Raw genomic sequence first — 72,089 nt, 5'->3', positions numbered from 1 at the left:
GATAACTACAGAGCTGCGAGCTAGGGAGAGCCACGCACTCCAAATCCTTAATGAGCAGAAAACAAATATTGAACAACTAAGCTTGCAGCGCAATGAATTGGTGTCGTAAAGTCAATAACTGGTACAGGTGATAGATGACGCTTGCCAAAGCTTCCCAGAGCTGGCCATCCCAGCAGATATACCAGCGGAGGTGCAGATCCACAGGTTAGCAGCAGGGGTCTGCGAGGCCAGGGAGGAAATCACAAAGTTTTAGCTAGAGTTGAATCTTCATATCGCCAAGTCGTGGTTAAAGGAGTAGCCATCCACTCCCCAGGAAGTCATAGAATAGCATGCTAGCACTATCACGGCGGGATTGGAGGAAATCGGAGGTGCAATGTGAGACTGCACCAGTATGTTGGAAGCATCACTTGGGGTCCTCACTACTCTACAGGAGGACCCCAACATCTAGCGCTTAGAGATAGAGGCACGAGAACTCCAAAAATAGTATGACAGTGTCTGAGGAACTGCGCAGACAGTGGTCCTCACCTAGAGCCTTGTGTCGATGCAGTAGGCTAAAGCACTAAAGGAGTAGGTGGACGTGGCACGACATAAGGAAGCAGTCCTAAAAGCGCGCATCCAACCTTGGATCATAGAAGCCTTCACCATCACAGCAGACATTGAAGGAAAGCTCGCACACATGTAGGGGATGAACACATTGATGCAGAGAAGCACTCCCAACATAGAGGTCTCCGAATAGTGTATGCAGTAGATCCAGCAAGCAGAAGATAAGAGCGCTGCTAACCTCCGTGCAGTTTGAGAATAGTTGGAGGGACTCCGAGCAAAGATCGCCGCACCGACATAGTTACTCGAGGGTGAGTCACAATGTTTGTGTTGGGGCCTTGTTGGGCATGGAATCCCCCAAGGCATGTTTTAGGGCTCAAAGCCCAAGTTTTGACCGAATCTTGTTGTAAAGCTCCGCGAATTGCGAGCATGGGGCGTGAAAGTATGATAGAGTCACAAGGTTGTCCGCCCTAGTTTTGTAATGTAATGTCAACTAGATAGACCTACCCATGGTTCACGGACCATGGGATTGTATAAACAGAGTGAGGCTCTAAGTGTAAAAGTGAAAAAGGATGAAGTAGGAAAATAGTCTAAGTGATTAAGTCGCAAGTTGAAGTGTGTTCTTGGGTCATTTAGTAGGAGAAGGCTCTGCAACTGAATGTGCAGAGGCCAGTAGTCCATAGCTAAGTGCATAGACTCCTGAAGCTAAGTATGCAGGGAAAAGTTGAGTCTGTAACTGAGGAAGGAATTAACAAAGAGAAGTTTTGTTATAATTCTATGTATCTGTTCTTGGGTTAATGAATGATTGATATAATTTGCAAATATATTATTTATTTACTACGTGCACCTGTATGAATGGTTTATATTGGTAAGTATAACTTAAATCATTCAAGTAGGCAAAGATAATTAACTAACATCTGAAAACCAGTAAGGTCTTGGGTAATAACATAGAGCGCGGTGTTCAGCCCCGTGGTAGGGTTGCGCGAAGGCACTATATCAGGCTGTGAAGTGTGGGAAAGTGTGCGAAGCAACCTGCGTGTAGGGTCAAAGCGTGAACCAGTTGAACTCCTTAGACATCTCTAGGGTGCGGAAACCTAGTTCTAGGACCCTCCCATACTACTTTGGGTGAGACCTCAGTCCATGCTCTATGGAATGTTGCCGAAAGGGCCAATAGTATGGGGATTTGTTTGGCTAACTTAACTTTGAACCTGGGTCAGGCCCTAATAAGCCAGCATGGTGTAGCCTTTTAGGGTAGTTCTTGTCGACGGGAAGTGCATGATGTCTTCAAACTGACCATATATGATGCGCACTACAAAGAGCTGCGCGTCAGCCAATCCCTCCTCCAAATTAGTGGGCTCTTGCCCCATTTCGATGCGTGATAGATGGTCTGGTCCCACATTCAGTCGGCCAAGCTTCACAATAACTTCAAAATCATACTCCTAGAACAATAAAAACCACCTGCAGATTCTCCCCCCCCAAAACAGGGTTATTAACCAGGTATTTCAACCCAGAATGATTCGTATACATCTTAAAATGTCCACCCAGCAAATAATGTCTAAACTTCTGGAGCACGTATACCATGTCTAATCCTTCGCACTTGGTGTTGGAATAGTTATTCTCAGCCTTGGATAACCTCCTGCTTGTGAACGCTATAGGATGGTCCAATTCTCCTCTCACAGCCTGTGTTAGTACTGCTCCCAGTGCTATACATGACACGTCTACATGTACATGAAGCTCCTTCTTCCAATCCGGGAAGACTAAAATCAACACAGTGACAAATTTTCCCTTCAGCACATCCAATCTCTTCTAACAGTCCTCATTCCAATAGAATGTGACATCCTTTTCTAACAACTTCTCCATAGGCGCGGTGATCTGGGCATAGCCCTTGATAAACTTCCTGTAGTACCCACTATGTCCCAAGGTTGCGCGTAGCTGTTTCAAACTCCTTGACGCCTCTAGGTAAATTATCACTGCAATCTTCATGGAATCTACCATCAATCCCTATCTGCATACCACATGACCCAGCAAAGTCCCAAAAGGAACAAAAAAATAAATTTCTTTAGATTAAGCGCAATCTGGTACCTTCGACAAGTATCTAGCATTAAGTGAAAGCTAGCCACAACTTATGAATGAAGTCTCTGAATGCAGTAATGACTATGCGCGAAAAAATTGTAGGCACATTCTTTAATCCAAAAGGCATCACGATGTACTAAAAACATTCCCATTCAGTTGCGAAGGCCATCTTGCTTCTATCTTTAGGTGTGATTTTGTTCTCATGGTACCTAGAGAACCCATTAGTGAAGGAGTACCTTTCCTTACCACCTACATTATCCATACCTCATCAATGAATGGAGTCAGGAAAGGATCATGCATGCAAGCGTCATTCAACGTCCTGAGATCTACGCATATCCTTATTTCATCCTTTTTCTTCCTTTCATGTACCATCATTGGGCTCGCCCAATCAGATTCTTCTATGGGATCAATGACGCCTGCCGCGAGCATCGTAACTAACTCTAAGGAGACCTTCTCCTTATACTTCGAATTGAGATGGTAAGGTCTTTTCTTAACCGGCTTCGCATTGGGTTTTAACGTGATCTTCATAACACCCAGGTCTCCTATTATCTCCTTTAACTCCGTAAAATTGGTAGGGAGCAAATCCTAGTATTCGTAGAGAAATTCGGTGACGTTATCTACCGTTGCATCATCCAAGTAATCTCCAATATTCGTGAATTTGGGATCCGCCTTCGTACCAATATTTATCTTTTTAGTCTTCAGCGGCATGATTACATCAGAGTTCTTGATCAACGGTCCCTCGACCTCATGGTGACCCTTGGTTTCAGGGATATTAATCTTTTGTGGGTCCTCATCTTCTTCTGCAGCAATCACGTTATAGCATTCCAACACATGGCTCAGCTGACTAGTCCAATCGGGCTTAATCAGATCCAAAGGATCCTGCAGTATCCTAAAGATCATTGCTTTAACCTCTTGTAGTGCTTCATCAATACAGTCTAACACATCTTCGAGGAGGAACGTCATTATGAACCCTTCGCGCAGAATATCCCATTCTCCTATTCCATGGTGGAATTTTGTCTCCAAGTACCAATTCATCGGGAAGACATCCAGGGTGTGACAGAACAAGTCCACCCATTTAGGTTGGGGCTTTGCTCCATAGGCCTTAGCCCATTTTGCCAAGTGAGTGCATGAATCATCCTTCTCGTCATACTTGTCTGTCACTCAGACGTTCATCTTCCCAAAGTGTGTTCTCATCATCCTCCTACACTCGTGCCAATCATCAAAACTACCCTTGTGCATACCCCACCATCTCGTGGGCATAGCGCACAGGGTCCAGTCCAAAGCCTGGAAGCACTACTTCTCTGGTACTTCCCTCTCAAATGCATGCAAAAACACATCCACATCATTCAAGCCATCATAAGTGGGAAAATTTCTTACTTATGACGACACACAACACAATGACCTCATCATCATGTTATAGCTCAGCATGGTTACTTCATGTAGCCAATTCTTCCAATGCTCTAATTCTTCATCCGAGTTTGACTTGTAGGAACTCTTGTGATCCAACGTAATTCATCCATCTGTTGTCAGATTCACCCAATCTTGATCTCATGCTATTATCTTATATATGCATTCCAAATCATCATTGCTTTCGTAATCGCAGACTCGTTCAGTATAGCTCGATCCTTCAGCAGGATCTAGGGGTACTATTATGCGAAGCAATTTCTTTTCAAATATCATCTTTCACTTCTTTAGGTTGATTACCCCATTCATGTTAGTAGCCAAATCAATGCCAAGGAGTGTAGGGTAGGGGTTGTTGTCATCTACAATTTCTATTACTTCAAAATTAGCCAATGCGCTTGCGCCTTCAAAATCTATAGTTACTCCTTATAGCCATCCCATGGGGATGATCTTCTGTTGATTTTCCATCCTTAACTGAATCAAAGACCAGTGCAGCGTGGGTCTCCCCATCTGCTCCCAAGTATGCTTTGGAAAAACATCCGCGTCTGACACCAGATCCAGAATAACTTGATCCATTCTGTCTTCTCCTACCTGCATGGTGAGTCTCATTTCTCGTCATGTCCTTGCCTTATGCTTATCGATCTTTCGTACCATGCGCAATTCACCCAGAGTGTTTCCGACACATCTATTTATAAGTTCTTGTAACCCCTTCACAACCTTGCTATCGCGTAGCAGCTTCATGCAGGTCTCTAGAAAGGTCATAAGCATTGAAGGGTCCATTTCCTAATCAGGTTTATCCCAACTCCCTGAGCTCGAGGCCTCATCAAATCTCTTCTTTGCTTCCATGAACACTTCGCGTGTGCGCTCCAAATCAAATTTAGCCTCCTTCTCTGGAGCTTTGTGAACCCATGCACTGCCTTCAGGATATTTCCCCTTATCGTCGCCCATTGCAATTCCACTTCGGAGCACTATATTTACATTCGGATCTTCTTCACGAGGCTCATCCTTCATCATCTGCAGGTTCTGAGTCAGCTATGAGGGTAGCACCCCTTTGTCATGTATCCTTCTATTAGTGTAGGACAATCCTCAGTCTCATGATCAAACTGAGTACAATATTTGCACAACGGACGCATTGGGTTAGTTCATTCGCTGGAATAGTGTCCTCATCCTCAATAATTGTAATAGATGAGACGTCCTCAACCTCTACCATGTCCTCCTCCACCTCGGCCTCATCCATGCCATGGTCAGGAGGCCACTTTCTACCTGAACTCTATAGGTGGGTGTTCTGTCCATCATCAATTCATAACTTCGGCAGTTGCACTCATCATGCCCCACTGACCTGCAGAAGTTGCAGAACAGTTGTTGCGGTGTTTGTACAAACTTCTACAACAAATGACAATTATCAATCATATGTTTCCCTGCTACCTAACATATAGCGCACCACAATGCAGGCCACACGCTCGACCTTGCTTGGGCTTTTGGCCTTAAAGGAATTGGTCCTCCTCGTGCAATATAGCTCGAAAATACTAGGTAGCAGTCTTTTTCATGCCCCTAACATTTACATTTCAGGCACCATATCTCTTCACGTGCCTCTGGCTGAACTGCTCTGTCCTGCTTCAAACTTTGCATTTCGAGGCAAAGATTTTGCAATTGCGCATGGATATTCTGATCCCTTAGATTCGGATCTTGCATCGGTGTTTCAAGCAGTATTATTGCAATCTCCAAGGCCTTTTCCTGAGTCGTAATATTCTGTTATGACAGTGCAACCCTTAGGTGAGGTAAGAGCGAAGCTATGAACCACTCGCGGTGCTACCCATCTCTTAAATTCATATTAGCTTTGTGGATTTTACACTTCAATCTCTAATCCAACTCCCAAGGTATCTCACCTGGTTTCATCGTGATTTCCTTGAATCCCACAATCAACTGTGCCTTGGATTTAGGCCTACTAAACTCTTTATTCAGTGTGGTCTGGATCTCTACCAACGTAGCATTTGGATTATCATTACAGTACTTGATGTACCAAGTTAGCACACAATCCTGCAAAGCACTAACCAACATTTCCTTCCTCATGTGATCATCTGTGATGCCCTGAGCTTCCCATACATATTTTATGATGAACCAGAACTAGTCTAGGTCCTCATTTCCCAATCCCTTAAATAATGGAAGCTTCATTGAATTCATCATGTTGAACTGTGGTGGAGGTGGTGGTGGTGTTGGCGAAGTCGCAGGTGTTGGTGGTGAAGGTGGAGGTGGTAGTCATGGGAACCCTTGTTTTATCAACTTAACTACACTTAGCAGAGACGCCTGTGCTACTCCCTCTTCGTCACTCAAAGGAGGTGAAATTAGTGGGCTATATTCAGGACCCTTTCTTCCTTCATTCCTATAAGTCTTTCCACTTCGCGTAGCTCTGAACATCAAGGTAGTTGCATAACCCATTTTTTGCACAATAACATCTTAATCCAAGTATTTAAAGACTTCAAGTACTTACCTCACGGACCTTTGAAAAAGCGTCGCTCCACCTTGCTGTAACTAAATGAGGTATCAGCCATGAATTCTGTCACAAACCCTTGTATGATATGATTGATCCAATGATTGACAGCGCAGGTGATCCTATCCTCAGAGGCTTCCAGTCTCTGTACTAACTCTGGGGTCCAAACAATAGGACTGTCAAGCCTCCAGCTTCCTTGGCTATCTACTAGCTTCGTGATCCACTCGTATAACTCAACTAGAAAGGAACAGAAATAGATCTCATGGATTTCTGTATACAGGTAAATTTCTAGCCACTATTCCTTTGTCAGCAGTAGATTTCTCTTCTCATGCGTCGCAAATTCATGGATCTTTCTATCCAACTAGTGTTCAATCTATTTCTTAGTTGTATTCCAGTGATACGACATCACACATCTCTCATGCAGATTCCTGTCCCAAAGCTTAATTGACTCTAACTCCCTAGAGCTTACTTATCTCCTTTTTATATAATCCCATGGTCTGCAGACCATGGGTAGATATTTACAGCTGACCTGACACTTTACAAAATAAGGGCGGACAACCCTTTATGACTCTTGACACCTTTGCACTCCGCGACCACAAAATGTGGAGACTTTACAACTTTATTACAAAATTGTCCCAAAACATGGGATTTTAGCCCCAAAACTACTCTTGGGGGAACTCGTTCCCAACATAAGAGTTGGAAGAAGGTAAATTCTAGAAGGAAGGTTGAGCTAAGAATAAGGTCAAGTCTAGAAGGGAGGTCGAGGCTTGAAGCAAAAGGAGGTTGAAGTGGAAGTGGAGCCGAGAAAAGGGAAGAAGCAGATATCATCAAGGGAGTTTGTGTCTTGGTCTTGGAGTGGAAAGTAGGTCAAGGATCTTCATCTTAGTATTCACCAATTAAAATCTCTATAAGAAGAAGAATTTGATCAGGTTTTCGTCTCGAAGAGTGAGAGGTTTTGGCCTTGGATGATAAGCCTATATTTTCTGTTACTTTATGGTTTAAGGATTTGTAGTTGTTTGATGAAGAAGGAACACTAATAAACTAAGTAACAGAAGATCCTAATCTAAAGAGGTAAAAATCACTCACAATAAATTACTAATAGAAGAGGAATAACATCATTGCTATGCCCTAAATGGTCCTTATATGAAACTGGTATCTCCCCCGCCACAGGTTAATTATGTAGAAATATATTCTATACCCACGTCTAGTGATGATCTAGTAGGTAATGTAGTGCATGATGCAATGGGAGCACTAGCACCTGATATTTCCATTGGAACCTTTGATATGTATCCCTTCCAGAACAGTGTTCTCCCATCTAATGAGAGATTATTGGAATCCATGGCCTTCTACATATCATTATCAAGGTTCCTTTACCAAATTTCTGTTTCTTATATCAAGCTCATTAAAAAATGAAACAAGGTCCTGGAGCAAAGTTCATTTTCTTGTGTCAAGCTCCTTAAAAAATGAAACAAGGTCCTTGAGTAGAGTTCCTTTTCTTGTTTCAAGCTTGTTAAAAAATGAAACAAGGTACTGGAGGAGAGATCCATTTCTTGTGTCAAGCTCCTTAAAAAATGAAACAAGGTCTCAGAGCAGAGTTTCTTGTCTTGTATCAAGCTCCTTAAATAATGAAACAAGTTCCCTTAAGCATAGTTATTTCCTTTTGTCAAGCACATTAAAATATCAAATAGATCCCATTTTAATTCAAGTCTTTGATTAGATATCGTAAACTCCTAATCGGTTCTTTCACTTGATCTCGTAAATGAACCTTCATTCCATCCACCTATTAGTAACTAGTCATCTAATTAGGTGCATGAAATGAAGCTTGGAGGGGCATGTACCCCAAACTGAGTCATTATGCTGGGGGCATGCAAAATTATATCAAGCATAGTTTTTATTTGTTTCAAGCTTGTGTAAAAATGAAACCAATTTCAAGCATAGTTTCCCATGTTTCAAGCTTATAATAAATGAAACCATTCTCATTTTATCCCTTGTGATTACCATTTTTATCAGCCTATTTTTTCCATATGAGCCTTGGTTTTCTCATTCCATCGTCACCATCTGTTGGGATGATCATACACTCTCACTTGGTTTTTTTACCCTTTCCTGAGGAATCACTGCAATGAGTGGTCTTATTAGCCTGCCTCTTGACCTTTACATGTTTTGAGTAGTTCTATCATGACCAGAACTAGTTTCTACCTTTGATACCACTTGTTCCTCCAACAGGAGTCCTCTTTCAGCTCATTTCATACTCCCTAAATATGAAAATATTGTCGAGCACTTGTCTTTTTGAACTTGTTAAAGTAAATGAAAATAAGTCTACTCCATATAAGTTTAACCCTTTTTGGGACTGAGCTAGACTATCTACGAAAAAGGAATACCTTAGTCGAACATGGATAAGAGGTTCTCCTTAGTATTGTTTTCAGCCTTTTCGGACTCAAGATATTATCTACGAAAAGGAACCTTTGGATTTTTCTTTTCACCTATTTTTTAAACTCTCTAAATATGAAAAAGGAGTCGATTTATACATTTGTTGGACTCCTCAGAACATCAAACATCAATGGACTCGATGAACATAATGGGATGGAACAACTCCTTCGCAAGGTTCATTAAACATACTTGGAGGGATTCATCTAAAGGATGAACTTATAGATCGAGCATATGTTATCCTCCTCAAGCTTGTTAAAAATAAATCAATGGACTCGATGAACATAATGGGATGGAACAACTCCTTCACAAGGTTCATTAAACATACTCGGAGGGATTCATCTAAAGGATGAACTTATAGATTGAGCATATGTTATCCTCCTCAAGCTTGTTAAAAATAAAAGAGGTACTAACTAGCAATGGTTAGGGAAATTTTGAAAATGGGATATTCTACCTATTATGGAAGTAAGTCGCTTTTGAACGTAACACTCTTCCACTTCATCTCTGTGGTTGTTGGGTTGGGAAATATGCTTGTCTTTTGGTGCATCACACCATTTCAGAGCCTCCATTTTCAATTTTGGGTCAATGCTTCCAACTCCATTCAATGTCGTCAATGTGTTCAAGAGAAGTCATTCAATTGATATTCACTATGATACTCTTAAGACTTCATTCCATGATTTTTGTTCCTAAACAAGTTTCACATCAAACTCATTATGTCTCAAATCATGATACCTATTTCGCGTCATTGATGGAGGATACATCAAGGCCGTCCTACAACAGGTCACTTGTTCTCAACATAAAATAATTATCCAGGAAGTTGACTTAGGAACTCTTCCTTTGGTACCTTGGGACTTGTATACATCAATGGAAAGTTGCTCTTGGCAACAAGTTTTCATCATTGGCCGTTAGATTCGGTGCGGTGTTCGACTTCAACTCATTCATTCACACCATACAGATTGTACTGCTATACCTTGAGAGACATTAACATCATCGGTGGTTTCTCTTGTGTTTGTTAATGGCTTACATCATTGGTTGATAATCAAATGGTATCTACCATGTTCGACTCCAGCTCCTTTATTCACATGGTTAGACTCATACATTAGAAGATTAAGTGAATGAGATATAAGACCCCGAATCTAATTCCATCCATCCGAGCTGCAATTTCAGGATTAATGTAAGATTACAAAGTATGATGGCTATGATCATACAAGAAGTAATTCAATCATGGGTCCAACCTTTGTCATTAGTGGACATGTATTCTTGATCATTGTACATGTAATGTTATCTTATGTGATGAGTATGGGTATTCCTCCCTCAACAAAGATGTCATGATGTAAATGTATTGTAGTAGATGATGATTTGACCAGTTGTTCTTGATCCGAAATTGTCACAAGGAAAATCACTTTAGTCATTAGTTTCCATTTTTTACTTTGTGCTTTAGGGGAAATCTGTTATAGGCCATTTTGTCACATTTGGTCAATAGGCCTACAAACTGGATCAATCAACATCTATGAACACCTTGTCATCATCCCTACACAAATCCCTAAGCATGAATTTCTAGTGCTTTTAAGGCCCAACACACCCTAGCCCTTTTGGGACCTTCATTCAGTAATAGGTTTCTCAGTTAGACACCTGCTCTGATCAGAGTAGGTTGTCCCTTATTGGGGGTGCGTTGATTCTAGAAATTCAGGAAAAATAAAGAATCTTGAAGCTTCCTCTTCCATAAGCTTCTAGGAGTTGTTACAACCATTTACCTTGGATAAGAACTTTGAATCCTATCTCATACTACCTTGGATATTTCACCTCTTATGCCTTGAGCTCATCCTCCCATCAAAAGTGGATCTTAAGCCTAGATTGGTAAATGGATAATAATTCCTCAACTACCATACTCTCCTATATATTTACTACCATCCACAAGAAAGAGGTTGGCTTTTGGAGATTAATCATACCTTTATGTTGTTTCTTTGATCATATGAGAGTTATAATTCCCATGCATTAGCGTGACTTTGAGGTGTACATTATGGCAAGGAAGGACAAGTCAACTTGGGGAGATCTCTACAATATAAGCTTCCAATTTTTGTTGTAAATTCTCTCCCTTTCATATTAATACAAAGAGTATATCATTTTCCTATATGTGTTATTTTATGTTTAAATTCATATATTTCAATTCTATGTTGATCCATTGAATAGAGTGATTGGATGATGCTACATAGATGTTGTAGATATTTGGCTTGTGTTGATTGTTTGTGTAGGTTCTAATTATAGCAATCAAAGCTACATTGGAGCTTATAATCAAAGAAGAGAGAAGATCTTATGACATATCACAAGTAAGCATATTTCCATTCTCTAATTCCTCTAAGGAGAACTTTATAGTCTTTGATTTCTGTTGTTACAGACTAGGCCATTAGGTCTAGGGAAGATACTTCTATCCATAGTCGTATATTTCGTATAACATTTGGGACTTGTTAACTCTACTCTGATATATATATGCTCATTTTCTTCCTTAGCCATGAACTTTACTTCTTCAGCCCTTGTTTCCTCATGGGAAAGCCAATAGGTTAGGGCCATTAGTTGTGCATCCCCCAGTCTCGAATTGGGGTCCCAAATGTTCATATTTGTGAGGATCATGTTGTGCATGTAAAATTTAGCTAATTTGGCCCTATCTCAATGCTAAATTGCTGACAAAAATCAATGAAATTTTTATAATTCTGAAATGGGAGAGATCCATACTTTGCCAAAGTTTTGATTTGAAATTGTAGCCATTGTTCTTTGAGGAAGATTGCATATGAATTGGATGGTTGTCTACACTGAATGGAATCCATATCCAAACATTCCATGGTGGAAATTTGTCCTTGTCTCACCTACAACTACTCTCTTAACCTATGATTTTCCATTTGCAACCGCTCCCTCATGATTGACTCTCTTTGTCGGGCCAGGAGGTAACTTGACAATGTGAATTGTGATTTTGCATTAAGATTTCTCATGGATATATACATGGAGGGAGAGACTCTTGGGCTTCACCTCCCAGTGTTTCTTCATATTCCTAATCTCCTTATTTTCTATTTACATTATTTTACATGAATTTATTAATCCCAAATATTAGGTATCAATATTCCCTTCCTTAATATGAAGGGATGTTGGTGAGTCCAAGCATAATTTTGAATCTTTTGAACTTTTCTCTTCCAAGTGCTTTGGTGAAGAAGTATGAAATATACTCATTTGTGGAGCAATGACATAGATGGATTTTCTTGGCCTCAACATGATGTCGAATTAGATGGTATTTTGTATTGATGTGCTTCATTCGATCATGGAACTTTTGGTTCTTGGAAAAATTTATATCAGAAGTGTTGTCAATCATGAGAGGAGTTGAATGCATTTGTTTTTCCTACAAATCTTCCATAATTTTCCTGAGCCACACAATTTTCTTTGTTGGTTCAGTTGTTGCCAAATATTCTTCCTCAGTTGTGGAATCTTTTGGAACTTATTGTTTGCGTGATCTCCAGGAGACAGCTCCTGATCCAAGACTCATAGCATAACCTGAAGTAGATACCCCTGTTTATTTGTCTCCATCGAAGTTTGAATTAGAGCATCCAATCAAGATGAATTCACCCACCTGTGTATACTTGAGTCCAAAGTCTTGAGTTCCCTTCAAGTACTTCATAACACTTTTTGTAGCAGACCAATGACCCTCACAATACTTTTGCATAAACTTGGAGAGGATTCTAGCAAAAAAATAAATGTTTGGTCTAGTAGTAGTCAGGTAGTTGAGACTTCCTACAAGCTGCCTATACTTTGCTACATCCTAAAATTATTTTCCTTCAATGGATATGAGCTTCAAGTTCTGTTACACTGGAGTAGTCAAATGATTGCACTCAACCATGCCAAACCTATTCAACAGATCTCCAATGTACTTATTTTGAGAAAGGAATATAAACTTCATATGTTGAGTTACTTCAATATCAAGAAAGTAGCGAAGATAGCCCAAGTTTTTCATTTCAAAACCTTTCCTCAATTCCTTCTTTATGGATGCAAGGTATCTCTCATTGTTCCCTGTCGTCAAAAGATCATCTACATACACCACAAGATATACAACTATTTTGCCAACTTTCTTGACAAAAAAATTTGCATCATCAAGATCATAATGTTTGAATTTGAGTTTCAAAAGATGCTCCATTAACTTCTCATACCAGGCTCGTGGTGCTTGCTTGAGGCCATAAAAGTATTTCACAAGCTTGCATACTTTGTGTTTTTTTCCCTTCACAACAAATCCTTCTGGTTGGGACATAAAAACATTTTGTTTCATATATCCATTCAAGAAAGTATTTTTACATCCATTTGATGGAATTTTCCACCATTCTGAGTTGCCAAGGAAAAGAGTGTATGGATGGTGACCCATTTTGTTGTGGGGGAAAAAGTCTCCTCATAATCAACCCCTTCCTTCTGTGCAAAACTTTTTGCCACAAGCCTAACTTTTTTCTTGTCAAGTGAGCCATTGGCTTTATACTTGTTCTTGTAGACCCACTTGCAGCCAATTGGTTTGGTTCCCAATGGAGGATCAACCAACTTCCAACTTCCATTTTTTATCAAGGAATCATACTCTTTTTGCATCACTTCTTTCCATTCATCATGAGAAGAGGCTTCTTTGAATGATTTTAGTTCAAAATCTCCATTTTTGCTGGTTGAATTTCTTATTCATGTCTTTCCAACCTCATCAAGATGAACACTTTCAAGTGTCTTTGTCAGCCATTTTGGAGGACCTTTTTGAGATGGCCCAGGTTGCTCAGTTGACTGAGTTGGGAATGAATCAATATCGAGTCTCCCAATTCTGTCAATCACATCACTCTAATTGTCATCAATGGCTGGAAATTCATGTGGGGGAGAGAGTTCTTCAGAAAGAGATTGCACAGATTGATCCATTATAGGAATCCCCACTTCAATATGTGGAATTTGATTATCAAATTCTTGAAATGACTTTACATGTCTGAATCTATCTAAGCGATCAAGCTACCACTCAACAACATTGTTATCCTTGTAAGATTCAAGAAATATCACATCTCTAGATACAACAAACTTCATTAACTTCATCATAGAGACGATATGGGGGAGGGTGTATCTATTGAAGGGTGTATATGGGGGAGGTGTATGGCAGGGGAGGTAATGATTGGACCGATGGATTTATGGCAGGTGAGGTTATATCTGGGTGATATAAAAATAAAAACACGCAGTGGGGAGTGGATTTAAAAACCGAGAGCAGATTTATGGCATAAAAAATGGGAGAGGATTGGTGTGATGTCGCGGGGAAGGTTATGTATGGGAATTTGGTAATTAACTAACGGGATAGGGAGCATGGATTATTGGAGAAGATACAGGATGTTCCCCTACGTAGTGGGAGGAGGCAGTGTGTTTCATTGCGTGGTATCAACCTGAAGTATGGCAGGATGACTGGAGTATGGTGGTATGACCGTGTTCGTATTAAATGCATATGACAGTAGATTATGAAAAAGGCAGTGTGGGAGTATGGAGTAGATTCAATGTATTGGGAGTGGAATATCATTCAACTCATATAACACCAACATTCACAAAAATACTGCTCAGTCTCCACACTCACTACACAGGTGTTTCATCCTTTATGTAGATTGTCGAAGAGTGGGGTAGTCTTAGCTCGGTCTCCATAGAAATGAAAACTCGTTCAAAAAAAACGATCACATTGGATATTCAACGCAACTTTAAAGAATATTAATGCACAAAATCTTGCAAATAAAGGAGGGACAAAATATGGCAGAGGTGTAAGTTCTGTAAAATAGGCAAAACAGTGGCCAGGAGGGAATTACAAGGCCAAAGAGGGAAGCCAAAAATGGAGATGGCTCTGATACCATGTCAGGCTAGGAAGTAACTCCACAATGCGGATTGTGATTTTGTATTAATATTTCTCATGGAAATATACATGGAGGGAAAGACTCTTGGGCTTCACCTCCTAGTGTCTCTCCATATTCGTAATCTCCTTATTTTCTATTTACATTATTTTACATGAATTTCCTAATTTGAAAGATTAAGTGTCAACAAGCTTAATATTAAATAAACCATTTCTTCACCCATATTCTTGATATTTTCTTCCATGAGGCCCACATCCTCAACTTTCTTTGATTTATAAATTTTCACCCATCAATACGTTTGGAGTTTTTCTTTGTCTATCTCAAGTATGATGATTACAACAAATTTTTCAGCTATGATTCATCCTTCCTCATAGAACTTGTAGTGGGACCCCATATTAGGTTTGGGATCAGGCTCCTAGAGGTATTATGGTTCTGCATCACCTTCATGTAGCAACTTTGTCCCTTCTTGTAGCAAATCTACCCTTTCCTGTAGCACTCATGTCTCTTCTTATAGCTAGGCAATTTCTACTTGTACTTGCTTGGTCCTACATTACCTAGTGCTTGGCCATTTTTAGGAGGTATGAGGTTGCTTTCCTTTGGCCTTGAGGGAGATGATTTCTTCAATTTTCTTCTTGCCTTGTCCCAACTCCCCTTATCGGTGGCTGACAAATTATTCAATTGTGATGGCGACTGCTAAAGAAGGTTGACGCTTCTAGTGTTTGATTTTATTACTCCTTATTCTCTTGAAATATAAGGGGCCTTTCATGGGCTGACTCCTTTTCATTTTAACATGTATGCTAAGGGTTTCCAAAGTGGCATCCACCTCTTGTTCATTGTTTCCTTCTGAGAGGCTTACTTACGGTGCTTGTTTTCTCTTATTTTTAGGCTTAGAAGGTTCCCTAAGGATCTCTTTTGATGCCTCTAGTTTCTATTCTTCATCATCCTCTTCAACTTGTTCTCCCTTTCCTTCCTCATTCTCTTCTTTAGCATATTTTTAAACGTTCAACACTATGTTTTGTGGTTTCCTCATGTTCTAACAGAGGTTGGGTTTGAGTCTTAATGAATGCCTCCCTGTCCATGTCTACAAATTGTTTCCATGGTACAGGGTTATTGAGGTGACTCAAGGAATCCATGAAAATTAGCCTTGTAATCACATGATGAGAAATGTATTGGTGTTTCCGTTCTCTCACCCTCTATCTCATTTCTATCATAGGTTGAAGAAGAAAGTGAGGAATACTACGCTTGCTTGGAATAGGCAATTTTTTCTGGAACCTTAGTTCATAAAGTAGCCTAAGCTGATAGGAATATACAACACTTAGCCTCCCCTCACATGATATGTATTTTAAGATGTTGTAGGCTACTTAATACCATGGGTAAGGTAGGTTTTCACTTTTAACTCCATTTTTGTCCTCAATTGGATTTTCTTCAGGGAGGAAGAAATTATTTTTAGTTGTGATGGCTTCTAGTATATCCTCTTTGCCCCACCTAACTCCTAAATCCAATTTGGTCGCCTTGTTAATTATTTATTCTTTGATATGGAAGACAAGCCCTTTTACAATTGTGATGGCACTCTCTCCCCCCTGAGATTGAAGGGGAATGGAAAATTCACCATTTATTTCATCATCATATCCTTGAATTCTCTCAAAGAACGTCATCCATTGGTGACTCATGAAGATGTCTCTGATAGGAGGATGTTGGTGGATTCTTTTTGAGTCTATGGGTTCCCTTCTATTGAATCCTCCTCCCATTTTCTCTACTGTGGCTCTTCTCAATTTCTCAATTTTTGGGCAACCTAGGGTTTTAGAATAAAGATGAGAGGAATGGTGTTCTTCTTCTTATCAAATATTTGGAAAGTGTATGATACACTCAAAACAAATTCATTCTTCTTCTATCATGATTTCCACACATAAAAAAAACACAAGGTTTGAAAGATCTCAATTTCAAGGGTTTGCTACATGATGCAAAAATTGACCCAGTTTTTCAATTTTCTTACATGGAAGGTGAGGGAAATGCATGAATTTTACCTCCCTTGGAGATTCCTTCATGGATTTCTGGGTCTTGGAGGATAATTCACACTAAATCGAGCCCTTTTCACCCCTCAGGCCAATCCTGTAGCCACTGGTTACAATCCCATCGCAATTGCGTGCAACCCTGTAGCACTAAACTTCGATCTTGTAGCACCTACTATTCATCCCTATAATGCCTTTGTAGTAGCCTAGGGGACCTCTGGTCATAGCTAGCTTGACCCTCAACAATTTATTTTTCCTCTCTAACCATTTTTTGGGAATGAACTCTTGGTACAAATGAAGTTCGAGGTCATCCTTTATTCCCTTTTGTGGTTTGGTGGCAGGCTTAGCGCATTGTATGAGATGGCCCCTACCTAGCACCTTTGTAACTTCTCAAACCTATTGGCCCACTCCTTAAAAGTATCACCCTTCCTATTTTTTCATTTTCCTCATGTTGCATGAGAGAGGCAGTTCACTTCACTTAACTGTTCAAGGGAAGCCGAGACTATTGGCTGCATTCAACCTACAAAAACCTCGCTTCTCACACATTTTAGAAAATTTCAAACTATCATTTACTTAAAGGAAGAGGTGAGGAGTTTTATACCTATGCCCACTTGATTTATTTGACTACTTTTATGTCTTCATGTTTCTTTAGAAATGGTGGTTGATTTGCTGATTGTTTGAGGTGCCATTTCCTATACTAGTTGCTCCATGTTTTAAATATTCTTTGGAAGATTTTTTGTATATATTTTTTTATATGTACTTGACTCTTCATTTTCGATGTAGGTCCTACTAATGGTGGATCAAGTTTCTATTGTTGGATATGAGTAGTGACTCTATAGTAGCCTTGCAGAAGTTTTTTGGCTACCCAAGATCTAGGAGATGATCCCTCAATGCTCCATGATGGTCAATTGTTGATTTTGGTGCTTCCAATTGCTTTCCTATAGCAGTCACATATACCCCCCTATGATAACAATAACCTTCATTAAATGCATCCAAAAACTTTAATAATCCATGTCAATCTCATAGACAAGGATCAGAAGCTTTGGTTGTGGTGAAAATAATGAAAGTAGTGGTAAAAATGTGGTTTTTTTATGGATAAAGATGGTTATTTTTGTGAAGAAGTGGCTAAATGGGGTGAAGTATGGGTTATGGTGGTGTAGTGGACCTTTCCTTTCATTCCCACGTGGAAAATATAGGATCTAAACCCTTTATCTATGTCAGTCACAATCTTTTACAAAATCTGGAAAATCATGTAGCATTTTAGGACAATCCTGTAGCACTTCAATACTAAGGTAGAATTGAGTGAGATGGGGTTCTTGGTGATGGAGGGACTATTATAGACATTTTTGTGCCTTGTAGCTCCAAGCATGAAATTTCCATAAACCAAGGGCTTCTAAGTCCCTAAAAGTGTTGTTCTAACCCCTAAAGGAACAAGGTCAACCAAATTACAGCTTCTCCCAGAGGTTCTCCACCAGAGACTGCTCAGAATAAGTCAAAACAGGATCATTTCATCTGCTACACTGGCTAGGTGCGTTGCATAGCACCTAAACACACTAGCTGGGTGCGTTGCAATGCACCTAAATGCACTATGAGGGTGCGTTGGGCGAGAAATGACAAATGGCAGTGCCATTCCGCGAGGTGGAGAGACAATGGAAGCTTCCAGAATCTTCTCCTATGACACTTGCCTCACTGAATTCGACCACGGATGAGTAAGAGGCCTTCAGTCTCCAAGTGGAAGCAAGAACTGACAGAGAGAAGACACTAATCAAATCACAAGCTGACTCATCCTCCTTGCATACATCTATATATGGATCCCTCATCCCAGAGATCCAAAGGCTGGAATTTTGCACATTGTAAGGAATCGTTGTTGGTTTTGGGACAAATATCAGAGTATTGGGTGATTTATGCTTTGTTGGAGGTGAAGAGGGGCTTGTTTGCTGGGAGGTTGATGCTGGGTCAGGAATCATCGGTTGTAACTCCTCCTGGATCTTCTTGTTTATCAATAAAAACTATTTGAGTTTTTCCTCCATGCTTGTGTATCATTTATGCTTGTTACATTTGTATGGTTAACTTAAATATGATCCTAAGTTGTTTATGAATATAGATCCATGTCTTTGTATAGTTTTCTTCTTCTGTGATCTTACAGGTACTTGGTGAAGCTGGGCAAGTAAGGGAGCAAGTAGCTGGAAGCTGTCAAAGAAGAGAGGGATTGGATCAAAGGTTTAGCGCAAGACACATGTTGGTTCTTTCTATTCCTCTCTGTCTATAGTTCATAAAGGAAATACAAAAGTAGTTTTTCTCTGTTTATTTCTAAGGCAGCTGTCACACCTTAGTGGGATAGAGCAGTTCTAAATAGACACTTTTCCCGGTAACAAAATGGCGACTCCGCTGGGGAGAATGTCCAATTAGTTTGTTTGTGTATCTCTTTGTTGTTTGTTTCATAAACTTATAAGTAGCATTCGAACTGCATTTGCCATAACAAATGCAAAGTAGACATCTGCTGCTTCAATCCATTCACTGGATCTGTTTATGATTTGAACAGCTGATTCACAAATGATTTGATTGCCCTTGTGATAGCTCTTCGACCCTCCTTAGATCTACCCCTGATTGTGCATTACTGATTGCTTTTACTCGGCCAAAAACCAAAGACTGAACTGCAAACCGTGACCCAGAACCCGGACAGATTCTCGTTTCTGGCCCAGCGCAGGTACTGTTAAGAGTTCCTGCATTTCAGCACACTTCCCGAAAGGGCAACCTGTGCTGCAATCCAGTTTCTCTGTGTTACAGGTGCGCTGATCAGACTAGCCCTGTGCAGCTGAGGTTCTTGTGCCTCATTTTTTCCAGTTTTGTCTCTGAATTTTGCAGCCTGTGATCAGTATATGTCTGTTTAAAAACCCCTTTTCCTTGTTGTTATTCTGCCTCCTTTGTACAAAAGAACTGTAGATATTTTTGTGTGTTTGTTAAGTCGTTTACAGTTTTCCATTGCAAAAGTAGAATAGTCGTACTGTCGTCCTTTGATTTAGATCTGTCGCAAGTGTCGATTTCGATCATAGGAGAAAGTTTGATTACTGTTGATAGTCGATTATACTTTTACTATTGCCTTTGGTCTGAATTTGTGACTTTCTAGTGTCAAAAACGAGTATTTATTTCAAAATCTTAAAGTGTCGTAATCGTCTCTATCTTTTGATTTCGAAAAGAAGCTTGTTTATGTTTGTCGCTTGAAAGAAAATTCAGATTTGTACATCAACTTTCTTTTTAGCATCAATACTAAGAAAGTCGAAAACAAATACATGCATGTGCATTTGCATATTGACAGTCTGTTTGGCTTGATTTAGGAAAGTGCATTTACAGTGTGCTCTTTGCTCTTTGTGAAAAGATTGTGTCTTTCTTTTCCGCTAGTAGCTAGGATTTTCATTGCACAAAAGAGATAAAAGTTTGTTTATCATCTTTAGATTGCATTTTAGGAATTACATCTACATCTCGTGGTGAATCAAAAAGGCAAACTTCATAAGCAATATCAACTTAAAATAAATTCAATGAATCTAACAACGCTTTGGAACTTAACACACAACATTTAGAGGTCTAGGCTAGAGACGTATTCCGACGTCGTAAAGCCTGGTAACTGTTGTCCTCACTGATGGTTGGGTGATTCCTCCACTTTGAGACGATAAGTGCCAGTACGGACTTGTGCTCCCACGTACCGTTGAGTATATTTTGGGAGACCCCTATAGGCTTAAATCCTTTATCCATAGGAAGCTGTGTCTGCCGCCCTATCGATCGCAATGCACTGAACACAACATTCGGGAAGATTGACTGCCGTACCATAAAAAGTATTCTGCAATTTTGCGATTGGTTTGGTACTCCCTCTACCTAGATCTCCAGAGCAGTCCCTTTCATTCCTTTTCAGACTCCTTAACGGAAAAGGTCCATCTGAGCACTTGTCACTTCAGGCTCATTAAAAATCGAAGGAGACTAGAGTCATCTTTTGTTTTTTCTCGACTCTTAAAAACTGAAAAAACAAGTTGTGTCAAAGCGTATAAAAATTCATTTTAAATAGAATATTCATTACCCCTTTCCTACGTTGATCTTGGGTTGAGAAAATGGAGTCTACCAATCAAGGAATTCCCCTTGGAGGAAATCCTAGTCCCTTCTCCTCTTGGGGAGATGTTGGTGCACCCCATATGGCCACATTGTCACTTCTAGGGTTGACAATTGGTTTGCCTGTATGGCTCTTCTCAACCTCTGTCATTCAGAACAGCACTATTCCTGAAAAATCGAATCAGCAATTAGACGAGTCCAGAGTTGCCCACCAGCCTTCTACTTCCTCTAATTCTTCCTCTTCGCTTGATGGGGCTGGTAAAGCCAAAAGTCAAGTTCCTAAGGAGAAGAAGAAGAAGAAAGAGAAGAAGAAGAAGGAGCCAAAGGCGAATGGGGGAAAACGAGTGTCGTCTAACGAAAATCCACACACTGCACCGACCAAGCCTAAATCACCATGTGTCATTTGCAAAGGAGACCACTTTCACAGAGATTGTCCTTGCATCCCTCGGATATTAAGGGACTGGTCTCCTCGTTTGCACAACCCGGTGTCGTCAACCTCTGACGATCATGTTGAAAGCACACCGTCAACTAGTGAAAGTGAAGCCCCAGGACAAAAAGGGAAATATATATTTCCTTGTAAACTGTGTGAAGGCAATCATGCCCTCCACCGTTGTCCCTTCTTAGACGAAGCTAAAAGAGTTTTGGATGATCGTCCGGTTTCACCGTTGCGACTTCCTCCTGGATATAAAAGACTCTTGCCGAGTCCGTCACTAGTTGAAAATCCGGCTGGCCCGCTCAGGTGGTCGGCTGAAGCACCTATCATTGAAGATAAACCATCTGGATCCATACCAGACGAAAGTCAAAAGGTCGAGGCGGCAGTTGACCCGGTCTTGCCTCCAGAGGTTTCATCTTCAGATGATACAATCACTGAAGAGAACAAGGATGACACTGTCCAAATTCTTTTCATAAGCATAGACTCAAACGAACATGGGGGCAATTTACCCGTTCCTTTACCGCAGGAAGGAAGTTCGTCAGAGTCGTACCCGGCCGTCTATTCGGTCCCACCTCCAAGCAACCTAGTTGTATCCTTCGACTGGAATCAACTAGGTAGACCTCGTTTACCAGCAAGCATACCATTCCGAATTATCGTTCAAATGTATAGAATGGTTATGGCTGGTACCATCATAGATGAGGGGGCTTCTGTGAGTATCCTTTCCTCAACTGCTTGGAAAGCGCTTGGTTCGCCATCGCTTTTGCCTGAGATGAGAAATCTGACAGGCTTTGATAAAGGAGCCAGTCGACCTTTAGGGATCCTTCCCGATGTGCCCATAACATTGAGAGGGAAAACAGTTCACATGAACGTAATGGTAGTTCAAGGACCCCTAGATTACAATCTACTCCTTGGACGAGACTATATTTATTGCATGGGAGCCATTGTCTCCTCACTCTTTAGAGTAATGTGTTTTCCGCACGAAGGAAGAGTGGTCAAGCTCATGGACTAACTTTCATTTCCCGGATCATACAGAGCAAATAGTCATATACCATCCCTGAATGGTCTTTTCACGCAAGAAATGTCTCAATCTCCAGTCCGTCCTCCCGATGAGCGCGAGTAATTCGGAGGGATATGACTGAAACCCAGGGGGCATGCATCCTGGTCTGCTTCGGCAGGAAAACTTCGGGTATAGAGTAGGTTTCCACGGGAGAATATGCCTAGTCTGTACCCCCGTCCGTGATTGGAAGAGGGGGTTATTCTAGTACAGGATTCTCTTGTCAAAGTTATGTGAGTTGGCGAGCGCTGCCACTCACCTTTGTTTATCTCGGTAGACATCACTGAAGAAGTGTTTTGTTTGCACTACGAATAGAACAATCTTTGGGTAACCTGTAAGAGGTAGGCCTCTCTCGGTAAAACAAATGTTTTGGCGGAGAGAAGTAGAGGTAACCTTGAAACTCTGTTTTATACCTGGGGGCATGCAAACCTTTTGGAGTGCAAGCAAAGAGTGATTATTTATCTGTTTTTTGGATTAGTCGTTTCCTAACTTGCATAAAGAAAGGATGTGGGGAAAAACTCTAAAAATTTCCATTTTATATGAGACATTCTTATCATACGACTGGATTAATCGAGCAGTGTTACCGCAAAGTTCAAGCTCGTTAAAAAATAAACCCGCACCGAGCAAATGTTTCCACCCGCGTTTAAGCTCGTTAAAAAATGAACTATTCCCCAGTAAATAACCACCGTGAATGTATACTTCAGCCATTAAAGCCTTGGTCGTGTTTGCACCGTCACCTCCACTTTTTCATTGGCTGATCATTCACCTCCATTTGATTGTTTACCCATTTTGAGGAACAGCTGCGAAGAGTGATTTCACTAGCCATCCTTGTGACACTGTCATGATTAGAAAATTCCAAACCTTACCTGGAATCAGCTGCTACCTGTTTTATCACTCATTCCTCAAAAGACGAGTCTTCTTTAAGCTCTTTTCAACTGACTCATAAAATATGAAAAGATTGCCGAGTCCTTGGCCTTCCAGCTCGTTAAAGGGACAGGAAGTGCTATCCCTCCTCTAGATTTTAATCTTTTTGGACCTGAGGGATTATTGCACAAAAAGATTGAGCGCTTGATTTGTTTGGCTCGTTAAAACTATCGAAAATTCATCCCTTTTGTATTGTTTTATACTTTTTCGGACTTAAGGGATTAGATGACGAAAAAGGAATTTTGGAGTTACCTTTACGTACTTTTTCAGACTCTCTAAAAATGAAAAGGACCGAGTTATCTTTGTCGTTAAACTCGTTAAAAAGACTAATAGCGACAAACTTGTCTTTAGATGAGAACGAGTTTCACTATCGCTAGGCTCGTTAAAACATAGCGATGGGTTTGCCCGAAGGGAAAATTATAGAACAAGCATATGTTATCCTCCTCAATCTTGACAAAAATAAAGAGGTACTGGTCAGCAATGACTGGGGAAAAATTGGAAAGAAAACTCAAAGAATCTTTATTGGTAGCAAGTCGCTCTTGAACATGACAGTTCCACTCCGTGTCCGAGTTGGGTTGGGTTGTTACATTCACCGGTCACATCGCCATGATCACACCATACCATCTGTAGAGCCTCTAACTTGCACCTAATCATCCATTATTACCTACAGTTTTTCCTCACTTATCTCTCTCTTTTGCCTCATTTTCCTTGTAAACCTACCCAGATCATTACATTAGATGTCTTTAAGCATGATCAAGTGAACTTTGCTAATGTGTGACTGTTTTGTTTAGATTTTGACATATTTACAGAGATTCCGCAGCTGTCTAGCAATTCTGCAGCCATTCAGCGATTCCGCAGCCATCTGGTGATCCTGCAGCCTTTTTGTTGTTTGATATGCTCCACGTGTCCTCTCAAGGAATGAGCCACATGGGCATGTTGGGTTGGATGTACACATGGATTGTATGCTATTGGTTGAGCCAAACCAGTCACGAATGCCCTTGGTCAACGCAGGTATTCCCTCTATCAAACGGTCAAGTTTTGAACGGTGGCACAGGAGCCGTGAGTAGTTGGGACACGGAACTGTAGCTGGCACCTCTTCCATGCCACGAGGACAGCTAAAGACAGGATCCAAGCATAGATTTGGCTCCCATGATGACCGTTTCCCTCAAAAGTGCACGGGGTTACCTACGTGTTTGCTGCACAAGTTAATTAGCTATGACTGCGTGTTGCTGCGTAGTTAATAGGTTAAGCTGTAGTTGCTTAGTTCACGCAAAGAGTAGTTGCCTCTGTGCTTATAAATAAGCGTGTGCCAACGCTTGTAGATTAGCTTTTGGATTATTGTAATTGCTGCGCTGATTTTGTATAAAAACTCTGTTTTAAGAAGGTTGTTCCTACAGCACTTTTCAGTGTATTTTTGACATGCTATTTTTATAAAAGAAGACTGTTCTGTTCACCTTTTAGTAGCTGATCTTTCAAGTTGGCTGCGTGGATGGAGGGCCCCCATCTGTGACAGCCCGTGTACATAGTGTTTGGTTTCATTTTCATGCTTTCAGCAATCTTTATTTCTTTTATCATGTATAATAGCATACCATTTGATTTCATGTCATTTCATTTCCAGCCTTTATTTTAAACTGATCAGCATTGTTCTTTTGCAGGTTTTTAACCCGGGATTGTTTTTGTCTTTGTGTATTTGCTTTATATCTGATGGTATTTTCAGTTGACAGATTCAAAGTTGCTGCCTTTACTTTATTTTCATAGCTGATTTCTAGTTTAGTTTCTCAAAGTTGTCTGCTAACATATTGATGGTCTCTTTATCATAAATTGTTCATCTTTTAGAGATCAGAATACTAATAAATTACAGCTGGCTTTGAGTACTTTTTAGACTAATCTTTAACTACTTTCTAATCGTGCTTTACATAGTACCATATGTTGGAAGAAGAGAGTTAGGAAGAGCTGAACATTATAACTAGTCTTTAAAGTAGATTTTTCTCATTTTTGATCACTTTTTAAACTCATCTCTAACTACTTCCTAATCGTGTTTTACATAGTACCATATGTTAGAAGCAGAGAGTTAGGAAGAGATAAACATTATCATTGGTTTTTAAAGTGATTTTCTTACCTTTTATTTGCAGCAGCATGAATGGTGTCTAGTGCCATTAGAAAGTGGTTCTTTGCTTTCAGTTCATTTCAAGTTATTTATTTCTTTCAAGCTTTTTCTTTGCAGTTTAGAAGGTAGTTAGAAATCACCTGTAACACACACTCACTCATCTAGAAATCACCTTACACACACACTCACTCATCTGTTTATAAAAACTCCATTTCATCTTAGGAAGATAAATTAACCACAAACAACACCCCAAACGACAAAAAGACTCTAAGAGGTTGCTTAAGTACATATAGTACACCTTCACTTCATCAGCTTACGAGCCCCGGGTTGACAATTAATGACATCAATTTAGAAACACTAAATTGACTAAACATTTTGGCGTCGTTGCCGGGGAAGTGAAATTAAGTAGCCATATTCTTAGAAAAAAAAACATAAAAATTTCAAGGAAAGAAGTTGATAACCTATCAAAGTATGCTCTCCTCTTGCACTTCAAGGTGATCTGGAGGATCAGAAAAGAGAAAGTTATTGATTTGGTAGTTTCTTGAGTATGCTCTCTTCTTGCACCTAGAGTGAACTGGAAGATCAGAAAAAGAACTATTAACTTGACTTGAAGAAAAATAAAAAAATGACATGCATAGAGCTAGAGATTCTAGGGGAAGGTTTTTAGCTAGAGCTCGAAGTTCAATTTTTACAAGTCCATCTGCTTCAAGGGATAGATAAGAGACACCTCCCTTATCTCCAACCGACACTCCTAGTCCTAGAATTCCTGGAATTCAAGAGCCAAGAGTTGACTCTCCTACGCCTTCTATTGAATTTGAACCTGGAAGAGACTCTTCTCTTTCTCCTACAGAAAGACCAATTGTAATTGAGGAAGTGGAATCATCTGAAGAAGAAGGAGAAATCTCTTCTCATTCACCTTTTGTAGAGGAACCAGAAGATTTTGAAATCCCTAGGAGAACCATCATGGCAGAGGAAGAAGGAGGTGGTAGAGGTAGAGGTAGAGGTAGAGGAGGAGGAGGAAACAACAATAACAATAATGGAGGTAGAGGTCCCCTTGGAGGAGGAAATAGAGATGGGGATAATTCATTTGGGTTTCCCATTGTTAATGAGGATTCCCGAGCCACTATGAAAAACATATCACCATCTGTCCTCCCAAATTTCCATGGGTTAAGAACTGAGGACCCTGAAACATTTTTATTTGAGTTTGAAGTGGTGTGTCGAACTTATGACTACCTGGATGATTCTCAGAAACTCAAATTGTTCCCTTCAACACTGAAGGATCAAGCCTTGAAATGGTTCATGGGGTTACTCACTCAATCCATTAGGTCTTGGGATGAAATGAAACAAACCTTTTTGGATAGGTATTTGGACTACTGTATGCCTACTAATCACAAGGACGAGGTTTTTAAAATGATGCAAAGAGAAGATGAGAGCTTAGAAGATTTACTTGAAAGATTTCAATATAACTTGAAAAGAGCAAAAATGAGTAGCTTGGATGAAGAGACCTTAAAAGCCCTCTTATTAAAAGCCATTAGGGATGAATGGATAGATATCTTAAACATGATGGGGAAAGGGGATATTTCTCAACTTTCACTCAATGATATAGCAGAACTTTGTATCCATCTCTCAAGAGGCAAATCAAAAACTCAAAAAGGGCCTAGAGATCCTTCTCTCCTCAGAGCAAATAAATCTGCAACAGGATCAGTGAGTAGGGCTGAAATCGGCAATATGCTTGATGAATTCAAAACTGACATCTTAGGGAGTCTTAGTGAACAACTAGATACCCTTAAGATTCACAATAAACAAAAAGCAAAAGCTGAGGCTTTGGCCATTTTTTGCCCGAAATGTAGAAAGAAACATGCTTTAAGGGAATGTCCCTTGGACACACACGTTGTAGAAACATGTGTAATTTGCTCAGAAACTCATGAAACTAAGGATTGTCCTTCAATACCTGGCCTCAAAGCAGTCTTTCAAGAGGATCCAGATACACTTGAATCTCTCTGTTTTATTGCAAGGAGACCTTGGCAAGGACAACAGAATCAAGGGTTTAACAACTCTATGAATTCCCAATCCCAACCAAATTGGAATCCTTGGCAACAACCTTGGCCTCAACCTCAAAATGCTTTTCAAGCATGGATGCAAAGCATGCAAAATCCTTATGGAAGATTTGCTCAATTCTATCAATATCCTCCATCATTTCAGAATCAGCAGGCTCCACAACTTCCAAATCAAGGTCAACAACTATCATTGCCATACCCTCAACAACAACAACCTCCTCCACAAAATCAAAATTCTCAACTATCGCTTCAATCCCAGCAGAAATCAAATCAACTTCCCTCTCAGCCATTACCAAATCCAAATAATAGGAACCCTCAAAATGCTTACATGATGGAAGGTCAACCATTTCCTACTTATATGGTTGTTCCTCTCAATGAAGTACAACTCAGATCAGGTAGAATCTTAGATCAACCTTCTACAAGTGTTCAACAACCAAGCATTTCTAAGGGAGAATCTCTCAAAGTCAATAAAGGTTCTGAAGTATCACTTCAAAACCAAAATATCCAAAAAGAAAAAGAAAAAGAATCAACCTCTACAACTCCCATAGTTGAGCAACCTACACCTTTAGCTACACCTCCTTTTCCTGAAAGATTACAAATTGACAAAGGAGTGGAAAAGCAGATATGGGTGCCTGACTATAGTTTCCTAGATGAATTGAAGAATGTCTGTATCAAGATCCCCTTGTTACAAGCCATTAAGGAAATTCCCATTCTAGCAAAGACAATAAAGGAGTTGAGTTTGAAGAAAACAGTAAAAAGAACCAGAGATACCAAAAGGATACATCTAGTTGGGAAAATTGCAGACATTATGATGGGTAAGATTACCATGCAAAAGTATGTGGATCCCGGTAGCCCTATTGTCAAAACTCATATTAATGGGGTTGAAATCCAAAATACTTTGATTGACTTAGGAGCCGCGATCAACATCATGAGTAGACAGACCATGGATCAGTTAAAGCTTCCTAACCTTCTCTTTACACCTACTTTACTGCAGCTTGCAGATAGATCAATCATTAAACCTGATGGTGTATTGGAAGACATTCCAGTCTCCCTAGACTCTTGGGAATATCCAGTTGATTTTATGATTTTAACTCCCAAGAACAATCTAGGAGGACATCCTCTTATCTTAGGAAGACCTTGGTTAGCAACAGCTGATGCTTTTATCAGTTGTAGGTCTGGGGACATGTATATATCAGATGGTAATTCCACCAAGAAATTCAACTTGTATCCTCCAGCAAAGGCAATAACAGAAATAGGAGAAGATGAGTGGGTTGATGATGAGGATACTATTCAACCTGTTCTAACCATCTCTGAGATCAGTGAGGATAGTCAAATTCTAAATACATTAGAAAATTTTGAAATACCTTTAGAATATGACTCTACACAATTTCAGTTAGATGCAGACATTGAATATCTCTCCTCTAGACAGATGTCTCTCTTCTCAATGGAAGAGTTTGGTAGTTCTACAGTTGAAATCCTTCCAGGAAAAACATTGAACATTAACAAAAACTTGGAAAGACCACAACAAGAAGAATTAACTAAACTGTTGCAAAAACATTCCACTGCCTTTGCATGGGAATACACTGACATGAAAGGAATCGATCCTAAGACTTGTATTCATCACATCTATATTGAAGAAAATAGCAAACCTATTAGGCAACCACAAAGAAGGATGAATCCAAACCTTAGGGAAATCGTGAAAGAAGAACTCCAGAAATTGCTCAAGGTAAACTTCATTTACCCCATTTCAGATAGCCAATGGGTTTCTCCCTTGGTTATAGTGCCCAAAAAGAATGGTAAATGGAGAGTTTGCATTGATTATCGAGAATTGAACAAGGCAACCTTAAAGGATCATTTCCCTCTACCTTTTATTGATCAGGTACTAGACACTTTAGCAGGTAAAAAGTATTTCTCATTCTTGGATGGTTTTAGTGGGTATAATCAAATTCAGGTAGCACCTGAAGATCAAGACAAAACCACATTTACTTGTCCTTGGGGAACTTTTGCCTACCGAGTACTCCCTTTTGGATTGTGCAATGCACCCGCTACATTTCAAAGGGCTGTACTAGGAATCTTTTCAGATCTTATTCATGATTGTGTAGAGGTATACATGGACGATTTCACAGTTTATGGTAATAAATTTGAAGAAGCTTTGGAAAATTTGGAAAAAATACTGATAAGATGTAAGGAAACAAATCTTTCTTTAAGTCATGAAAAGTGTTTTATGATGTTTACTGAAGGGATTGTTTTAGGACATCATATTTCAGGAGATGGGATTAAGGTTGATAGATCCAAAGTTGAAGTCATCTCTAAGTTACCTGTTCCAAATTGCTAGAAAGATGTTAGAAGTTTTCTTGGGTTTACCGGATATTACAGAAGATTTATTGAAAACTTCACTAAGATAGCATCTCCTCTTTTCAAATTGCTTACCAAAGACTGTGAGTTCAAATGGGATCCTGAGTGTCAATCTGCCTTTGAAGCTTTAAAGACTAGAATATCTGAAGCACCCATCTTAAGGGGGCCAAATTGGAAACTCCCTTTCCACATTTCTACTGATGCTTCAGATACAGCTCTAGGAGCTGTTTTGGGAGAAAAAGATTTGATCCCTTATGCCATTTATTACACAAGTAAGAATTTGACTCCCACTGAGTTAAATTATACTGTTACAGAAAAAGAGTTCTTAGCTGTGGTACATGCGATCAATAAGTTTAGACACTACATAACCGGCTATGAAACCTTTGTCCATACTGATCACTCTGCCATAAGATATTTAATGAACAAACCTGTTACTAATGGTAGAGTTACAAGATGGCTTTTACTTTTACAAGAATTCAACATTACTGTGTTAGATAGACCTGGAAAGCAAAACACAGTAGCTGATTTCTTGTCTAGAATCCAAAATACTAATGAAGATTCTCCAGTAGAAGATAAGTTTCCAGATGAATACTTGTTTGCAGTGACTACCAAAACTCCTTGGTATGCAGATATGGCTAATTATCTAGTTACAGGGAAGCTACCTCTACACTTATTTCCTAATGAGAAAAGGAAAATCATTCAGGAGAGTTCACATTATTCTTGGATTTCTAATGAATTGTTCAAAACAGGGCCAGATTGTATAATCAGAAGGTGTGTTCGGGAAGATGAAATGCCTGACATCCTTAAGGCATGTCATGATGAACCATGTGGCGGGCACTTTGCTGACAAGAGGACAGCCTATAAAATCCTTTCTCTAGGATATTATTGGCCTTCTCTCTTTAAAGATGCAAAGCAGTATGTTAGAAGGTGTGACAGCTGCCAAAGAGTTGGGAAACCAACTCCTTCAAATGAAATGCCACTACAACCTCAGGTATGCATCGAACCCTTTGAGAAATGGGCTCTAGATTTCGTTGGACCAATTAATCCACCATGAAAGCAAAAGAAGTATATACTGGTTTGTACTGATTATGTTACTAAGTGGGTAGAAGCGAAGGCATTACCTTCTGCCACTGAAAATTCAGTTGTTCAATTTCTTTTTGAGGATATTTTCACTCGTTTTGGTGTCCCAAGGGAAATTGTGACAGATCAGGGCAGCCAATTTACATCTAAATTGATGGAGAAGCTGATGGAGGAATATAAGATCAAGCACAGAACATCTACTCCATACCATCCACAATCAAATGGCCAAGTGGAATCTACCAATAAAGTTCTTGAAAGCATTATCACCAAGACTGTTCATCTTCATAGAAGAAATTGGGCGGAAAGGCTCCCTGAAGCCTTATGGGCCTATAGAACTACATGGAAGAACACAACAGGACATTCTCCCTATGAACTTGTTTATGGGAAGGAAGTCCTGCTTCCCATTGAGTTCCAAATCAAGACCTTCAAGATGGCAGTCAAATTGGGAATGAGCCTCTCAGAAGCCCAAAAACACAGAATGGACCAGCTAAATGAGCTAGATGAAATAAGACAAGATGCAATTCTAAGGACCGATCTAGTTCAGCACCAAAGATCTAAATGGCATGATCGTCATATCAAAGAAAGAAAGTTTCAGAAAGGAGATTGGGCTCTATTGTTTGATTCAAAGTTCAAAGACTTCAAAGGAAAGTTTCAAACTCATTGGCTTGGGCCATATGAGATTGATGAAGTCTTTAGCAATGGAGCAGTTCGAGTGAAAACTATTGATGAATTTCATACTCCTCTTATTGTGAATGGCCATAGATTGAAAGTCTACCAAAGGCCACTCTCAAAAGAGGAATTTGTCAAGTTGTTTAAAGAAGATTCTGCAATCAGGTTGGTGGAGAAGGATTCTTCTCCTCCATCAGCCTAATCTTTGGTTTTTGAAAAAAAAAAAAAAAAAAAAAGAGAAAAAAAGCATAAATGTATAAGCCTGAAAACCAATCTCTGATTGGCAGTCTTATGCAGAAAACCTGAGGTGAAAATCAGGGTCACCTGACACCTCATGTTTTCCAAAAAAAAAATCTCTCTCTCTTCCATCTCATTTCGCCATTCCATTCACTTCATTCACCATCTCATTCATTTAATCACTCTCACTCCACCTCATTTCTTTCCATCTATCCATTCATTACATTTCATTCCACCAATAAAGTCATTTTTTTAGGTAGCTAAAGTTGTTTTGTGCAGCCGGAGAGTACCACTGCAGTTTCCGCAGCTGTCTGGCAATTCTGCAGCCATTCAACAATTCCGCAGCTCTCTGCACCTGCACAAAAGAAACACAGTCTGTTTGAAAAAATTTACAGTTCAGAAGTCATCAACAATAAGTGGAAAAGAGTCATGCAACAGCAATAAACCAATGAAGGGTTAGTGGAAAATGATTAAAAGCAATCCAAGCGCGGATATGAGGTATGATCTAAATCTTAAACCTACGGTTATCTCATTTTTCAAAGTTTCCGGGATATGTTTTTGCCATTTAATGTAATGATTACCAGTCTTTCCCATCATGCGACCAAAAATCCACGTATTCCCCAAACTTATCGGTCCTGTTCATCACGATTTTGAAACTCCATTACGGCTGCTCCTCCATGAAGGTTTTTGTACCTAAGTGACGTAGACTACTGTACTACGTCTCTCTACGTCATAATCCCGCAGCCAAGTGTAAATTCATGACCGATACCTAAGGACCTAACCGTTTCTACCCATCATTTCATAACCCTCCTACGCTCGTATCATTCCATTCACGCTGTTTCATTTCCACAGTTCCCTTATTCCGCTGTGCTCACTACACTGCTACCTTAGCCATACTCTGTTTTACTCCTTCCTCTCTGCTAATTTTGATTACCAGTGAAAGTAGGTTACGGCTGTTACATTAGAGCCGTAAATCTACTGTGTTAAGGCCACTGTTGAAGCCGTGTAACCTTCTTTTCCAAAAGTTCTAGAACAGAGTCGTAGAGCCAATGGGTAAACTCTTAAGGGCAGAACCAGAGGGTTCAAAATTTCTGGAGGGATATCCTCAAGTTAAAGAATCATTACAGAAAGCAAAATGGCTCCAATGCATCCAGAAATTCAGAGGTTACCACAAAGAGGTTACGAAGGCCTTTGCACGGTCTTTTAGAGACAAAGACAATCAAGTGGAGGTAGGGAATCTAAAGTTTACAGTCACTGAGAGCAGCATAGCACAAGCCACTTCACTCCCACAAACTGGAGAAAGATGGTTTAAAAACCGGTCAGTACAAGATCAACAGTGGAAGCAAATTTTAAAGAATCCAGGTATGGATACCAACATTTTTACAAAAGGGATTCCTGTTACTTATGTCAAGGAAGAATGGACAACTTTACTTTTATTAGTGCAAAAATTCTTTACTTGTGAGGGAAGGTTTGGAGTTTTATATGTTTACCATGCCAAAGTCATGATGCATTTCTTAGGAGATGATATTAACCTTCCATATTTTCTACTCTCAAGTCTTAGAAAAATGTGTTCAATTGTCCAAAGGAACCCAAGAAACATTGAGCCACATCTGTATCATCATGGTCTTGTTAAGATGCTAGTTGAAGGACAGTTGAAATCAAAAAGAGACACCTGGGAAAGATTTCTTGTGAGAAACCACTTCGAGGAGGCAGGAGAAACCTTTGTGCCTAGAAAGAGTAGAAGAAAAAGAGAAGAGGTTACCCCAGAAACTGCTGTCCGAGAAGAAACTGTCCAGGACCTTGTTGAAGAAGAAAATGTTGCCCATCATTCTGAACATGAAATTGACCCTGAACCTGCTGTAGACATTGATCAAACAGCCCAAGGAATCATTACCGAAACCCTGCAAGAAATTGTACAAGAAGCTGCTCAAAAGAAAAAGGAGAGTAGGAAGAGACAAAAGAAAGATAAAGGCAAAGCTGTAGTCCAAGAAACTTACCTTACTCCTGAAAATTCCAGCGAAGAAGACACTCAACCCTTAGCACAAAGAATGGCCAAACTCCATGAGACTGCCCTTTCCAAGAAGGTGGAAAAACAAAAGCAAAAGGCACAAAAAGAAAAACAGAGCATCACCACCGTGAGAAGGAGCAGAAGGATACAAGATAAAGTGGGGGCCACAAAGGGTAAAAAGTCACTCATCATTGACTTGAGCACACCTGAAAAGGTTGCTACAAGACTTGACTTTGAGAAAATCCCTCCACACGCTGAGTATGTTGAGACTAGTCCTCCACGTGAGGAAAGTCCTTTTGAGCATGAACCTGAATATGAACATGGATCCGAATTTGAGTATGAGACTAGTCCAAAGAAGTCACCAGAGGTTGACCCAGATCAGCAGAAAGTTTATAATTACCTGGAGACGTTGGAACAAGCAGCTGTTGGTCCAAGCACTGTTCAACCTTTGGAGCAGCAAGTCCACTCACTCAAACAGGAAATTTTTGAGATTGAAGTTCTAAATCGCCATATCATACAAGAAAATGAAAAATTGAAGGAGCAAGCTAAAGTGGATAAGATGATTCACGATAATACCATGTTACATCTGGGCCTGTGGCAAAGGAAAAAAAAAAAGCTAAAGAATAAATGCAGAAAGCTAAATAGAGCCTTGGTCAATCTAAAGTTCAGATGCTTGTTGACGAAACCAAGAGTCAATGTGGCCACACAGAGGAAGAAGAGAAGACTAGATGTCTTAGCAGAGGCATCTCAGCAGGTGGATTAAACAGTGTTTTTGATTGCATGAGGACATGCAATGCCCTCGTAGTGGGGGTATGTAGAGCCTCTAACTTGCACCTAATCATCCATTATTACCTACAGTTTTTCCTCACTTATCTCTCTCTTTTGCCTCATTTTCCTTGTAAACCTACCCAGATCATTACATTAGATGTCTTTAAGCATGATCAAGTGAACTTTGCTAATGTGTGACTGTTTTGTTTAGATTTTGACATATTTACAGAGATTCTGCAGCTGTCTGGCAATTCCGCAGCCATTCAGCGATTCCGTAGCCATCTAGTGATCCTGCAACCTTTTTGTTGTTTGATATGCTCCACGTGTCCTCTCAAGGAACGAGCCACATGGGCATGTTGGGTTGGATGTACACATGGATTGTATGCTATTGGTTGAGCCAAACCAGTCACAAATGCCCTTGGTCAACGCAGGTATTCCCTCGGTCAAACGGTCAAGTTCTGAACGGTGGCACAGGAGCCGTGAGCAGTTGGGACACGGAACTGTAGCTGGCACCTCTTCCATGCCACGAGGACAGCTAAAGACAGGATCCAAGCATAGATTTGTCTCCCATGATGACCGTTTCCCTCAAAAGTGCACAGGGTTACCTACGTGTTTGCTGCACAAGTTAATTAGCTATGACTGCGTGTTGCTGCGTAGTTAATAGGTTAAGCTGTAGTTGCTTAGTTCACGCAGAGAGTAGTTGCCTCTGTGCTTATAAATAAGCATGTGCCAACGCTTGTAGATTAGCTTTTGGATTATTGTAATTGCTGCGCTGATTTTGTATAAAAACTCTGTTTTAAGAAGGCTGTTCCTACAGCACTTTTCAGTGTATTTTTGACATGCTATTTTTATAAAAGAAGACTGTTCTGTTCACCTTTTAGTAGCTGATCTTTCAAGTTGGCTGCGTGGATGGAGGGCCCCCATCTGTGACAGCCCGTGTACATAGTGTTTGGTTTCATTTTCATGCTTTCAGCAATCTTTATTTCTTTTATCATGTATAATAGCATACCATTTGATTTCATGTCATTTCATTTCCAGCCTTTATTTTAAACTGATCAACATTGTTCTTTTGCAGGTTTTTAACCCGGGATTGTTTTTGTCTTTGTGTATTTGCTTTATATCTGATGGTATTTTCAGTTGACAGATTCAAAGTTGCTGCCTTTACTTTATTTTCATAGCTGATTTCTAGTTTAGTTTCTCAAAGTTGTCTGCTAACATATTGATGGTCTCTTTATCATAAATTGTTCATCTTTTAGAGATCAGAATACTAATAAATTACAGCTGGCTTTGAGTACTTTTTAGACTAATCTTTAACTACTTTCTAATCGTGCTTTACATAGTACCATATGTTGGAAGCAGAGAGTTAGGAAGAGCTGAACATTATAACTAGTCTTTAAAGTAGATTTTTCTCATTTTTGATCACTTTTTAAACTCATCTCTAACTACTTCCTAATCGTGTTTTACATAGTACCATATGTTAGAAGCAGAGAGTTAGGAAGAGATAAACATTATCATTGGTTTTTAAAGTGATTTTCTTACCTTTTATTTGCAGCAGCATGAATGGTGTCTAGTGCCATTAGAAAGTGGTTCTTTGCTTTCAGTTCATTTCAAGTTATTTATTTCTTTCAAGCTTTTTCTTTGCAGTTTAGAAGGTAGTTAGAAATCACCTGTAACACACACTCACTCATCTAGAAATCACCTTACACACACACTCACTCATCTGTTTATAAAAACTCCATTTCATCTTAGGAAGATAAATTAACCACAAACAACACCCCAAACGACAAAAAGACTCTAAGAGGTTGCTTAAGTACATATAGTACACCTTCACTTCATCAGCTTACGAGCCCCGGGTTGACAATTAATGACATCAATTTAGAAACACTAAATTGACTAAACACCATCCACATTTGGGGTTAATGCTACCAATCCATCACATCAGTGTCGCCGACATGTTCAAGAGAAGTCATCCAGAGAAGCCACCTGTGTCCCAACCACTACCATACATTATACTCCATATTTCATGACCGCCACCCTGAACCGTATATCATCAGATCGTTTTCACCTCCATCAAAATCATTTGCTCCGTTCCGTGTCATTGATGTGGGATTCATTAAGGCCCTCCTGTGATGGATCACTCCTTGTCGACATCATCTCATTATCCAAGAAGTTGGTCTAGGAACACCCCATTCAGTACTTTGAAGCTTGCATGCCTTAATGGCAAGTTTCTCACTTCCGGCGACAGGTTTACATCAATGGCCTTCGACCGAAAGATTTTGCGTGGTGTTCGACGCCAAGTCCTTTATTCACACCACGTGAATTGTATTGTAGTACCTTGAGGGTCATTATCATTATCGGTGATTCCTCTCGTGCTTGTTAACAGTTTACATCATTGACTGGTAATCAAGCGATGTCTTTCCATGTTCGACTTCAGAACATTTCTCACATGGATCGACTTGTACTTCGAGTGAAGATCGGACGAGATTGAAGACCTCGGATCTAGTTTCATCCATCTGGGCTGTGATATATATTCAGGAAAATAAAGACATTAAATGTACATCATTGCAGCACAGATAATCATCCTACCAAAAGGATGATGGCTCTATCAGAATCATCAGTCTACAATCAGACGATTGTCTGTCCTATGTACATGAAAATGAATTTATAAAGCTGAGCATGGGAATGCCCGCCTCAGCTAGATCATGAAAAATAGTATGAAGATAATGTATTGTATTGTATCTTATTACAGGTCACCTCCCAGCATTGAAAGAACTTCGGATCCTCATAATAAAGCATTTCACCCGATTAACGGCCTCATACTTTAGGGGGCAACTGTTATAGACATTTTTGTGCCTTGCAGCTCCAAGCATGAAATGTCCATAAACCAAGGGCTCCTAAGTCCCTAAAAGTGTTGTTCTAATCCCTAAAGGAACAAGGTCAACCAAATTACAGCTTCTCCCAGAGGTTCTCCACCAGAAACTGCTCAGAATAAGTCAAAACAGGATCATTTCAGTTGCTACATTGGCTAGGTGCGTTGCATAGCACCTAAACACACTAGCTGGGTGCGTTCCAATGCACCTAAATGCACTATGAGGGTGCGTTGGGCGAGAAATGACAAATGGCAGTGCCATTCTGCGAGGTGGAGAGACAATGGAAGCTTCCAGAATCTTCTCCTATGACACTTACCTCATTGAATTCCACCAAGGATGAGTAAGAGGCCTTCAGTCTCCAAGTGGAAGCAAGAACTGACAGAGAGAAGACACTAATCAAATCACAAGCTGACTCATCCTCCTTGCATACATCTATATACGGATCCCTCATCCCAGAGATCCAGAGGCTGGAATTTTGCACATTGTAAGGAATTGATGTTGGTTTTGAGACAAATATCAGAGTATTGGGTGATTTATGCTTTGTTGGAGGTGAAGAGGGGCTTCTTTGCTGGGAGGTTGATGTTGGGTCAGGAATCATCGGTTGTAACTCCTCCTGGATCTTCTTGTTTATCAATAAAAACTATTTGAGTTTTTCCTCCATGCTTGTGTATCATTGATGCTTGTTACATTTGTATGGTTAACTTAAATCTGATCCTAAGTTGTTTATGAATATAGATCCATGTCTTTGTATATTTTTCTTCTTCTGTGATCTTACAGGTACTTGGTGAAGCTGGGCAAGTAAGGGAGCAAGTAGCTGGAAGCTGTCAAAGAAGAGAGGGATTGGATCAAAGGATTAGTGCAAGACACAGGTTGGTTCTTTCTATTCCTCTCTGTCTATAGTTCATAAAGGAAATACAAAAGTAGTTTTTCTCTGTTTGTTTCTAAGGCAGTTGTCACACCTTAGTGGGATAGAGCAGTTCTAAATAGACACTTTTCCCGGTAACAGGGACTTAGAGAAGTTGATGGAATGATGAATGATATCCAAATAGCTAGTCTATGTGGGTGTAAAAGTGGAGTGTGGAGGTTTCTTAATTTGACTACTATCCTTCTTTGGCCATCGTTGGAACACTACAAAAGCATGTTAGTAAAACTAGTTTAAGAGTTCCCTTCCTTTCACTTTACTTTTTTTTTTCATTTTTCATTTTTTTTTCATTTTTTCTCTTTTTTCTTAAGACCTACAAGCTGCCTCAGAAGAGGTTCTCAACCTATAGGACTACCCTAGTTGCCTCAAAGGAGATTTTCACCTAGGGATATTTTCATTTGTTATTTTTTTTTACTCGTGGACTAACTCATAGAGGTTTTCAAACCCAAAGTTGGCCTCAAGTGATTCATGAAGGTTTTCACCTAAGCTCTTTTATTTTCCTTCCTTTTTTCTTTTTTTTTTTTCTCTTTTTTTTTTTCTTCTTCTGTTGATCAGAGGTTGGATGCACTGAGATCTGTGAGATACCCAATTACATTTAGCTCCTTGATTATTGAATTCGTAAAATCCTACTTTAACAAAGGCCTCTTATACAACTTTAACTGGTAACCATTAACTAACAGTTGAATTCCTTCTTTATCAATTGTTCTTATTTGGACAGACCCATTCTCATGACACTTTTCTACCAAATAAGGACCCATCCATCTTGTCATCAATTTTCCCTTGAAATCCTTGAACCTAGAATCATATAGCAGGGCCCAATTACCCTTTTGGAAGGTCCTTTCCCTAATGTTTTTATCATGTCAAATATTCCTCTGCAGTTGGACTAACTCAATGTGCATGAGAGCATGCCATCTGAACTCATCCAATCCATTGAGTTGGAGCAACCTTTCTTGTTGAGTAGAAGTGATGTCTAAATCCAAATGTGCTACCATTGTTAAGGTGTTGTACTCAAGCTCAATGGACAGTAGAACCTCCTTTCCATAAACCATATCAAAGGAGGTGAATCTACTGGTGGTTTTCCAAATGGTATTATAGGCCCAGGTGGCCTCTACAAGTTCAGTTGCTCAATCCTTTTTGTTGCTACTGAAAACTTTAGTCAATATGTTCTCCAAAGATTTGTTTGTGACCTCCACCTTGAGGGTGATAGGCAATGGATTTTTTTTGTTTTATATGATGTTTCTCCATGATTACCTCAATCAATTTGAAGTAAACTGAGATCCTTGATGAGTGAACACCTCCCTCAGAAATCTAAACTTATTAAAAAAAAATTCCCTTAAAATTTTGCCACCTTCTTCTTAGTTGTTTCCTTTACTGTTTTTACTCATCCCACTTTGTCAAATAATCAGTGCACACAATGATGTATCTCTTTTTTCCAGATGTGGGATCAAAAGGCCCAATTAAATCCATGCTCGATTTATCAAATGGCTTAAGAGTCACTTGAGGTTGCAAGGGCATCGAAACCTTGTGTGTACACTTTCCCATCCTCTGGAACTCATCAAATCTATGAGTGTATCTTATAACATCTTGGTGTAGAGTAGGGCAATAATATTTAGCTTGGAGGATTTTGAAGATTTTCCTCCTAGCAGCAAAATGGCCCCACGGGTTCCATCATGGCATGCTAAGGGGATTTCAAATATCTCATCCTCCCTCACGCATCTCCTCAAGATCTGATATGGTCCCAATTTGAAGAGATTTCCCCCAATCCATGTGAAAGGGGCAATTTTTCTAACAATCTTACTCTTCTCCTTGGAGGATAGATTAGGAGGGAACCTCCTAACAACCAAGAAATTTGATATATCAACAAACCAATGAGAAAATAGTGAAATAGAAAAAAGGTTCTCATCTAGAAGTTGGTCATCTATCATCTCCTGATTTCTTATAGGAAACGTTAGTCTAGACAAAAAATCTGCAACCACATTTTTTTTTCGTGGCTTGTCCACAATGGTTAGATAAAATTGTTGCAACAATAAAAACCATCTAATTATCCTAGCATTGACATTAGGTTTATTCACTAAGTATTTAATGGTTTCATGATCAATATGAAAAAATACTTGGTAGTCTGTTAGCGCTTGAAATTTCACCTCAGGCTGAGAAAGGTAAACCTCAAGGCTACATCAAACCATTTAGCCACGTAGCTAGCCCTACGGGGCAGGAGAAGGCTCTCTCCGGTCTATCTCGGTAAAATCTTCAATGGATGAGATAACCAATAAGGTAACACTGATATTAGGCTAGTAAACTGATAAAAAGGGTTTTTAATAAAATGACGGGGTTTTTCTGGGCTGCATGGGCAAAGTAACAGCTTGAACAGAGAAATATAATAAAAAACACAGATTATCGACTGAGGCAAGGTAGGCAAGAAATTTAACACCAAATTTAGTTTAAATGAGATGGCAAGACTGGTGAGGAGCTGACAAGGGCATAGGAGATGAATCTTTGTCAAACAGAACAAAACATTGAACATGAACAAACTTATAGGCAGAGCATATAATACTATGAATTCTACCTAAACACTTCATTTGTTTAATGTGCGAAAGTAAAGAAAGGAAATGAATCACATAAAAAAGCTTACAAGAACATTGAGAAACACACAATCAACACATGAGTCCACAAGAATCCCAAAGATGACTGCAAAACCCTGGTCTTCCTTAGCCAAAAATTGCAGAGATACAGTGAAATAATACAATGATAGCTTCTCCCTCAAGAGTCCAACCATGAAAATGAGCAAGAAAGTACATAATATAGATGATCTAACCTCTTTCCCTGCCTCCATGGGTCGAGCTCACTATCCTAGGAGCTGTTTCAACCACTTCTAAACTAAGCACTACAAACTAGGCAGTCAAAACAACTTGCCTCTATAAACTTGGAAACCAATTCATACATTTAATTTTTACCCTTTTCATAAATGAATCTTCTAGAAGAGTTACAAAAAGGTAAAAGTGTCTAAAAAGTGTCACAATTACATCAAAGAGGACCATCATTAACCTCAAAAGGTCAAACTGAGTCAAATCTGCGTTTTCCGGGTTGTACAGTGCATTTCTGGCAAAAACTGCCTGACGGGTCGTGCGCCTTTGGGACCACTTTTGGGGCACTTCCCGGTGTCAGAATCAGGTAAAAGATAGCTCGTTGGAAAGGTATTTGAGTCTAATTTCAAACCCAACTAGAATTTTCAATTTGGAGTTCATTTTCCTTGTCAAAAATCAAATCTCCCAAGACTGCTTTCTGCAACTCAAAAATGTGGCAGAAAGTCATTTTTTGCTTGTATTTTGACCTTCTGGAGGCCCAAAACTCCATAAAAACTCAAGTCCATCCATGGGCATATGCAACTTTGCATGAAAAATCAGGAAATGTTGAGTTTTTGTGAAAAGGAGTTGCCCTGATGAAGGGTCGCGCGGGGGGTGAGACCCGTTAAAGAGCCAAAACCTGTAAATTACCAAAAAATGCCAAAATTACCCAAAATTCTCAAAAAAATTTGGGATTTGAGTTGTGGATAGGCTATTGAGTGCCATGATATTTGAGTGAAGCCTCAGCCAAGATACGGAGGGGATTTGGCCTCTTTCTCCGTTTTAGAGCCTCGGTCAACCGCCTTTGAAACATCTTCATTTTGGCCTTGCACACATGCATTCTTGCCCAGTAATGGTTTTTCATGTTCCTCAGCAATATCTTCTCTTGGTTGGCCTTAGCCAACAGCCTCTCCAAGTGTGCGTTCTCCTGGATGAGCATAGACTCTCAGTTAGCAGGCAATGGGTCACCGGGTCTTCTACGGTTCAAGGTTCGGTCACTACGAATCCTCCATAGCTCATCAAGTGCTTTCTCCTCCTCCAACTGTTTGTTGCGCTGCTCCACGTAGGTGATGGTCCATTGGGCACCCTCAAATCTCCTCTACAAAGCATCATTTTCAGCTCTGAGATGCTGAATGATCTCGTTTGCCTCTCGGCTAGGAGAACTGGCCTCAAGATGAATCACCTCAGTGTCTGGAACTCCTGATGTACCCTCATGAATCATGGGCTGTTTGCCCCTCTGTGCTGCCTGTGCTGGTGAAGGAAGCAAGGCCCCTTCCACCTGATGTGGAGATAACACTCGCTAAGCTGAAGATGAAGGCGAGACCCCTTCCACCTGCTGTGGAGATAGTACTCGCCTGGCTGCTGCAAATAAGGCCCTTGGGCCTTTCTGATAGGTGACCAGAGGTGAGGAGCTGACATGTCTAGTGACAGGGATGTGATGCCGGTGTGATGGTCCTCTCTCCTCGTGAACAACCTCAGGATGTGGCTGTGATGGCGCTGTGAAAAACTCACGAGAGATGAACTCCTCCCATGAGATGCCCTGCTGAGTCAACTGATGCAATACTACTAGCTGAATCAAACCATAATGGTGAAGGCTCCTGTACTATTGTGCCGGGGTCTTCCTCTGCAACATGGGCACCATCCTTTGAATGTTCTGAAAGAAGAAAACCGGGATGTTCATCATCCTCACTCGGGTGAAGTGCATCAAAAGGCAAATGTGATATGAGTACACCTATGAAAATCTGCCCTCACAGGTAAAATAGTGCATAATAAGCCTCATGATGGGAGCATACTCGCTCCGGAGAAACTTGAATGGAAAAACACCCGCCAAATGTCTCATTAATGGTGGCCGGACATAAGGCTCAAAGTGAACAGTATCTAGCATCTTGCGCTTATTCCACACCTCACCAACATTAGGTATCCCTGTAGCATGTGAGATCACCTCGGGTGTCAATGTAAAGTTCACCCCTGCAAGATTGACATGTCCATCATGGAGGTGTAAAACAAAAAGGCGGGCCAACTCTCTGTGGTGTTGAATCCGAGAAATCCTCTCACAGAACTCATAACAAGACATGTACTGAAAACAAGTGACTGCCATAGGACAGGCCTGTAACTCTGCTAAAGAAGTGGGCTCCTCTCGCTTATGATGTCCACCCTTACCACCCTTATGAGGCCTCCTCTGTACCTCAACCTCTGCAGATGATGAATGGTCATCACTTTGCTCGTAAGTTTCGGTTTCTGACATAGTTTAGGAGCAAAGTGGACAAACTGTACTGTTGTCTCTGCCTGTAAAAAGTGCTGAATTCTATGTTGTTTCAAGGGGAAAAAGACATGAGGGAAATGTTAGGGGAGGGACCTTTTTACAAGGAATTGGGAATATATAAATATAACAGGGAATTTTTAAGGAAAATGTTGCAAACCATTATGCATATAGGAGTACATATTTAAAATCAGGGATATTAGGAAATCATTTGCAAAAATCACTGCATATGGGAAAAACATGTATGAAAGTGAACATATGGGGATATGAAAACATGCAGCATTAATAGGGGAAGATAGGGAAACATATGCACAAAACTGCTGACATATTCACCAACATTTTCTATTGTTTACACATGCATATGGTAGAGGGAGATTAGGGTTTTGAATGCTTTGGGAGAGGGGTAGGGTTTACACTTTTAGTTATTAGGGAGAAGGGAGGGTTTGCATTTGATTTATAAAATAGCATGGGAGAAAAATAGGCATACATACAAGTGTGAGTGGAAAGGGGAAGGAGGGAAACAATTACAAAGGGAAAACACCTTGAAACAACACAAACCCTAGCACATTTTACCCATTAACATTGCAGTCATATGAAAAGGTTTCACTTGCACAATTTCGATCATTAAAACATGTTTCATGATATCCACCAATCATAACCAACAACCATTTCAAGTTTAGAACACCTACCTCAAACAAATTTATGGCTTGGAGAGCGTTTGAGCAAGTTTAAAATCGATTTGCAGGGAGACAGCTCGACGGGTCGCGCACCACGCCCAACGGGTCTCGCACCTCTGACAGGTCGCGCCCGTTGTATTTTTACACTGTGGAAGACCCTCTGACGGGTCGCGCACCTGGCCTGACGGGTCGCGCACCAGTCCAATGCCCGAACTCGCTCTGTATTCGCTCCTTTCTCTCAATCACTCTCTCAAACCTCTCTTGCAAGCATCTAGAATGCACAATGAGAGTGATAGGAGGGAATTTGGGGTTTTTATAAGTTTCATTTGAAAAAATTTCATTCACAACCCCACTTTCTAATGTTTTCTCTTTGACACTTTATAACACTGACTTTTTGGTTTCTTTTGTCCTGAATTTGACTCATTGAGTGCTTTGACTTGATTCTTTTTGCAGGTAGATCATCTGAGGGATCTTGGCAAGGGGACCAGGGTTGCATTTTGTTCGCTGAAGACTTTTGAAATTTCATCACTTAATTACAAAAACTTGGAAAATGACCTTGGCTTTAAAAATAGAGTTTTTAAATCCAAGGTGAAGATTAGCTGTACCAGATAAGAAATCTTGAAGAAACACTTTTACAATCATCCCTCTGGCTTGCTGAATACTCATTGACTTTTCAGACACATGACCCTGTAAACATATTTGACCAAAACCCTAGACCTAGGAAATTGACCTCAAGACAAGATAAGACAAGCTTGAAAGAGCTTAATGACTGAAATGACCTGAACCCAAGGAAAATTTTAAGGATGGAAAATTTTCTTGAAGTTTAAAAACATTGGCGAATCTCACTAATCCCTAATATGCAAACTATAAATTTTTTAATGATATATTTGCAAAATTATTCAAATTTATAATGATTTTATATATAGTCTCTATATAATTTTGGCGATTTTTAAGATAAAATAATTTTATATTCTAAAATTTGGGCGAATCATCTTTTATAAAAATTGTAAATTGGCGAATCATTTTTTGAAAAAATCATGGAAAATTAGCCCACTGGGCAAACATTAGCCCCTAAAATTTTCCATGCCTGAACCAGCAATGCCAAGAGGGGTACAACACACCAGCTCCTCCATCAGGGTTATGGCATGCCTAACGGGATGCAAAAATTGACACTGATGAGACACCTACATATGCAAATGCAAAGAGTTTTGATCGCTGATGGAGGGCTTAAGACCGACTCTAACATTGGCTCCAATGGGGATGGTAGCTCCTTGGAGGTACCAAGAACCTTAGACCTCTGGGAGAGCAGACCAGTGCTTTATTCATTGGGCAATGGAGTCAACTTATACACATGTGACCAAATTTGAAACAACTTTATTTGACTTGGACAAGTGACTGAAATCCTAGACTAAATTTGACACTAACTAACTCACTTTATGCAGAAAATAAACTGACTGAAATAACTCTAAAAACTCACACCAACTAATCACCATTTTCAGAATTATAGCCTTCACCGTGGGCCCCAAACTGAAGATGGGAGATCAGTTTCACACTTGCTGCAGAATGAAAATAAAATGGTAATTACAATGAGAATGATTAGAGCAGAAAACGCTCAAGCATGATACCTTTTGAGCAGCCAGCCATTCACCGACCCACCAAGACATTCATCACCGTTCATTTCCTTGAGAAGAAAAGCATTTGGACCACAGTATGCTGCAATTTTGTAGGGACCTTTCCACAAGTTGTCAAATTTTCCATGCTTCCCTTTGTCTTCATTGCGGGCATCCCATCTCAACACAACATCATCAATCTGAAAATCATCTGCTTTGGCCTTTTTGTCATAGATTTTCTTTATGCGCTCCTGCAACTTAAGGGAATTCTGGTGAACCTCTTCTCGTGTCTGCTGTAAATGAATCATTTGACTGATCCGTCGTTGCAGAGGATCCTCCTCACCACCAGCTTCTTGAAACAATTTAGCTACTGGAACACTAAGTGAAGTTGGAAACACTGCATCTACTCCATAAACCAGTTCAAAAGGTGACATACCAATTGACTTTTTTTTACTTACCCGATCAGCCCATAATGCATTTATTAGCTTCTTGTGCCAGCTCTTCTTATTTATTTCCAGCAATTTCTTTATGATGTTCACTAGAGATTTGTTCGAAGATTCAGCCAGCCCATTACCTTGCGGATGGTAGGCGGTCGAATGCCCCAAGCTGATGTTATATTTATAGCAAAAATCAACCAACTTTTTCGATTTGAATGCTGCTGCATTATCTGTAATCAACTTATGTGGACAGCCGAAACATGACAAGATATTAGTTTCAAGAAAAGAAATAATTACCAAATCCGTGGCTTGCCGGGTGGGAATGGCTTCAATCCATTTCGTGAAGTAATCTGTGGCGGTCAAGATCCGTCGATGCTGCCTGGAAGATGCTGGGTGGATTTCACCAATAAAATCCAAGCCCCATTGTTGAAATGGTGCACTGATTTCAACCGGCTTGAGAGGCAATGGCTGTAACTTCTGCTTTCCTTGAAAAATTTGACATTCATGACAACTCTTTATCGCTTTATACACATCAGAAAATAAAGAAGGCCAATAGAAACCAGCTCTCAAAATCTTATTAGCCGTGGTCTTCCAAAATAAGTGACCCCCACAGTCACCTTTATGGAAATCATCTACTGTTGTCTTAGCTTCCTCTTCGACCAAACAGTTCAGCAAGATGCCACCGGGATCTTTCCAATAAGGTGCAGATTTGATAATGCAAAATTTGGCAGCCTTTAGTTTCAATGTTCTAGCTTTGTTTCTAGTTATTCCAGGGGGTGAAGACAAATTTTGAAGCACATAAACTATATCAGCATACCAAGGAGAAGACACAAAGATATCGGATACCTGTAGAACTGAATTTTCTTCATCTTCATCGGACAAGGCAACAATCAAATTGATATCAAGGACGTGAAGGTTTGTTTCAGCCATCAACTTAGCAAGACCTTGACCTTTAATCAACTTGGTAGGCTTAATTTCTACATCATATTCTAATAGTGCAGCGATCCACTTACCCCTTCTTCCTTCCGGTTCCGTTTGTACTAAAACATCCTTCACAGCTGCATTAGGAACATACGCCAAAATATGAGAATTCAATATGTATACCCGGAAATCTTTCAAAGCCTTGATCAGCGCCAGTGCTTGCTTCTCAATGATATTATAATTCAGCGCTCCGTCTCTTATGATGCGGCTGAAAAAAGCTATGGGCCTCTCAACTCCATCCCTTTTTTGCATCAACACGGCTGCCAACGTATGCTCGGAAGCAAATGAAAACAAAATAAAATCCTGCGTATAATCTGGGCTGATCAAAGTTGGGGCTGAAGATAAAATTACCTTTATCAAATTAAAAGACTTCACCGCTTCTTCGGTCCATTTGAGCTCGCTGTCCTTCTTGAGCATATTGGTTATCTCTCTAAGATGTTCGGCAAGATTGGGGATGAAACGACGCAGAAAATTCAATTTACCATTGAAGGACTGAATTTCTTTCTTGCTACGGGGCTGCTCCAATTGCTGAATTGCTTCCACTCGTGCGGGATCTATACGAATGCCATCTTTAGAAATAATATGGCCCAGCAGCTTGCCTTCGCTCATAGCAAAAAGACTCTTCTTCGGATTCAATGAGATGCCATATTTTCTGCACTTTTGAAACACCTTAGTCAAATGAAACAAATGCTCTTCATCTGATTTAGAAAACACGGTCAAATCATCAAGATAAACAACTAAAAAGACATCTTTCTCATTTGCAAAAGCCATGTCCATTTCCCGCTGAAATGTGGCACCCGCGTTCTTCAATCCAAATGGAATCTTGGCATAATGAAATGTACCCCATGGAGTAGTAAATGCTGTCTTGTCACGGTCATCTTCGTGCACCAAAATCTGATTATACCCGGAGTAACCATCAAGCAATGACATCCTTGATGCCCCCACTACCCGCTGCAATATGTGGTCCATTTTGGGCAGCGGATAATTATCCTTTAATGACACCTTGTTCAGATTTCTAAAGTCTATGCATAAGCGAATTTCACCGGTCTTCTTTCTCACGGGCACTAAGTTGGAAATCCAATCAGAAAACCGGATTGGCACTATGATTCCAGACTTATACAACCTGTTGACTTCCTTCTCAATCAATGGCAGCAATTTAGGATTAATTCTTCTCAACTTTTATCGGAAAGGCTTTTGATTTGGCTTTATGGGAATGGTATGCTGAATGATACTTGTGTCATAAGTTTTCAAATCTGAATAGTCCCATGCATAAACATTAGAATACATAGACAATAACCTGATATACTCTTTCTTTACCTTAGGCGGCAATGCTTTTGAGAGCTTCACCATCTTTGGATTTTCAGCTGTCCCAAGATTCACATCTTCAACTCCTTCATCCGTTGGCCTCAAAGTTGGCTTGCGGACCACATCATCTTGATCGAACAATTCTTCCAAAGGAATCAATCCTTTAGGAATGTAATTGTCCTTGAGCTACAACACATCCATCTGATTTACTCCTTCAGCTTCCGTGTCTATTGAAATGTCTTTGAATTTACCCTCAACTTGCAGAAAATCTTTGATTTCTTCGTCATCTTGGAAAACTTGCCAACACCTTTGATTATCTGGAACTATAGGACGATGCTTCACATATATCTCAAACTTATTGCTGGAATTCATAGGTATTTTCAGATTACTCGCTGCCTTAGCCAATGCATCTGCAACACCATTTTGAATCCGGGGCACACATGTCAAAGTATGTTCAGAAAACCTCTTTAAGATATCTAGGACAGCATTCCGATATGCTCGCATACGAGGATGTTTGGCCTGAAATTCACCTTTCACTTGCTTGATAACCAACTCGGAGTCGCCATATACCGCTATTTTCTTTGCCTTCAACTTCCGAAGGATTTTCAGACCAGCAATAAGAGCTTCATATTCTGCCTCATTATTTGAACAATCAAATGCCAATTTATAAGAACATACCCGTACCTTGCTTGGAACTTGATTTTGGGCTGAAAATGGGCTTCAAATCCACACACCTATACTAGCACCATCGCTGCCCACTGCGCCATCAAAATCCATGGTCCAAAGACCATTCTCATCATCTTCTAAGTGCTGAAAATCTGATTTTGATGCATGCTCTGTTTGCTGCCCATTTGTTTCAGCAATTGGCCTTATGACAGCAGACCTTTCTTCACTTTCCTTTCTCAAAACTTCTCTGAAATTTTCTGAAATGTCTGGTATATCTTCTACTTGAACTAACTGACTATCTACCTCATTGAAATTCTCCACAAACAAAACAAAAGATTCTAAATCTGTTTGTACATAATTTACAGGATGATTGACGGGCTTTTCCTTACTAGTGATCATGTATTTCATCTTTTGTTCCCGATATAACTTCCTCATTTGACCGAAAACTGGAATTGTGGCATATGAAAAATCAAGCTGAAGTGTACCTTTGAGCTTGGCTCCCCATGATCTCGACAACAACATGCCAAACCGCGGAGGAATATCCGCCACCACCACATCCATTAAAACATTCTTCGCTGGAATTTGATCTAGACTCACCACCAAGTCTTTGATCAAGCCAATACATCTTACCCGGCTGGAATCAAACGAATACAAATCATGATACTTCCTTGTGATGTCAAGTCCCAGCTTCTCCATGATTGTTTTCGGCATCAAATTGTGCGAGGCTCCCGAGTCAAACATGGCATTGTGCAACACAAACTCATGCAAACACAAACTGATATAAAATGGAGGAACATCACTTTCGGGAGACTCACCATTTAAAGCTGGCCCAAAAATCAACTCCGGCTGATCATCTTGTACATTCACCATGTCTAGCATTGGATCAAAATTCAGCAGCTTGGAAATTTGACCTCGGTAAGTGCTGTTCTTCATGACTTCCGTCAAGGGAATAGATATTTTTAACTTTGCAATCTCATTCTCCAAACTGAAAACTGAAACCTTCTCACTTTCTTTAGCCGGATTATCTCTTTTTTCAGCTTTATCCTTTGGTGCATTTGATGGCTGATCTATCCTAACTGCTGGTGATGATTGAGTTGTTGAAGGACCGACTATGTCTTTACCTTTTGAAGAAACCGAATCATTCTTTGCTGGAATGTCTTTCTTTTTCTGCACGGGAATTATAGGAATAGCTCGGTTTCTCAATTGCCTTTGCTGTCCTTGCTGCGCTGATAAAGCATTCAAGTACCCTCTTTGATACTCTTCGGATTCTTCTTCAAGTATCGCATCGTTTGACAAAATATAATGCTCATCTTGGGGAAAGACGGAATTACTCACCAACTCATCTTCTTCTGTAATATATGTGGGCATATCATCAGGAGTGAAGAAGTGATTTTCCTCTCCAACATTATCACCTTCATCTTTAGATTCTTGGCTAACAAAATTCTGCTGAAAAGGTGGTTTCATTTGCTGTTGAACTGCTGCCTCTTGTGCCTTTGTTTCATGTTTCTTGATCCTATATTGTTGCTGCTGTTGACCTCTGAAATTGGGATTACGAATCTGAGGATCCGGCTTGTCAATAGTCACCTTTTCAAATGTCCTTCTAAGCTGCTCAAGTTCACGGAGAACAACCTGATTTGATGTGGATGCTTCCTCCTTGATTGTGACTCGCTTTTCTGCCTTCATCCTTGCTCTTTTGTCATTCAAATTTGCCTCAACGCTGACAGCAATTTTCTGCATCTCCTCTAAGGTAGGTGGATCTCTATCTCTCAATGAGTAGGCCATCTCTGGATCAAAACCATCCGGGAACTTAAGAAGTGCTGATTTTCTAGATGGCCTCAAATCATCGGGAATAGCATTATAAACTATATTGAACTTGATTATATAATCTTGAACAGACTCACCCGGATTACGCTTGAGGTTGTTGTGTTCGGCATTAATTTGAAGCGGATCTTTTCTGATTTCCCATCGATCTAAAAACTGATTCTGAAGTGCTTCCAAATTGGCAATGTTGTTAGCTGTCAACCCTCTGAACCATTTTCTAACTTCTCCTGCAAATGTTTGCACGAATAATCGCATGGTAACATCTTCTTCATCTAACTCATATAGATCAAAGAATGTGGTCATCTTGTCGATATGCTGCTGAGCGGTAATACTTTGTGGAGTGCCATCAAACATGGGGATTTTACTTTGGTAATTAGCTGGCATATCATGAAGATTTGCAGGTAAAACCAATGGGGCAAACCGGGCAGCCATTGCTCTAGGAGGGGGAGTAGGATGAGTATGAGGAGGAGGAACTGTGATAGCAGGGATTATAACAAGAGGAGGTGTAGTTTGTGGAGTTGGGGGAGTCGGAGGAGTAGGAGAAGAAGGAGGAGAACCGACTGTTGATTCGGGATAGGTGATTATAGGTGAAACTGAAACATAAGGAGGGTAAGTTTCTTCATGAGCCGTGATAGTAGATCCAATGTGATCAGAAATATTCTCAACAAAATCAGCGAGGGTAGTAGCTTGAACACGTGTCTGAAGATGTCTTAAGATGAAATTTTCAACCAATTTATTATGTCTCTCAAACTCAATAGCAGCTGCAAAATCAGGGTCAAGGACTAGAGAATCGAGCGCACTTTCAGACTTAGCTTTAAACAGAGACAACTCAAAGCTTTCATCAAAATCTAAATCTTCAAGATAATCAAAAATAGCTGGGCATGAATGAGATTTAAAAATGGGTTTGGGATCTGTAGCCAGCTTGTTTTCTAAAAAAGACTAGGAAAGAAAAAGCATTCAGCCTGTGAAAACTCTCAACCTATCATCCACGGCTCAGAGTTAACAATTATACTGGGATAAAGTGTCAATGAAGCGCTACGTTCACAAGCTCACGGAGATAGACTGAAGCAGCGTTTATCTACTTGCGCTGATGTAAAACAAGAGCGTTTTCGAAGGCTACCTGGCGTAACTTCAGGCTCCGTCTAAGACTTATGAAATAACACATCAATGAGCAAAGGATTAGTTGTTCTCCCCAGTATGGTCGCCAATATGTTAGCGCTTGAAATTTCACCTCAGGCTGTGAAAGGTAAACCTTAAGGCTACATCAAACCATTTAGCCACGTAGCTAGCCCTACGGGGCAGGAGAAGGCTCTCTCCGGTCTATCTCGGTAAAATCTTCAATGGATGAGATGACCAATAAGGTAACACTGATATTAGGCTAGTAAACTGATAAAAAGGGTTTTTAATAAAATGACGGGGTTTTTCTGGGCTGCATGGGCAAAGTAACAGCTTGAACAGAGAAATATAATAAAAAACACAGATTATCGACTGAGGCAAGGTAGGCAAGAAATTTAACACCAAATTTAGTTTAAATGAGATGGCAAGACTGGTGAGGAGCTGACAAGGGCATACGAGATGAATCCTTGTCAAACAGAAGAAAACATTGAACATGAACAAACTTATAGGCAGAGCATATAATACTATGAATTCTACCTAAACACTTCATTTGTTTAATGTGCAGAAATAAAGAAAGGAAATGAATCACATAACAAAGCTTACAAGAACATTGAGAAACACACCATCAACACATGAGTCCACAAGAATCCCAAAGATGACTGCAAAACCCTGGTCTTCCTTAGCCAAAAATTGCAGAGATACAGTGAAATAATACAATGATAGCTTCTCCCTCAAGAGTCAAACCATGAAAATGAGCAAGAAAGTACATAATATAGATGATCTAACCTATTTCCCTGCCTCCATGGGTCGAGCTCACTATCCTAGGAGCTGTTTCAACCACTTCTAAACTAAGCACTACAAACTAGGCAGTCAAAACAACTTGCCTCTATAAACTTGGAAATCAATTCATACATTTAATTTTTACCCTTTTCATAAATGAATCTTCTAGAAGAGTTAAAAAAAGGTAAAAGTCTCTAAAAAGTGTCACAATTACATCAAAGAGGACCATCATTAACCTTAAAAAGTCAAACTGAGTCAAATCTGCGTTTTCCGGGCTGTACAGTGCATTTCTGGCAAAAACTGCCTGACGGGTCGCGCGCCCCTGCCTGACGGGTCGCGCGCCTTTGGGACCACTTTTGGGGCACTTCCCAGTGTCAGAATCAGGTGAAGGATAGCTCGTTGGAAATTTCTTTGAGTCTACTTTCCAACCCAACTGGAATTTTTCAATTTGGAGTTCATTTTCCCTGTCAAAAATCAAATCTCCCAAGACTGCTTTCTGCAACTCAAAAATGTGGCAGAAAGTCATTTTTTGCTTGTATTTTGACCTTCTAGAGGCCCAAAACTCCATAAAAACTCAAGTCCATCCATGGGCATATGTAACTTTGCATGAAAAATTAGGAAATGTTGATTTTTTGTGAAAAGGAGTTGCCCTGATGAAGGGTTGCGCGGGGGGTGAGACCCGTTAAAGAGCCAAAACCTGTAAATTACCAAAAAATGCCAAAATTACCCAAAATTCTCAAAAAAATTTGGGATTTGAGCTGTGGCTAGGCTATTGAGTGCCATGATCTTTGAGTGAAGCCTCAGCCAAGATACGGAGGGGATTTGGCCTCTTTCTCCGTTTTAGAGCCTCGGTCAACCGCCTTTGAAACATCTTCATTTTGGCCTTGCACACATGCATTCTTGCCCAGTAATGGTTTTTCATGTTCCTCAGTAATATCTTCTCTTGGTTGGCCTTAGCCAATAGCCTCTCCAAGTGTGCGTTCTCCTGGATGAGCATAGACTCTCGGTTAGCAGGCAATGGGTCACCGGGTCTTCTACGGTTCAAGGTTCGGTCACTACGAATCCTCCATAGCTCATCAAGTGCTTTCTCCTCCTCCAACTGTTTGTTGCGCTGCTCCAGGTAGGTGATGGTCCATTGGGCACCCTCAAATCTCCTCTACAAAGCATCATTTTCAGCTCTGAGATGCTGAATGATCTCGTTTGCCTCTCGGCTAGGAGAACTGGCCTCAAGATCAATCACCTCAGTGTCTGGAACTCCTAATGGACCCTCATGAATCATGGGCTGTTTGCCCATCTGTTCTGCCTGTGCTGGTGAAGGAAGCGAGGCCCCTTCCACCTGATGTGGAGATAACACTCGTTGAGCTGAAGATGAAGGCGAGACCCCTTCCACCTGCTGTGGAGATAGTACTCGCCTGGCTGCTGCAAATAAGGCCCTTGGGCCTTTCTGATAGGTGACCAGAGGTGAGGAGCTGACATGTCTAGTGACAAGGATGTGATGCTGGTGTGATGGTCCTCTCTCCTCGTGAACAACCTCAGGATGTGGCTATGATGGCGCTGTGAAAAACTCACGAGAGATGAACTCCTCCCATGAGATGCCCTGCTGAGTCAACTGATGCAATACTACTAGCTGAATCAAACCATAATGGTGAAGGCTCCTGTACTGCTGTGTCGGGGTCTTCCTCTGCAACATGGGCACCATCCTCTGAATGTTCTGAAAGAAGAAAACCGGGATGTTCATCATCCTCACTTGGGTGAAGTGCATCAAAAGGCGAATGTGATATGAGTACACCTGTGAAAATCTGCCCTCACAGGTAAAATAGTGCATAATAAGCCTCATGATGGGAGCATACTCGCTCCGGAGAAACCTGAATGGAAAAACACCCGCCAAATGTCTCATGAATGGTGGCTAGACATAAGGCTCAAAGTGAACAGTATCTAGCATCTTGCGCTTATTCCACACCTCACCAACATTAGGTATCCCTGTAGCATGTGAGATCACCTCGGGTGTCAATGTAAAGTTCACCCCTGCAAGATTGACATGTCCATCATGGAGGTGTAAAACAAAAAGGCGGGCCAACTCTCTGTGGTGTTGAATCCGAGAAATCCTCTCACAGAACTCATAACAAGACATGTACTGAAAACAAGTGACTGCCATAGGACAGGCCTGTAACTCTGCTAAAGAAGTGGGCTCCTCTCGCTTATGATGTCCACCCTTACCACCCTTACGAGGCCTCCTCTGTACCTCAACCTCTGCAGATGATGAATGGTCATCACTTTGCTCGTAAGTTTTGGTTTCTGACATAGTTTAGGAGAAAAGTGGACAAACTGTACTGCTGTCTCTGCCTGTAAAAAGTGTTGAATTCTATGCTGTTTCAAGGGGAAAAAGACATTAGGGAAATGTTAGGGGATGGACCTTTTTACAAGGAATTGGGAATATATAAATATAACAGGGAATTTTTAAGGAAAATGTTGCAAACCATTATGCATATAGGAGTACATATTTAAAATCAGGGATATTGGGAAATCATTTGCAAAAATCACTGCATATGGGAAAAAAATGTATGAAAGTTAACATATGGGGATATGAAAACATGCAGCATTAATAGGGGAAGATAGGGAAACATATGCACAAAACTGCTGACATATTCACCAAAATTTTCTATTGTTTACACATGCATATGGTAGAGGGAGATTAGGGTTTTGAATGCTTTGGGAGAGGGGTAGGGTTTACACTTTTAGTTATTAGGGAGAAGGGAGGGTTTGCATTTGATTTATAAAATAGAATGGGAGAAAAATAGGCATACATACAAGTGTGAGTGGAAAGGGGAAGGAGGGAAACAATTACAAAGGGAAAACACCTTGAAACAACACGAACCCTAGCACATTTTACCCATTAACATTGCAGTCATATGAAGAGGTTTCACTTGCACAATTTCGATCATTAAAACATGTTTCATGATATCCACCAATCATAACCAGCAACCATTTCAAGTTTAGAACACCTACTTCAAACGAATTTATGGCTTGGAGAGCGTTTGAGCAAGTTTAAAATCGATTTGCAGGGAGACAGCTCGACGGGTCGCGCACCACGCCCAACGGGTCGCGCACCTCTGACGGGTCGCGCCCGTTGTATTTTTACACTGTGGAAGACCCTCTGACGGGTCGCGCGCACCTTACGGGTCGCGCACTTGGCCTGACGGGTCGCGCACCAGTCCAATGTCCGAACTCGCTCTGTATTCGCTCCTTTCTCTCAATCACTCTCTCAAACGTCTCTTGCAAGCATCTAGAATGCACAATGAGAGTGATAGGAGGGAATTTGGGGTTTTTATAAGTTTCATTTGAAAAATTTCATTCACAAACCCACTTTCTAATGTTTTCTCTTTGACACTTTATAACACTAACTTTTTGGTTTCTTTTGTCCTGAATTTGACTCATTGAGTGCTTCGACTTGATTCTTTTTGCAGGTAGATCATCTGAGGGATCTTGGCAAGGGGACCAGGGTTGCATTTTGTTCGCTGAAGACTTTTGAAATTTCATCACTTAATTACAAAAACTTGGAAAATGACCTTGTCTTTAAAAACAGAGTTTTTAAATCCAAGGTGAAGATTAGCTGTACCAGATAAGAAATCTTGAAGAAACACTTTTACAATCATCCCTCTGGCTTGCTGAATACTCATTGACTTTTCAGACACATGACCCTGTAAACATATTTGACCAAAACCCTAGACCTAGGAAATTGACCTCAAGACAAGATAAGACAAGCTTGAAAGAGCTTAATGACTGAAATGACCTGAACCAGCAATGCCAAGAGGGGTACAACACACCAGCTCCTCCATCAGAGTTATGGCATGCCTAACGGGATGCAAAAATTGACACTGATGAGACACCTACATATGCAAATGCAAAGAGTTTTGATCGCTGATGGAGGGCTTAAGACCGACTCTAACATTGAAAGGGGCTATTTTTCTAACAATCTTACTCTTCTCCTTGGAGGATAGATTAGGAGGGAACCTCCTAACAACCAAGAAATTTGATATATCAACAAACCAATGAGAAAATAGTGAAATAGAAAAAAGGTTCTCATCTAGAAGTTGGTCATCTATCATCTCTTGATTTCTTATAGGAAACGTTAGTCTAGACAAAAAATCTGCAACCACATTTTTTTTCCGTGGCTTGTCCACAATGGTTAGATAAAATTGTTGCAACAATAAAAACCATCTAATTATCCTAGCATTGACATTAGGTTTATTCACTAAGGATTTAATGGTTTCATGATCAATATGAAAAAATACTTGGTAGTCAATGATACAATGCCTAAACTTTTTCAAGGGTTGCATAATAGGTAAGAGTTAATTTTTTAGTAACCATGTAATTAAGTTCAAATTTGGAGAGGTTCTTACTGATGAAATATATGACATAAGGCATTTTTTCTTCAACTTGTCCCAAAGCTACTCCTACAACTTTGTTTAATGCATTTGTGTGGATGTGGAAAGGCAATGCTCAATTGGGACATATAATAATTCGTGCAGTGGTTAATATATATTTCAACACTTCAAATGCCTCTTGACATTTATATGTCCAACAAAAACATTAATCCTTTGTCAGAAAAAAAAAAAAAAGGTGAATCCAACTCTCTGCAGTCCTTAATGAATCTTCTGAGGGATAGGGACCCTTTTGATAATGGTAACCTTGTTAGGATCAACTTGAACTCTTCCTTAGAAAGGAAGTGACCTAAGACAATCCTTTCATTATGTTGACGGTGATGGACCTACCAACATGTCAAGCGGATCTCCCCGGTAAGAAGTCCCAATTAGACCTCAGACCATTTGGTGTAGGAGTCCCAGCAATGGGTCTTAAGGTAATGCCTTGACCATTATGTCGCACAGAGGCAAGTAAGATAACTTTGTTAGTAACAAGGGTGTGTCTATTGCAGTGAGTCAAGGAAGGTGTATGAGAGTTTCTAACACTTCGAAGGGGGGGAGGAGGTGAAGGTGAGTTCCAGGTTGAAAGGGATTAGTCCCAACTCGGCTAGGAACACACAACACAAAAGGACATGCACAACTTTTGGTGGAGCAGTCCACTTAGACTGGGAAGTCACATCATACAAGGTAAGATAACACGTACAACACTCATGGATAAGTATGAGATGAGTGCGATGGTTGTTACAGCAAGGTTCATTTGAAAGGTCTGTCTGATGTCTGGCAGAGAAATCGACATGGACGGTGACAACATTAACAACATATACAACACATTAACAACAAGATTCATATAATTGCATGTGAATCAGTTCATACACAACTACGTAAGTTAAACAACATATATCATTAAGGTAACTCAAGCAGTCCAACTAAAATAACAACATATGCATGAAAATGTGTTGGCTCTTATTATATAAAGAAGTGTAAGTCTCAATCATATAATACATCCATGTAAACCTACTAGCCCCAACAGTGGAATGTTACAGCCACATCTGCCTGCTCCTCCAAAGAGATGTATTAGCTCTGTGCAGTGGAGAAGCCAAGGTGCGTTACAATACTGTCCAAGCCTTCTTCAAGATAGTCTTAGTAGAAGCTTGGCTGACCAAAAGCCTATATAATGAGTTATGAGGGGCTATTTATAGCAAAGGGTGGGGTCACCCTTGACATTCTCCTTTGTGACAATTCAACTACCCTTATGACTCTTCACCTACTCTATGACTGTTACATCCAACTATTGACACTTGACTTACACTTGACATGACTCAACATTACAATGGAAATGTACTCATGTGATACAACATGGCTTGAGCAAGCCTCGTAAGACATCACCGACACTCAGTCCACTATCATTAGACCAACTCTTTTGACATTCTTGTGATGGTGAAGGTACTGACCTGATGCCAAGCTTGGTCATCCGTGATGGTGTGCATGCATCTTATGGTGACATCTTGTTGAAGCGAACTCTTGCCTCTGTTGCAACCGGTATATTGGTTTGGCTCCTTCAACCAACTCATCTGCTAACATGCACATGGTCTTCTTGGGTGCAGTTTAACTAGCAAAAAATTGATGCATAGTTTCCATGTTGATCTTCAAGTGTTTGATTGTGGTCATGAGCATCAACTTGCCGAAGTACATGTTTAGCTTCAGTTGGACTTGTTTCTTATCTTCGCCCTGGTGAGTGTGCTGAATGGGTTGGATTGCATGTCTGCACACAATGACATGCATGTTTTTAAATCCCTTGCATGCGATCAACAACACTTCTGTGTTAGTTGTTGTGATGGATCTTTAACTTGTAAGGGTGCAGTTTCATTCGTGAGTGCACATTTCACCCACTGTTGTTCTTGATCCACCTAAAACTCATTCATCTGTCTGTGTAGCTTCATCTTCTTCCTTGAGTTGCTGCTTCGGCACATGAAACTACTTCTTTGTTCCATTCTCTGTCTTCACGCAACCTTCATGTCATGTTGTCACCTCATAGCTTGAGTCTCCAAATTTGGTTTCATTATCAGTGGATCTGCTTGATCTTGCAACTTTGTTCCGCCTTTGTGTTGTCAACAACCTTCCTCTTGCATTCACTGCATTCACTGCATTCGCTGCATTTGGTATGATGACTTTAGTTGTTGTTCATGATGCTGCTCGCAGTGATGCTACTTCTTGATGTCCTTGTCTACAAAAAATTTGATGTCTTTGTGAGTAGGCAAGCTCACAGACACTTGATCAATTGCATCTCCAAGTGTGCTATGAACGTTGTATTTGAATTTTCTTTCTTGGAAACCAATGTACCTGCACTGCTGAGAGATAGATGAGCACCTGCAATACCTGGGGACATGGCAAAACTCATGGCAAGAAATTTGTCAGTCGAAAACCAAACTGAACTTTGAGAACTGATTTGCAACATACTTGTGTGACTGATCATGAAGGTTGCGCAATTTCGGCTACGAGGTTGGGAGACCGACTGCCCATACTACACAAGGCATAGTTTGGGATGTTGGGAGACTGACTAACTGCTGGAACTACACAATGCACAGTCCAATCTATTTGTTGACTGTTGGGATTGCACAATGCACAATTCTAGCAAGGAAGGACTGCTGGCCTAGGGACAGATTTGCACAATTTCTTGGGCCATGCAACCACTATCCTCCAGAAATGCACAAAACAGTCGTGGAGGCCAGTTATGGGTAAGAATGCACAAATATGGAGAGGAAGGTGAGCCTTCCTTCCCCAGATTGCGCAATACAACCTTGTTTAAGGCAGAGTCCGGGCCAAGGGTCTTATGAGTTGTGATCGAGGGTATATGAGGATAGTTACTTGTCTTATGTCAACCTCGTTAAAAAATGAAACCAAGGATATGAGGATAGTTCTTTTACTGTGTTAACCTCATTAAAAAATGAAACAGGAATATGAGGATAGTTCTTTTACTGTGTCAACCTCATTAAAAAATGAAACAGGTCCACGAGGATAGTTCCTTGTCTTGTGTCAACCTCATTAAAAAATGAAACCAAGGATATGAGGGTATTTCTTTTACTGTGTCAACCTCATTAAAAAATTGAACAAGAAATATGAGGACAGTTCTTTTACTGTGTCAACCTCATTAAAAAATGAAACAGCTCCCATGAGGATAGTTCTTGGTCTTGTGTCAACCTCGTTAAAAAATGAAACAAGGAGCATGAGGATAGTTCCTGGTCTTGTGTCATCCTCATTAAAAAATGAAACAAGGAATCTGAGCAGAGTTCCTTGTCTTGTGTCAAGCTCATTAAAAAATGAAACAAGGTCCCAAGTTCCAAGTCGAGTCTTTGATTGGATCTCGTAAAATCCCAGTCGAGTCTTTCACTTGATCTCATAAAATAGAATTCATTCTATCCACTTGATAGCCACAAGTAGTGTAATTAGGTGAATGTAATGAATCTTGGGGGGTATGCACATAGTGGTAAAGTTAAGTTTCCCTAAAGGTTATGTGAAGGGCATCACGCATTCACCTTTTCCCTATCTAGATGAAGCCAAAAAGGTGTTGGATAACTGTCCTGCTTCATCGCAGTGATTTCCATTTGGTTACAAGAGACACTCCCTTCCATCATGCTAGGGGCATGTAAATTGAACTCAAGCATAGTTCTTCGTTTCAAGCTTGTGTAAAAATGAAACTGAATCCAAGCAGTTTTTTTTTTTTGTGCTTGTGTAAAAATGAAATTGAATTCAAGCATAGTTCTTCATTTCAAGCTTTTGTAAACATGAAACTGAATCCAAGTATAGTTCCCTATGGTTCAAGCTTGTCTAAAAATGTTAAGTTATGGTATGTTCTATGCTTATAACAGTTTACTTCTTTTTCTTATTATATTCCACCGATTAGCAATAATATGTACATAAAGTAAAGTGCAGATAGAACATTAAACGATCGATAGAAAACAAGCCAAGACAAGAGACACAAGATGTGGCGGCTAGCCAGGGACAAACCCCACAATGTGTGGGGAAACCCTTTGATCAAATCTTCTTTTATCTTCAATAATTCAGTAGAGATAAATAGTACAATAAATCTTATTCATATCAGTAGTAGCAAACCCTAGATCAGTAGCATCAGCATTAGCGGCTTCATTATCAAACTAGGGCAGACGATATCTTGCAAACCGACAGTCGGATTGACTTCATTCCACCACCAAAAGTTTCGGCTTCCAGAGGAGGTTCAGATGAACCTACAGTGTATTTCAGATGAGGAGATCTTCTAGGCCACGCAAGTCAATCTCTACTTCTGCAGTTGCAGCTTCAGTTTCAGCAGTTTCTGGCTTCAAACTAGGGCAGTCGATATCTTGCAAACCGTTCGTCGGATTGACTTCATTCCACCACCAAAAGTTGCAAATTTCAAAGGAGGTTCATATGAACCTACAACACGGTTCCAAAGAGGAGATCTTCTAGGCCACTCAAGTCAATCTTTACTTCCGCAGTTGCAGCTTCAAATTCAACAGCTTCCGGCTTCACATGTGTGAGAGAGAGAGACCCATTTCAGCGCAGTAGAGAAGAGACTCATATCTGCGCAGTAAAGAGAGAGAGAGATGTGATGAGATGAGTGAGTCCAAATGAGGAAAAGTCCTCTTATATTTATACACAACGTTGGTGGGTGAATAGATGCGACTGTTGGGCTTCTAAGCCTACATAAGTTGTAGGTCGGCTTGATAATAATTCCATAATCAAAATAAATTCATATCTCCATGAATACTTATTGGAATTGGATGATCTTTATATCAATCCTACACCTCTCGATGAGAGGAATCTAATAAAAAATATTATTAGCCATGAATAAGATGACCCACATGAATTTTTGCCCTGGTTGCCAATTTTAACACTCCCTCTCAACCATGGAGAACTTCATCTGCAATCTGTCTATCGGTCGTTACTATTCATCCATCGAATGCACTGACTTGTACAGCCTGACCCTTGCCCTGCTCTGCTCTCTTTTGCATGTTCTGCTTCGTCTTGTTCTGCCCTGCACTGATCTGTACTGTTTTGTTTTGTTCTGCTCTGCTCTTGCATTGTTATGTTCTACTCTGCTTTTGTTCGAATTATGAAGAAGAATAAATGATCGAGAATGTATCATAATGACTCAAAGTCAGTCTCAGAGTATGTACCACTGGTCCCAGACCAGTCTCAACCAACCCAAAGTCAGCGTCATAGTGAGTACAACTCCAATGGTCCTAGACCAATATCATCCTCCACTGACTCAAAGTCAGTCTCAGAGTATGTACCACTGATCCCAGACTAGTCTCAACCGACCCGAAGTCAGCGTCATAGTATGGTACAACTCCTACCACTGGTCCCAGACCAGTATCATTGATCCCAGATCAATGGAGGTCATCCTAGCATAGGGAGTATGGTAGTTACAACGTTGCGTCCATCGGTACTACTATGGTCCCTAACTTCATTTCCCTGCTCATTGATCAGATGAGAGGTACTTCCCATGAGTCCCAGACTTCATGGGTAGGATGCCTCGACAGGAGAACTAATCAATCCTGTCCTCACAGGAGAACACATCAATCCTGCTACAATTGCCATGGAGAACACATCAATCCAGGCCTCACAAGAGAACACATCAATCCTACTACAATTTCCATGGAGAACACATCAATCCAAGCCTCACAGGAGAACTAATCATCCTGCTACACAGGAGAGCGAATCATCCTATTCCACAAGAGAGCGAATCATCTTGTCCCATAAGAGAGCGAATCATCTTGTTCCAGTGTGCACCACCAGGGGAGGGTGAGTCACCCTGTGGTCATATGTTGCTCCAGTAATAACCGCAAGCCCTCAGAGCTCCCAGAGCTCAATGTATGCAACATGCAGGACCCTTGTACAAGGGTTTCTTACCGACTCCAAGTCGTTTGGGAAAATCACAGATTAGATCTTTCCTCGGGGCTTTGACAAGGTGTATCAACCTGTACATCATCTTAATGCGATGGAGCCTCCTTGCTCATCAACTTACCATATCCAAGATGATGTCTATCTACTGGAGCAATCGACGAATATGGGATTCCTCAATAATCGAATCCCACCTCTGGTTGTTATAGAGAATCACAGTGGTATCCAATGTAAATCCAAACAGCTCACTGAAGAGATTTTGCAACCAGACTACCTCACACGAGGTTATGCTAGCAACAATATATCCTGCTTCGGCGGTGCTCAAAGCCACCGACTTCTGCTTCTTGCTCATCCAGGATATCGAAGCAGATCCCAAGGTTAAACAACACCCGGAAGTGCTCTTACGGTCCACCACACTTCCTGCCCAATCAACATCAGTATATCCAAGTAGTCTCACATCTCCGGCAGTGTATCTTAATCCATGAGAGATTGTGTCCTGAAGACATCTCAGAAGATTCCTGGCATCAATCCAGTGAGGCTCAACCAAATATGAGCTCACAATGCTAACTGCAAAAAATATGTTCGGACGGAGGTTTACCAAGAACATCAATGCGAATGAGTTTATGAAACTCAGAGGCATTTCCCAAATCTGGTCCGACATCACTACCATATAACTTCTAAAAGTTAAGATCCTCGAGGTAGTCACAGGCTTGCAGTCCATCATACCAAATCTTTCCAATATCTTTACCACATATTTCCCTTGAGATAGGAAAATTTCCCTTGGCTTCTGCCATACTTCAAGTCCTAGGAAGTAGTGCATCAGTCCTAGGTCTTTCATTTCAAATTCAGAGGCCAGCTCCCTCTTACTTTTGTGAATGAGAGGGTCTGCACCTGTTAGAAAGAGGTCATCCACATACAATACCAGAATGAGAGACTTGTCATCTTCAACCTTAAAGTAAAGGTTAGGATCGGCTTCACTCCTAGTGAATCCCAGCTTCATCAAGTAGCTATCGATCCTCTCATACCATGCTCGGGGTGCTTGCTTCAGCCCATAGAGAGCTTTCTTCAACCTGTATAGATGAGATTTTTGATCATAAATCTCAAATCCTTCGGGTTGCTCCACGTAGACCTCTTCTTTGATCGAGCCATGCAAGAACGCAGTCTTGACATCCATCTGATGTAGGTTCCATCCTTGTGAAGCAACAAGGGCTATGATTGAGCGGATGGTCGTATATCTGGCAACAGGTGCAAATATCTCATCATAGTCTATACCTTCCTTTTGGGAGAAACCTTGAGCAACAAAATGAACCTTATACTTTTCCATACTTCCATTTGCTGCATGCTTTATCTTGTAAAGCCATTTTGAAGTAACAATTTTCTTGTCCAGGGTCTGGGAACTACTTCCCAGACATCATTCTCCATAATAGACTCATATTCTATGGTCATAGCATCCTTCCATAGTTAATGCTTGATGACATCTGAGAATGATGAAGGTTCATTTTGTATGATCGTGCTCATGATGGTCAGGTATCCCTGATACCTGTTAAGTTTCTTACTTTGATGGAAGGTTCCTCAGGGTGCAGCATGTCCTTCAGCATCATCAAGTATCCCCCTAAGCCATGAAGGCCTCTTCCTAGAAGAGGAAGGCTCATGTGGATGAGGATCAACTGGATCCATGGGTTCTTCTACATCAGGCATTGATTCATCATCCTTTTCTTTTGGTTCCTTGGTGTCGGCTTCTTGAGAGCTACTCAAAGTCAGCAGATTGTCCACCTTTCTGAGAGCCATATCTTTGTCAAAGGTGACATCATGACTAATCACGACTTCCCTTTGACCGATGGTGAACATTTCTTCAGGAGTTTAGGAACCCAATGCTTGATGAGGGCATCAATTTTGTACATATACGATGGTGATTGTAGTTTCAGCCCATAGAAACTTTGGAAGTCTTTGATCATGTAGCATGGCCTGGACAGCTTCCATCATCGTGCGGTTCTTCATTCCCACCACACCATTCTGCTCAGGAGTATGTGGTGTATTAGTCTCCCTCTTAATTCCAACCTCAGGTATGCCTGAGTGAACCAATTGTAATATATCAGAGGTCTTGCTTTGGATTGAGGGGAATGGTCCCCTTTTGAGCTTTCCTTCAGCACATCCTGGACATACACCTTCATTCTCTATTCAGAATTTGGGCATCCCTATCACCATTTTTCTTACACCGAGTATAGCTTTATAATGAAGGGGGGAAAACCTCTAATGCCAAAGTTCGGACTGAAGAGATGTGTCATAAGACATGACACCTAGCAGACTTCCATCAACCTGATATAATGAATCAACACTAAACCCAAAAGTAAAGGCATCTTTAACATTATTTTTCCATATACATACCTTGCCATCTCTGCAGGTTACCTTGTAGCCTTTGTCTTCCGTTCCCGAGATGGACACTAGGTTCTTTTTGAGGTCAGGTGCATTTTAATACATCCTGGAATTTCTAGCCTTCTTGAATGCTTGTCCTCTTCCTTGATTCCCAGCTCTCCTCTTACCTTTGTTGTTGAATTTGTCATTCCTTTGATTGCCATCAGAGGGATTTCGAGTTGCACCACTACATACTGTACCATGCTTCTGTAATCATGATTATCATCATGCTGCCCATGTCCATGATTTTATCCATCATAATGCTGCTCAAACTAGTGTGCATCATCATCATGCTATCCTATATGTCCATGATCTCATGTTTCCCTTTATGTCCATGATCTCAATCGTCATTTTCTTCTAGCCTTAGGTCCAGCCTTTCCTTTTGATTTAGTCCCGGAATTATTTCTTTTCTTTGCATGAGAAGAAAAGGCAGTAGGAGGACCTTTAGGCATGGGCATTTCTTGCACTTCTTCCCTTGTTTCTTCTTGAATGCATCTAGCCATTAATTCCTCGAAACTAGGAATTACATTATAGTTCAGAAGAGTAGTCCTGAACACATACCATTCAGATGGTAATCCTTCAAGAGTTGTGAGTGCCATTTCTCTGTTAGTAATAGTTTCCCCAATAGATAGGAGATCGTTCTTGATCTCGGTAATTCTTAAGAAGTATGCTTGCATACTTTCATCTTTACCCTTCTTGATTTCCCTCAGCTTATTTCTAAGAAACAAAACTTGATTTGCATCATTAACTTTAAATAAACTCACCAGTCTATCGTAGATTTCCTTGGAGGTGTCTAGATCAGAGATGTAGGCCACCAAGCACTTGTCGATAGAGTCCTGGATGATCTTCTATTGTTTTGACTTCTCCATTTGTTCCAGGCAGTAGCAGATGCATTTGATGGAGGCTCAACAATATTGCCTCTCACATGATCCAACACTCCTTGATTCTCAAGGGTTAGATCGATAGACATCTTCCATCGGTGATAGTCAGCTTTCTCACGGAGCTTGTCTTCGGCAGGAAAGAGTGTTGAGGACCCCATAGTTCTTTTAGGATAGCCTTGCCAATCTTCTCTTCAATGATTGCTCTTGCTCTTGCTCGGGCTTTGTCTTCACCTCAGCTCTGACACAATGTTAAGTTATGGTATGTTCTATGCTTATAACAGTTTACTTCTTTTTCTTATTATATTCCACCCATTAGCAATCACATGTACATAAAGTAAAGTGCAGATAGAACATTAAACGATCGACAGAAAACAAGCCAATACAAGAGACACAAGATGTGGCGGCTAGCCAGGGACAAACCCCACAATGTGTGGGGAAACCCTTTGATCAAATCTTCTTTTATCTTCAATAATTCAGCGGAGAGAAATAGTACAATAAATCTGATTCATATCAGTAGTAGCAAACCCTAGATCAGTAGCATCAGCATTAGCGGCTTCATTATCAAACTAGGGCAGACGATATCTTGCAAACCGACAGTCAAATTGACTTCATTCCACCACCAAAAGTTTCGGCTTCCAGAGGAGGTTCAGATGAACCTACAGCACAGTTCAGATGAACCTACAACACAGTTCAGATGAGGAGATCTTCTAGGCCACGCAAGTCAATCTTTACTTCTGCAGTTGCAGCTTTAGTTTCAGCAGTTTCCGGCTTCAAACTAGGGCAGTCAATATCTTGCAAACCGTTTGTCGGATTGACTTCATTCCACCACCAAAAGTTGCGGCTTTCAAAGGAGGTTCAGATGAACCTACAGCGCAGTTCCAAAGAGGAGATCTTCTAGGCCACGCAAGTCAATATTTACTTTTGCAGTTGCAACTTCAAATTCAACAGCTTCTGGCTTCACATGTGTGAGAGTGAGAGACCCATTTCAGCGCAGTAGAGAAGAGACTCATATCTGTACAATAGAGAGAGAGAGATGTGATGAGATGAGTGAGTCCAAATGAGGAAAAGTCCTCTTATATTTATACACAACGTTGGTGGGTGAATAGATGCGACTGTTGGGCTTCTGAGCCTACATAAGTTGTAGGTCGGCTTGATAATAATTCCATAATCAAAATAAATTCATATCTCCATGAATACTTATCAGAATTGGATGATATTTATATCAATCCTACACCTCTCGACGAGAGGAATCTAATAAAAAATATTATTAGCCATGAATAAGATGACCCACATGAAGTTTTGCCCTAGTTGCAAATTTTAACATGAACCCATTTCCATTTTAACCCTCATGATTGCCATTCCATCAGCCTCTTCTGCCATATGAGCCTTGGTTTTTCTCTTTCCATCGTCACTATCTGCTTGGCTGATCATACACTTTCACTTGGTTGTTTTACCTATTTTGAGGAATAGTTGCAATGAGTGGTCTTATTATCTAGCCTCTTCACATAAATCAACATGTTTTGAGAAGTTCCAAAATCACCGGAACCATTTGCTATCCTAGACACCACTCGTTCCTCAAAGTGGAGTCCTCTTTAAGATCTTTTCAAACTCTCTAAACATGAAAAGATTACCGAGTGCTTTTCCTTTTCAGCTCGTTAATGGATTGGAAACGATATCTCTCTTGTATTATTTTACCCTTTTTCAAGCTTAAGAGATTAATTTATGAAAAAAAACTTGTGGAGTTTTCTTTTTGTTCCTTTTCAAACTCTCTAAACATGAAAAGGACCGAGCTATCTTTGTTGTTAAACTCGTTAAAACATCAAATAGAAACAAACTTGTCCAACTAGACAAGACCAAGTTTCACCTTCACTAGACTCATTAAAACATCAAATAGTGATGGATTCGCTCGAAAGGTGAAATTATACAACAAGCATATGTTATCCTCCTCAAGTTGATAAAAATAAAGAGGTATTTGTCAACAATGACTGGGGAAAATGGGGAAAATGGGAAAAATGGGAAAACCACTTTATGGTAGCAAATCACTCTTGAACATGACACTTTCACTTCATCTCCGTGACTATTTGGGTTGGGTTATCTGCTTGACGGTTATCATACCTATGGTCTATCACACCATCCATCACTTTTTTTTGGGTCAATGCTACCAATTCACTTTAGTGTTGCCGACATGTTCAAGAGAAGTCATTTAGTCAAAATTAATCCTTTGCAATACCATAAACCTTCATTTTCATGACCGCCATTCCTAAATATTGTGTCGTCAGTCAAATTCCATCTCTAAACTCACTACACTCATTTCGTGTCGTTGATTTGGGATACATCAAGGCCCTCCTAGGATGAGTCACTTCTTGTCGACATCAGCTCATTATCCAAGAAGTTGACTTAGAAACACCCATTTAATACCTTAAGGCTTGCATGCATCAATGGCAAGTTTCTCGCTTCTCGATAGGCATACATCAATGGCCTTCGACTAAAAGACTTTGTATGGTGTTTGACGTTAAATCATCCATTCACACCATGCAGAATGTACTGCAGTACATTGAGGATCATTAACATTATCGGTGATTTCTATCACATCTGTTAATAGCTTACATCATTGGCTGGTAATCAAATGGTGTCTTCGCATGTTCAAGTTTAGATCACATACTCACATGGTTAGACTCGTACTTGAGCAAACGGTTGAATGATATTGAAGACCTCGGATCTAGTTTCATCCATCCGGGCTGCAATTTCAGGAGTACTAAATCATATGTACAATGGCTTTACATTGATCATTCTGATCATGGGTCTATATCTGTAGATGACTATTTATGTACATGTAATGAAAGTTTATAAGTTAAGCATGGGTATGCCTTCCCTCAACAATTCATGTAAAAATCAAATATCATGATATATGTATTGTAATTGATGCAGGTCACCTTCCACTTTGATACCTCCTCATCACATCGTAAAGCATTTCATTCGACATTGGCATTTTTTCAACTTCATTCTTTAGCGGTCAGCTATTAAAGATCCATTTGGGAAAATCAAATCCCAACATCCAAATCAATGTTTTAGGGCTCATCAAACCCTAATTTCAGTTTTTTCATGCCCTAAAAGAGTCACCCCTTTGAATGCCTCCTTCCCAGACAGTGTCATGACTTGAAGACATCCAGAAATTGCCTCTAGAGGGACCAACGCAGGTAAGACCTTATGAAGGTGCGCTGCAAAGCAGTTGAGTCCACTGCCAGGGTGCTCTGCAGAGCAATTAGGCTTCCTTTCATCCACATTGGGTGAGAATGAGTGAAATTCACATAGGGTTTGGGGAATATTATTATCTTTTGGAGTCATATAGAAGTTTCGCTAACTTATCAACTCCTATGAGCTTGAAAATGGATGAGGAATGAGTTAAGGTGCATCCTATCCCCTCATCCCTTCCTCCATGGAGCTAATTCTAAGTATGGAAGGCCATTCAATGCCACCATTAATGACAAAAGCTCCTTCATCTTCCTATAAATTGACCACCCATCTAAGTGATCAGGGGCTAGATTATGTTGAATTGTAAGGAGATAATGCTGCTATGAGATTTGGCTTTGAGGCAAGTACTGCAATGCTACAAGTTTGTCATGATTTTGATGTGATGTGGATGGGATCCAAGCCAGAGGAATGGCCCTGAAACAGACACCAATGGTTGTAATTCCTTCTTCTATCTAATAAAGTGTTTGAACCTTTTTCCATATGTTTGTATTGTTTCATAATGCTTATGTGTGTGAATTGTATCAGATTCCTTTCACTTATATTCAATAGATCATATGCTTTGATTGGTTTTTGTCTTCTGTTGTGTTTATAGGGTACTTCTCAAGTGGATTAAGTACAAGAAGGAGCTACAAAATCGATACAAGGGAGATGAGAGGAAAGCAGAACTATAGGTAGGTCTCCTATCTTCTCATCTTATCTATTTATTATAGGAAAAGTCTAAAACACTTTATATTGTTGTTCTAGATACAACTACTTATCTGGGGAATTATAATTTATCCGTAGATACTAAATTATCCAAAACAAATTGGCGACTCCACTAGGGAACTATCACCTTTCCTAGTAGCTTATTCACCTCCTAAGACATTCTTCTAGACCCTACTTGTGTTCATTGATTGTATTTCAGCCCTTTTGCATTGAATTTTGGTCAAAATTGAGGTTAGATGACTCTTGAGTGGCCTCTCAGAAATCAGCGCAGGCTTGCTCAGGGGACAGTGCTCTGCAGAGCATCCTTAAGTGAGAGACAGTTCTCTGCAGCACAGTTAGGCCCTCTTTGACCTGCGCTAATCCACCTTAGGTCAAATTCCAACCTTTGGATTGAGTTTTTTGCCAAGTTTTCTCTGCTTGTTTCCTTGTTGATTGATTAATGAATGTCATGTCTCAGAGAACAAGTTTTTATCTCCTTTACAAGCCCTAATTTGATTTGATTCATTAATTTTTATTTAATGTTTTCTTTTTCATTATCAGTATATAGTTAAATTTAGGATATAGTTGATTAATCTTCCTTCGAAAGAAAGTGTTGTAAAGTCTTCCCTTCCTTCGAATTAGAACTGTTGTAAAAGTCTTCGTTCTTATGAAATATTGATTGATTGTATGTGCATATTTCCTTTTGTGTTCATCATAACATTAAGGGGTTTGAAAAGAAAAACTTGTATCATTCATATTGTAGTTTGTGAATGCTTGAAAAGAATAGTTAGGGAAATTGCATTAGATGTGCTTTTTGCTCTTTGTCAAAAATCTGATTGCTCTATCCCTACTGGCTAAGGATTTTCGTTGTTAAATTGAATGGAAAGAATTCTCATCATATCAGTTTCATTTTAGGAATTGCAAACATACATCATGTGGTGAACCTTGAAAGGAAAATTCTAAAGAATATCAACTTAAAATTTATCTGAATTTACCTAATGGAGCATTGTCACCTAACGAAAAACATTTAGTGGTTCTAGGCTAGAGACGTGTTCCCGCGTCATAAAACAAAGAATTTGTCATTAACTTGTCTACAATACATCCCGAGTGTGATACCTCATTCCACATACGTGAGTATATCGTAGCTCATCCATGTACCTTCGGGTATATAGGGCGGTGTTACAGTACGTAAAGTATATGGGAATGCTCTCACTATGCGGTTTTGCATTAGACAACGCTTATACCGATTGGACCTCCACATACTTTCAGGTATATATGGGAGGACAACACTAGGTTTCAATCCATCCTTAGGTAATTGATTCATCTGCCTTGTACACTATGATACACCGAACACAACATTTGGGGAGATTTCCTGCTCATAGTTCTTGGTTCGTCGGGAGGTATTCTGCGGTTCACAGTTGCTTGGTAAACCTTTTTCCTAGATTATCCCTCTTTTTTTTGTTATGTTACTTTGATTAAAATAAAATTAATTGACCGTGGATAACATCATCCATGCTCAATCCTTAGTTGATCTTAGGTTGAAACATATGGCGAAAAATCCGGAGTCTACAGATCAAGGAATTCCTTTTGATGGGAATCCTAGTCCTTTTCCTCCTTTAGGAAATATTGGTGCTCCTTATATGGCTACATTGTCCCTT

This window comes from Pinus tabuliformis, chromosome X, assembly GCF_031772625.1.
Source record: "Pinus tabuliformis cultivar Carrire ecotype Pingquan chromosome X, CPIR1, whole genome shotgun sequence".
Taxonomy (NCBI): domain Eukaryota; kingdom Viridiplantae; phylum Streptophyta; class Pinopsida; order Pinales; family Pinaceae; genus Pinus; species Pinus tabuliformis.
This window is presented reverse-complemented; position numbering follows the sequence as displayed.